At 39.7% G+C, this 60,948-nt stretch overlaps 2 protein-coding genes and 1 long non-coding RNA gene across 3 annotated transcripts; 2 read left to right on the top strand and 1 right to left on the bottom strand.

Moving 5' to 3' along the window:
• Positions 1-2,142: 2,142 nt before the first annotated feature.
• On the bottom strand, positions 2,143-30,688 carry mat2al (methionine adenosyltransferase II, alpha-like). The gene is made up of 9 exons (XM_028805393.1): positions 30,398-30,688; positions 23,743-23,820; positions 18,594-18,716; positions 17,984-18,096; positions 14,137-14,280; positions 9,698-9,916; positions 8,528-8,710; positions 6,859-6,992; positions 2,143-2,370 (listed from the first exon to the last, which is right to left on the bottom strand). Exons 1-9 carry the CDS (start codon positions 30,477-30,479, stop codon positions 2,268-2,270), a joined length of 1,179 nt encoding a protein of 392 aa, XP_028661226.1. The 5' UTR covers positions 30,480-30,688; the 3' UTR covers positions 2,143-2,267.
• An 8,723-nt stretch (positions 30,689-39,411) lies between these two features.
• On the top strand, positions 39,412-48,981 carry si:ch73-234b20.5 (uncharacterized protein LOC449923 homolog). The gene is made up of 3 exons (XM_028805392.2): positions 39,412-39,564; positions 45,331-45,489; positions 48,638-48,981. The coding sequence occupies exons 1-3, from the start codon at positions 39,562-39,564 to the stop codon at positions 48,779-48,781; spliced, it is 306 nt and encodes a 101-aa protein (XP_028661225.1). The 5' UTR covers positions 39,412-39,561; the 3' UTR covers positions 48,782-48,981.
• A 7,242-nt stretch (positions 48,982-56,223) lies between these two features.
• Positions 56,224-59,764, top strand: LOC114655130 (uncharacterized). Its single transcript, XR_003716825.2, has 3 exons — positions 56,224-56,560; positions 58,100-58,255; positions 58,690-59,764. It is a non-coding gene; the product is annotated as an uncharacterized LOC114655130 (long non-coding RNA).
• Positions 59,765-60,948: the final 1,184 nt, after the last annotated feature.

The raw sequence follows: 60,948 nt of genomic DNA, 5'->3' as shown, positions 1-60,948 counted from the left end.
TGGATTGTAAAAAATGTTTTGCATATATACTCCCCTACATTGAACTAAGAGCATTAGGAAAACAGATGAATAGGCACTGGTTTTTTTCTTTAAATGTATTTTTGTAGGAAGGTTGCTGTGTTGTGGAATTTTATATATAAGTTGATAAATATTTTTATGTCTTTATTTGTAACTTAGACAAAGCAATGTAATATTAGTGTTATATTATTGATAAGAACAGCAATGGTTTGATGGTTAAGACCACCAGCCTTTCCACCCGACCCCCAGTCTTTAGGACTGAGTCTTTGTAATATTATGACAAGGTCGGGGGAAGTGCCTAAAACCAGTTTGGCAAGTGATTCTCTGCAGGACATTCTCTCTCAGTCAACCCTCGCATGGAGACCAACTACCTAGCTGGCAAGCTTCACCTTAACAAATGGTATTGGGGGCAGGTGTGAAACCATTGTTTCGCATTATTGATCTAAAGTTGCCTGTTTGGTTTTAAATCAAAACCCATTAAGTACCTTGACACCCTATTGGCTGTAGGGTTTGGATAGAGACATTTGCTTGTTTTTCCCCCTTACTCTCTCTCTTACACCATCATCATGAAGGAGCATCTCTCACAACATGAACTGAAAAGGACAACATAATGAAGAGCACAGCTCAGCAGCCATATTGAGACAGGCATGTGGCCTGTTCTGAAGAAAGCTGACCACAAATGAGGACTTACATAGAGACATTTTAAGTAACAAACAAGTCTGTGTGCCACCTGAAACTACAAATCAGCATTTACCAGGGTGTATGGTTGCCAGTGTTCACTTGTACTTTGCTTATTGATATTTATTTATTAATATTATCAATAATACATTATTTAAAGTGTAACTTGACTCCTGTTTGTCTTTTACTACACCTAATTGCCTGAGGTTATAAATGTAGAAGGGAAGGTAGGGAGAAGTTATATGGTACAATACCTTATAAACAGTGGTAAGTCTGTGAGATATGAGGCATTCTGACAAAGGCTACACATTAATTTTTTAATGTGTTTTTTAGAGAGCCAAAAAGAAAGCTCCATGATTTTCGTCACTAAAGAATTTATTGAGCACTTGTGGGAGCTGGAAAATGACTTGAAGTAGCAAAGAGAGATGGAAATGGACCAGGAAAAGCAACTAAGACATGAGGGGATGGCATTGGAGAAGGAAGTTTGGCAAATGGAAATGGAGCGGAGGGCCAAAGACAATCAAGCTTTTGCTGCTTTTTAGCCAGTTTGTAGAAATGCTTACTGTGCATAAGTAACGTAATATTCTGTAACCCACTTAGTCCAATTCAGGGTTATGGCAGGCCCAGACTTTATCATGAAACCATCAGGCACAAAGCAGGAACCAGCCCTGGACAGGAACCCCAGTCTATCACAGAGCCTACTCATGCACATGCCCACAGGGCCAGTTTTAAATTGTCACTTGACCTTGACCTGCACATCTTTGGGGATGTGGCAAAAAAAAAAAGAGTACCTTAAGGAAAACCTTGTGTGGGCAACAAACTCCACACACACAGTTCTATGGAACACAGACATCAAATCGTGGGGAACTGGAAGAATACATTCTGCTCTGATAGGTCCTGCGTTTTTTCAGATTCATGGTAATTGAAAGGTACAACAGAGAGCCCATCAATGGATTTATCCTGCTGATTGTCAGTGGTACAGGCTGGGGTGGCAGTGTAAGGGTGCAAGAAACCTATTCGTGGGACACTTTATGACTTTTGATATGTCCAAAGCCACGTTTGAATGTCTTGACATACTTAAATACTGTTGATCTCACCTTCATAACAGCAATAAAACAGCTTGGTAATTGGCTTTTTTAAGATATGTTCCACAGGCTATACAGTATATCTTTGCATAATATTTCATTAGCAAAAATCATGGTTTGCATGGAGGCACAGCATTTAATTTGCAAAACTTAATGTTTGCACAAACCTAGGCCATCATCTTTTCCTGCTGCCCATAATCACAACAATTTAATTCAAAATGTTAAACTCCAGTAGTTATATTTTGATGGGTATTGTATAAAATGGTGGGATTTCAAAGGTCAGGTTTATGGGTTTCAACATTTTTATTCAGATTCTGTTGGGTTAACTTTATCAGGAAAAGAAACCCATGACCACTAGGTGTTTTGTTAACAATAAAAGCTATTTATTACTTTACATTAAGAAGTGCCCAAAGTAGAATGTACAGTACTATAAAACAGTCTTGGATAGCCTTGTAAATGTACAAAACTATGGTGTCAGTTTATAGTCTACCACTCCAAGGGTTTAGGTTTTTCCCAGGGAAATTCATCTCGACCAAAGTGTCCATAACATGCAGTCTTTTGATAAATGGGTCTTTTCAGATTTAAATCCCTGTAAGTAAATACAAACACAATTTAAAAAGTAAGGCATGTATCACATGTAACATATTATATCATAAAAACACTGCTCCAACATTCAAATAACTCACTAATATTAGATCTGAATTTGCATCTTGAATCAAATAAAATATTTGTGAAATTACATACTACATATGACATGGTGCTCTAATAACAAACCATCCTATATGAGCATACGTAAAAGTAAAGAAGAAATTATTCCTTTTGGTAATTCAGGAGACAATAGAAGTGAGCACATATGCATTGCATATCAGACTGTAGTTTAAATTGTTTATTTAGTATTGTTGGTCTAGTCAAGAAGTTTTCTCACTTTTAACACTCCTAATCGTTTTAGTCTTACTCTTAAAACTCTTGTAAAACAATACAGAGAAAAAATATAGTAAATGAGTATGGCTGGAACAGGCAGGCACAGTATATACTCGTAGCATTACATGTGAATATGAAGCATATGAAGCATGCTAACTGTTGAAGTCTTGCTAAGAATTTCTCAAACTGTTTCTTTCAGTTAATTTAAAAGTGAGACACATAACCATTTTGCAGTTAGTTATATACAGAGTGGATATATACAAACACTGGCCATTTTATTAGGAACACAATCGTAGTGCTGGGTTGCACCCCCTTTGACCTTCAGAATTGCCATAATTCTTAATGGCATAGATTCAATAAGGTGCTGGAAACATTCCTCAGGAATTCTGGTCCATATTGACATGACAGCATCACACAATTGCTGCAGATTTGTCGGTTGCACATCCAAAAGGTGCTCTATTGGATTGAGATCTGGTGACTGTGGAGGCCATTTGAGTACACTGAAGTCATTGACAAGTTCAAGAAACCAGTCTGAGATGATTTGAACTTTGTGATATGGCGTGTTATCCTGCTAGAACTAGCCATCAAAAGATGGGTACACCGTGGTCATAAAAGGATGGACATGGTCAGCAGCAATACTCGAGTAGGCTGTGACATTTAAACGATGCTCAATTGGTAATAAGGGGTCCAAAGTGTGCCAAGAAAATATCCCCCACACCAATACACCACCAGCAAGCCGGTACTGTTGATACAAGGCAGGATGGATCCATTCTTTCATGTTGTTGAAGCCAAAGTCTGACCCTAACATCTTAATTTCGCAGCAGAAATCAAGATTCATCAGACCAGGCAATGTTTTTCCAGTCTTTTATTGTTTGATTTTGATGAACCTGAGCGAAATGTAGTCTCAATTGCCTGTTCTGTGCTGACAGGAGTGGCACCCAGTGTGGTCTGCTACTGCTGTAGCCCATCTGCTTCAAGGTTTGATGTGCTATATATTCAGAGTTTGAATTACTGTTCCCTTTCTATCAGATCAAACCAGTCTTACCATTCACCTCTGACCTCTGGAATCAACAAGGAATTTTCACCCAGAGAAGTGTCAATCACTGGATATTTTCCCTTTTTCAGAGCATTCTCTGTAAACTCTAGTGATGGTTGTGCATGAAAATCCCAGTAGGTCATCAGTTTCTGAAAGACTCAGACCAGCCTGTCTGGCACCAACAACCATGCCACGTTCAAAGTCACATATAACACCTTTCTTCCCCATTCTGATGCTCGGTTTGAACTTCAGCAAGTCATCTTGAAGATATCTACAGGCCTAAATGCATTGAATTTCTGCCATGTGATTAACTAATTAGATATTTGCATTAATAAGTAGTTGAACAGGTAAACCTAATAAAGTTGCCTGTGATTAACACGTATTCTTACAGTTGATGTCAAAAGACTTTCCCCCGTCATTGAAATATTACCTTCTGTTGATGTGAAGGCTGAAAACATAACAAATTATGTCAGACTTTTTTTTATCTTTGATTAGATTTTGTAACTAAAACAAATTGATTATCTTTAGGATATTTTGTTTTAAATTAAACACCTCACTGATTAAGAATTCTCTAATATTCCTTATTTAGCCCACATGCAACTCATGTTCACTATGTTGAAAATGAAAGTTGGACATAAGTCATAACACACTTTGAGCTCTGTGCCTGGCAGCATTCCTTTGGTCTAAAGTATAACTAAGCAGCCTTGGAGACGTGTATTGCACAGGGTACAGTTGGTCTTTCATTTATTTGTTCATTTGATGTCACACCTTGCTGTTCAGTGAATTTTGTTTTTAATTAGTCTAACTATTCAGTCTCAGAAACTGCCAACAATATGGGATTTATGAATTTCAAAAATATTGTTTGGTTTTGGTTCACACAGGTGTGTTTATTCTCATTTCTACGTCATTTTAGTTGACTCTGTTGCAGTACTTCAACAATTAACCATCAATTCAATTTCTAACCCTGCTTAAATCTGTAACAGGTTCGCAGTGAGCAAGAGTCCATCCCAGCTGCATTACGCACAAGATAGAAAGCAACCATCGATGGAATGCAAGTTCATGGCAGGACACCCTCACTCAGAGTCTTTGGGATGTGGAAAGAAAATGGGAGAATAAAATTGCACACATGTGTGCCAACTCCATAGAGATAATGAGTGAGCCAGGATTCGGATCCAGTTTTCTTAGTAAGAAATGTGCACTATGCTGTACGGCCAACTAAAAATAAGGTGTAAATAACAAGTAAGCCAATAAATAATCAACTGACTTGGTTAGTCACTATTTTTCAAAACAATGTTTTTTAATGAGGTTTTTAGTATGAAATTAAATAATAAAAAAAATTAGGATTGAATGATACTAATTGCTCCAGTCCATACACGGCAAAATCACCAGTGTTAAATTAACACTTAAAAGTGTTTCTATTTATACTCTTTTAAGGGTCAACTTAACACCACAGCAAATTATTTAACACTGATGATTTTGCTGTGTTGGTGATGTTTTTCAGGAGAATAATAAACATGTATTCTGCTCTATATATATAAAATCATAAGCCTAAACGTGCAACGATTTTGTGTCATGTTTTTTGTTGTGCTTTAAATTGGGCTTATTTTAAAACCTACATATATATGTTTGGTATCATTCTTTTCAGAATTTATCGAACTTTAATGTGATGTTGTTAGATTTTAATATTTGTATTCCATTTTTTAATTCTAAACTAAAATATCAAGAACCCACATCCCGTGAGACGAGTTTTTGTGCCAACAGATTTAACTATGCCTGGGGCTGGAAATAAAAGACAAAGAGTAGGAGAGCGGCTGTACAGGCTTTTAAATGTTCAAAGCACCACGAGAGATGTACATCAAGCAGCAGTGGCAGCAGTGGCAGCAGCGGTGGCAGCTGCAGCAACAGCAGCAGCAGCAAGCCAGCAGCTGATCAAGCAAAGAGGAGGTAAAAAAAAAACTATTTGTTTCACATTGTATCACCATTTAAGAGGGGGTTTCGGAGGTGCCACCGCATTTCCTTGGGGTGCGTTCAGCCCCCCTCTTCACAACATGAGCGGCAGAGACGCAAAGTGGCTGGCGCGTAGCGCAGGCAAGGGGGGTTGGAGAGCAAAACGAGCAGGGGGTAATCCCCCTAGTTTATATATATAAAATCCAAAGTCCGTCAGTATGTCTGTCTCCTTTTCATGCGAGAACTACTTAACGGATTTAGATTGGGTTTTTTTCTATAATTTGCTTGAACATTCTGGTTGATTTTGTGACTTCTCTCATCATGCTAAGTATCATAGTTCGCTTGCGGTACTGATTTATTTGTGCAAATCCAAGAGAGTGGCTGCGGGCTGAGGGGTGGGGCCCTCCTCACTCACGCACGAGCCTCTGTCCGAGTTGGTCTACCTCTTGCAACGTGTTGGAGTGTACCTTGCCTCCGCTTAGCTTGCGATATCTGTTTGTTCAACAGACATTATCATCTATAAATTATTAAGGAGTAACGTTTGACGTTTTTGAGAGAGAGAGAGATCAGAGCTACGTGTGTTTTAGACGGTAGCTGCTGATTGCCACAGATATCACAGCCATGTGCCTTTCTCCCCACGTGTGGGAAGCTCTCGCATCAGAGCTACTAAACACGATCAGATACAGTGCCAACATTTGTTGTTGCAGCGTACCTACCTACCGTTTGGCCAAATTACATTTTTTAAAATTTTTTTTAATTGATTTTTAAAGTTTGTCCTGTTTCACTACTACGTGGGCGGAGCTGCAGGGAACAGCTAGTACATGATAGAATCAACACTTCAAGTTAAGTTATGTGACATTCAAAGCAAAAAAAAAAAGGTTTCTAATTAAGTAACTGCTTGAGACAGAAACTTTCAGTGACTATGCCACTCCAGGACAAAGTGTGGTCTTTTTCTGGTCTAAGGGAATGCTGAACAGCGTCAACAAATAGCAAGAGGCTGAAATTGTATATAACTGAGAGACACCACATACAATATTTAAACTCACAATCCATTACAAGTTAGCAATAGCAGATGCAGACTGGCTCAGTCTTTTTATAATCTTATATATTCTGCACAGTAATTCTAAAACCCTATGATAACTCTATTAAATAATTCAGATTGTGAATACAAACCGTATAATTGCTCCAGGTCGAAGATCAAAGTTTTTCTTTACTATTTCTAAAAGTTCATCTTCATCCTTGCTTGAAGTTCCATAATGAAAGATGGAGACTGAGAGAGGCTGGCTTATACCGATAGCATATGAGAGCTGCAGTTAAAATACAAATAGAAAGAAACAATTAAGAAATACATTTCAAGTACCCTGTCCTGTACTCAATGAAGTGTGCAATAGATTAATTTAATTGATATTGACATACACATATTTAATTACATTACAATACATTAGTGTTATGGTGTCTTGTGTGCTTTCACTGGGGACTCGACTCAGATCATTAAATGAAGTCCTTACAGACTCACCTCACTTTCTATTTCTTCTTATTGATTGGTTCTGGCTAAAATTAACATCTATTTTGTGTTACTTTTACTTGCTGTTTATTATTTAAGAAATTAATTTTTATTCTCATTTTTTTTTTTGCTTTGCACCCTCCCCCACCATAACCTATCGTCTATGGGGAGGAGCTTTAGATTCGTCAAAAATTTCAATCTAAGGTTTTCAACGGATCTTATGTTTTAGGATCACTGATATCTTCATGATGGGTGTGTGTCGGTTTCTTGAGGACGGAGTACAGCTAAAACAGCTGGACAGACAAGTACCAGACTTGAAACTTAAGCCATGTCACACACGTGTGCATGGCAGGCAGCTAGAGGGCTTAAATAATAGTAATACCATGCCAGACCAGGGGTTGGCAAGCTGCTCTAACTCTTTCTCTCCATCCTCTGCAGACTATCCTTGGGACATCCCACTAGGTGTTGGCACTTTTGATGACATCACTTCCGGAACCTGTGCCATAGATGATGTCGCTTCCGTTAGTGGAGCTCTGGATGACGTCACTTCCAGCCCCGGTGACATCACTTCCAACTCCAGTCCAGAGGATGCCACTTCCAATCTGAGTCAGTTTTGTTTTGGACTTCAACCTGAACACAACTCATAAAAATTAACCTTTTGCAGCCAGTTCATAATATATGGGTGGCTGCTCCAAACATTTTTGATGTACCTGTGTCATTCTTATCATAGCCTGTTAGGAGATGATGATGTACTTATTAGTTGTTGAGCCAAATCATGTAAGAGAAAGGGGCATTCTAGATGAACCCTCAAATACCGTAATTCTGCAATTAATTATGAATTCTTCTCATCAATTGCTATCGTAATGACCTATTTTATGATCGGAAAGATCAGCATCAGAGCGGTAAATAATTACTGAAATGTTATAGAACAGTTCGGGTAACTTGGTTCCTGGGGCACAAAGCCTACTGACGCTAACATCCAAATTTTTCTAACTTCTGTTCTATCAATTTATGAAAATGTAATGTAACTTGCTTATGAGATGACCAGGAAGCAGAGTCACTTTAAGTGCAACACAATACATGTTGCTTGCATATTGCACTTGAGTTCTGTTCTTGCTATAGACATTTTAATAGGGCTTCAGTCATTAAGGACATTTTGCCCATTAATTGTCATCTGAAAACACATCATTTTCAGGAATATCTTTGGGCCATGAATTAAGAAATACCAGAGGAAAATATCTCCTGGGGTTCAACTGAAAACTGAAGTCCTGTAGCCCATGATGCTAACTAACAACATCCTCATTATTCTGAATCTATTAATACCAAAATACTTTTTACCTGGATTAGTATGCGTTTGCAGAGACCAGCTTTCACCAGCGATTTGGCCACCCAGCGAGCTGCATATGCCCCAGAACGGTCAACTTTGGAACAGTCTTTCCCTGAAAATGCTCCTCCACCATGGCCACCCCATCCGCCATATGTATCAACAATAATCTTCCTGCCTGTAAGACCAGCGTCACCCTATTTTAATAAAGAAAGCAGAGTTTAGTACTGGAGTCATTTATGTCATGTCTCCAGTATTGATAAATGGTCATATAGAATAAAAAGCATATGACAAATAGAAATAAAACTGAACATAGTCTTTTTATATTAGACAGTTAAAAAGTGTTGTTGAAAAAATAGGAATGGGTTTGAGCCAGCCAGATACAGTTAGGTCCATAAATATTTGGACAGAGACAACGTTTTTCTAATTTTGGTTCTGTACATTACCACAATGAATTTTAAATGAAACAACTCAGATGCAGTTGAAGTGCAGACTTTCAGCTTTAATTCAGTGCGGTGAACAAAACGATGAATTGTTTTCATTTAAAAACACCTAAGCCTAAGTGAATCAGAAATACTTAATTTTGTTTTATATGTGTGCTTCCCTAGTCTGTTTTCCCCCATTCTTCATCTTTCTCATATAAACTTTAATTTTTTGCCACGTATGAAGCCAATAATTAATTAAATAACAAAACATTTCCTAAACAGACTATCACACGTGTGTTTGGGAGACAGCTTCACAGCTCGTCAAGTGGTAATTCTACTCCAGGTCAGAGGGTGGTGCCATCACGTAATACCTCTCCTCTTTCTCCCTCTGTAGAACAGTGACAATGACATCACTTCTGCCTTCCAACCTCCTGGACACACCATTTCCACCTGCCCTACCTCATAAGCAGCCCCAATTTTGAGGTAGTCAAACTAAAGACTCACATCTGAGAAGATGTTTCCTCAATTGTTGAATATTTGATTTGTGTCATCCTTTTTTTCAGTTATATGGGGATTCACTTTCAAGTACCCTAAATTTTCACAATCCCTCTGTTTTTTTATCTATAAAACATACGATAAAGACCACTTTTCTTCTTTATTTTTTATCATGTCCAACCAAGGAGATGACACTTATTTTAAAGAACTCCACTGGCTGTTTATAAAAAAAAATTGCATACACACTAAAGTTGAGTACAGTACCTGTGGGCCGCCATGTATGAACTTTCCACTTGGCAGAAGGTGGTAGACAGTAGTTTCATCGAGATATTTGGCAGGAATCACAGTTTTAATGACTTTTTCTTTCAGCTCCTCCTTCATCTCCTGCAGAGGTTTACTAGCTTCATGCTGAACTGATATGACAACCGTGTGTATGCGGATTGGCTTCATTGCCCCTTCATTGTCCTGATATTCCACAGTCACCTATGATAAAGACAGGAATTATTAGTGGGTGTCAAGCACTATATGCCTACAAAGAACTCACATTTTCAATGGGAATGAGGTCTATTACTTACTATGTTAGTTTCTTCCCTTTAGGGCAGGCATGTCAAACACGCGGCCCATGGGCCGCATGCGGCCTGCAACAGAAATCTATTCGGCCCGCATGACAGATCCTAGTTAGCACTAAACTTGTACAAAATGATTAGTATCGTTTGTGACTGAATCATTCTGCATCTTCGGCGTTACTTATTGACTTTTCTTACTTCCAACTTCTGACAAAAGCGCGTTTTCCCATGGCATTACGATACCAGAAACATCATCTGCTAGTATAGTAGCAGCTGCGGCGTCAGCTCCTTGATACCCTAGGCATGACACTGCAAACACGAGCCCTGATCAAAGTTAATGAGCCGCGACGCCGCAACTGAAGTGCTAGGCTGCAAAAGCCTGGCAGGCTACACTACTGGCTGGGCTGCTGAGACTGGCCACTGGACAGAACTGACCATCACGAGTAGTAATAGCTTGCATATTTTCACGTTTTTTTGCTCTAGTTTTATGTAATTTTGTGCTAGTATTGTAACGAACAGTTAGTGCAGACTACAGCTGAAGATCTGAAGTGGACGCGAGAAGTTGGTGAGTTGTTTATTAACAAATTTTTGTGATTTTGAGTTTGTAAATTTAGTGTAGGTCAGGGGGCTTTTTTCATATCGGCTTATTTTACAATATAAACTTTGAAATAAACTTAGTAAAGTAAAAATTTGAGCAGCACAATGCCAAACATGTGTAAATTGATAGGCCTATGTCTTTGTCATTTGATTTAAAACGAAATATTTGCACTGCAGTATGAAGGGTACTATTTGATTTTTAGAGGATTTGTTTTCCAACTTGAATTACTGAGGAATGAATTCAGTGAGCATTTTCGTGATTTCAGTTTACGCAAACAGGACTTTGCACTGTTTACGTCACCATACTCTTACAACGTTGAGAATGGCACCCAGGAAACACTTGGAACCTTGTTGATTGTAGAGAATCACAGGTTTTACCATTCCTGTCTGGCTCTCCAAACAGTATGGCAGAGAATTAGCACAGAACTACACCCTGGGGTCAAGAGAAGGCAGCATCATAAAGGAGCCACTGATAATATGGTGTAATCCTAGACCCTGTCAGTTATACCAGTTTGGTCTTTTTCTGTCAGGGATAAATAATCAATAAATTCACATGAATTACAGAATCAAGACTTATATTTCCCAGGACAATCCTTTGTATTAGTCTTAGCTTTGGTGTCCTGACTTATTCTTAAAAAAAATCTTTATTTGTCTCAGTTACTGATGTTGTTTACACCAGCAAGCAGCAGTGCGCAGGGCATCTCTGAGCACAGCCATGTTGGACATTGAAGCAAACGGCCTGTGGCAGCAGAGGGTCACACCAGTTTCCACTTCTGTTAGAAATAAAAGCAGAAAATTGAACTCTAGAGAGCATGTGGTCAAGACAACTGGACAACTGTCCTTTGTCCTGTACCATCCTAGTGCATTCTTGTTCAGTTATGTAACTGTAAGCCCATTAAGTACAATTAAATGAGTTGATAAATTGTTCAGACAAAATCAGGCTGTATTCTGTTTCTCTGCTTTGTTGTCATGAAAGTCTCAGATTAATCTTACATGTAATGGGTGCAAAGAAGGAACCGGCCCTAGACTGGAGAAAAATCAATCATAGGACCCACTGACACAATCTGCACAGGGCCAGCTTAGAGTTGTCAATTGACCTTAACAGCATGGCTTTGGGCTGATGTTAAAGACTTATACAAAGACATGGAGCAATCAACAACAGTTTAGTCACTGCGGGGCCACAACCATGCTGCCAGAGAACACATAATAATTGCAAATTGATGATGATTTAAATTCTGCTTGTTCATCTTTAAAATGACAGAAATCCACAATAAGAAAATCAATTAAAGATCATCACAGCTAAAATATACAAAATTCAATGCTACTGCTTATCATCTTTTGATCTCCAGGGGCCTCATGTATAAACGGTGTGTACGTACAGAAATGTTGCGTACTCCCGTTTCCACGCTCAAATCATGATGTATAAAACCTAAACTTGGCATAAAGCCACGCACATTTCCACGGTAACTCATACCTTGGCGTACGCAATTTCTCCGCTCGGTTTTGCAGACTGGCGGCACCCAGCGTCAACGCAGTGCTACTGTTCCTGCGTGGTCACCCTTTGTTTCTTAGCTCCACATTCCTGACGTGGCTTTATAAATACACTGAAACTAACTGCATATTATTTATTAGTGTAATGCATCTGATTGTAATTAACCTGCAGCAATATAATGGTCCAGGGAATAGCCATAGTATTCCAAATACCATAACTGCTTTAGCGTTGTAACTCTCACTGCATCTTCTTCTTCTTTCAGCTGCTCCCGTTAAGGGTTGCCACAGCAGATCATCTTTTTCCATATTACTCTCACTGCACCACTCAGAGTATTTATATCACTGTATCTGAGTGAGGAATCACAGCAGCAGCTGATCGGAAAGAGAAATATCGGTATACAGCATGAAGCAGACGCTGCCTGAGCCACGGCAAAACGCTTTAGAGACTTCACAGTACGGACTTCGCGGTTTAGAAAAGGTTTCATCCCAAGAACTATAAACGCACTCAATCAATCCATCAAGTGCTCCTTGTAGAACTGTTTACTTATAAGTACAATCACCTCACTGTAAACCTGCACTACAGTTATAATATTGCACAACCTGCGCCACTTTATAAAGAGCGTATTTACATATGATGACGATATTCATTTTTAAGATGAAATGCAGCAAAATATGTTGATTATATTATACAGATAAAACTTTAACTTCATTTAAATAATCTGTATTGTTAATAATTAAACATGTGAGGACACGGTGCCACAGCGCTAGGTAGTTCAGGGATTGTTCCTGCATTGCATTGTATTCTTGCTGGTGCTGACGCGACACTGGAATGCTAGATGGATAGAATAATTAAACATGTACTACGAAGATATTTCAATGTTCCTTAAAAGTTTTGAAGGATCAGCGTTCTAAGCTTACAGATGGCTTCACATCTATATAGCTGATTGTGTGGCGATTGGGTTTTTGGAGAAAGAACAGTAAGGACAGGAATTGGAGGTTAGTACGTTTGAAAGAGACAGTACTTCTGTAGTAAATTATTTCATCGAAGCTTGCGCATGGCGCCGCAAGCCTCTTGCGTGAGACATGAACCAGCACTGCGTCCCCGTGTTTAATAACATGCTTTCATTCCTATCATCATGAAAAAGATACCACATATACATCTCAGTATTTTAATTATTCAGAGAGCTGTAATATCACGAATGTAATGGATTATGTGTCCTGTCGGAGAAAGAGAAAGCCCGTTTAAGAAGCAGGTAGTGATTCACACATGTAGAGCACATAGAAGATCAAATACAGAACAAAGAATTTAATGTGTCACTTTAGTTACAATGGGATTTGAGAAACTAGTAAATTAAACGATTTTAAAATGAAGTTTATGATGTTCATGGCAAAATAAACTACGTGATTAAAGTGGAAATTTCAAGATTAAAGTTGACATTTCGTGCTTTTTTCCCACTGTGTGCCTATTTTTTTTGTCTGTACCCTAATAAGCTTTCATATGACACTCAGACGGTGGGCTACGACTCGCCTTTTCACAGCGACTTTGATATGTGATTTCTTTTTTATTTCGGGCACTGTACGACTTTGTGAACTTGAGCCTTCGAGTTTCTCCGACACTCTGTCACTCGATCAACTTCCTTTTGTTGATTAAACCACTGTTTAAACCAACAAATAGTACGTTTTTCCTTTGCCTCCACTTGGTATTCGCTGAAATTCTTATATTCCCCCCGTGCTTTTCCCATTGTCTTTTCACAGAAGGCTATTTATATTGATTTACATATTCAAAGAGGTGTAATTCTGGGAGGAGTTGGGGCGGGACAGAAGGCGTGTGCTCGTACGTTACTGTTCACGCTGATCGGGATTTATGTAGTGGAAGAACGTGAAAGTTTGCGTACGTACAGATTCCTGCATCTGGATTTTTCTGTGCGTACGTACATTCCCGCTTTTGTGCTTACGCCATGTTATAGTGTGAGTTCTATGCACGGCATTATACATGAGGCCCCAGGTGATCACATTTTATTACAGTCTCTATAAAGAAAGAAGGCTAACCTGAGTTTTTGAATCTGGCATAATCCACGGACATACTCCATTGCCGGAAAGCTCCTTCATCTTTGCATTCAGCTTGTGCGCCAAGAGTATGGTTAACGGCATGCACTCTTCAGTTTCGTCAGTGGCATAACCAAACATTAGGCCCTATAAACAATCAGGAGTGAGACATTGTTCAGACAAGCTGATCAAAAGAGCTCTGATAAAATAATGATGTGAAAAAGACAAGGAACTCATTGTAGAAAAAATTAAAAAGTTTTCAGGGAAGGACAATCACTATAAAAGAGAACAGATACAACTGATTAAGGACTACAATAAGCAAGAGCAGAACAATTTCTTCAGCGAGAATATATGTGAATAAATATTCATTGAATAAATGTACAGTGGGCTCACCACCTATGGGAGGGGCCAAGGAGGTCGGGTGCAGTGTGAGTTGGGTGGTGGCCGAAGGCGGGGACCTTGGCGGTCCGATCCTCAGCTACAGAAACTGGCTCGTGGGACGTGGAATGTCACCTCTCTGAAGGGGAAGGAGCCTGAGCTAGTGCGCGAAGTTGAGAGGTTCCGGCTAGATATAGTCGGACTCACCTCGACGCACAGCTTGGACTCTGGAACCAATCTCCTTGAGAGGGGATGGACTCTCTACCACTCTGGAGTTGCCCCCGGTGAGAGGCGCCGAGCAGGTGTGGGTATACTTATTGCCCCCCAACTTGGAGCCTGTACATTGGGGTTTACCCCGGTGGACGAGAGGGTAGCCTCCCTTCGCCTTCAGGTGGGGGGACGGGTCCTAACTGTTGTTTGTGCGTATGCACCGAACAGCAGTTCGGAGTACCCACCCTTTTTGGAGTCCCTGGAGGGGGTGCTAGAGGGCATACCTTCTGGGGACTCCCTCGTTCTACTGGGAGACTTCAATGCTCACGTGGGCAATGACAGTGAGACCTGGAAGGGCGTGATTGGGAGGAATGGCCCCCCTGATCTGAACCCGAGCGGTGTTTTGTTATTGGACTTCTGTGCTCATCACGGATTGTCCATAACGAACACCATGTTCAAGCATAGGGGTGTTCATATGTGCACTTGGCACCAGGACACCCTAGGCCTCAGTTCGATGATCGACTTTGTGGTCGTGTCGTCGGACTTGCGGCCACATGTCTTGGACACTCGGGTGAAGAGAGGGGCGGAGCTGTCAACTGATCACCACCTGGTGGTGAGTTGGCTTCGATGGTGGGGGAGGATGCCGGTCAGGCGTGGTAGGCCCAAACGTGTTGTGAGGGTCTGCTGGGAACGTCTGGCAGAGCCCCCTGTCAGAAGTAGCTTCAACTCCCACCTCCGGCAGAACTTCGACCACATCCCGAGGGAGGTGGGGGACATTGAGTCCGAATGGGCCATGTTCCGTGCCTCTATTGTTGAGGCAGCTGACCGGAGCTGTGGCCGTAAGGTGGTCGGTGCCTGTCGTGGCGGCAATCCCCGAACCCGCTGGGGGACACCGGCGGTGAAGGATGCCGTCAAGCTGAAGAAGGAGTCCTACAGGACCCTTTTGTCCTGTGGGACCCCGGAGGCAGCTGATAGGTACCGGCAGGCCAAGCGGAATGCGGCTTTGGTGGTTGCTGAGGCAAAAACTCGGGCGTGGGAGGAGTTTGGGGAGGCCATGGAGAATGACTTTCGGACGGCTTCGAGGAGATTCTGGTCCACCATCCGGCGTCTCAGGAAGGGGAAGCAGTGCAGTGTCAACACTGTATATGGTGGGGATGGTGCGCTGCTGACCTTGACTCGGGATGTTGTGGGTCGGTGGGGGGAATACTTCGAAGACCTCCTCAATCCCATTAACATGCCTTCCAATGAGGAAGCAGAGCCTGGGGACTCAGAGGTGGGCTCCCCCATCTCTGGGACTGAGGTCACCGAGGTGGTCAAAAAACTCCTTGGTGGCAGGGCCCCGGGGGTGGATGAGATACGCCCGGAGTTCCTCAAGGCTCTGGATGTTGTAGGACTGTCTTGGCTGACACGCCTCTGCAACATCGCATGGACATCAGGGACAGTGCCTCTGGATTGGCAGACCGGGGTGGTGGTCCCCCTCTTTAAGAAGGGGGATCGGAGGGTGTGTTCCAACTACAGAGGGATCACACTCCTCAGCCTCCCTGGAAAAGTCTATTCAGGGGTCCTGGAGAGGAGGGTCCGTCGGATAGTCGAGCCTCGGATTCAGGAGGAACAGTGTGGTTTTCGTCCTGGTCGCGGAACAGTGGACCAGCTCTATACCCTTAGCAGGGTCCTGGAGGGTGCATGGGAGTTTGCCCAACCAGTCTACATGTGTTTTGTGGACTTAGAAAAGGCATTCAACCGTGTCCCTCGGGGAATCCTGTGGGGGGTACTCCGAGAGTATGGGGTACCGGCCCCCCTGATAAGGGCTGTTCAGTCCCTGTACGATCGGTGCCAGAGCTTGGTCCGCATTGCCGGCAGTAAGTCGAACCCGTTTCCAGTGAGAGTTGGACTCCGCCAGGGCTGCCCTTTGTCACCGATTCTGTTCATAACTTTTATGGACAGAATTTCTAGGCGTAGCCAGGGTGTTGAGGGGGTCCGGTTTGGTGGGCTCAGGATTGGGTCACTGCTTTTTGCAGATGATGTTGTCCTGTTTGCTTCATCAGGCCGTGATCTTCAGCTCTCTCTGGATCGGTTCGCAGCCGAGTGTGAAGCGGCTGGGATGAGAATCAGCACCTCCAAATCCGAGACCATGGTCCTCAGCCGGAAAAGGGTGGAGTGCCCTCTCAGGGTTGGTAGCGAGATCCTGCCCCAAGTGGAGGAGTTCAAGTATCTCGGGGTCTTGTTCACGAGTGAGGGAAGAATGGAGCGTGAGATCGACAGACGGATCGGTGCGGCATCCGCAGTAATGCGGGCATTGCATCGGTCTGTCGTGGTGAAAAAGGAGCTGAGCCGCAAGGCGAAGCTCTCAATTTACCAGTCGATCTATGTTCCTACCCTCACCTATGGTCATGAGCTATGGGTAGTGACCGAAAGAACGAGATCGCGAATACAAGCGGCTGAAATGAGTTTCCTCCGCAGGGTGTCTGGGCTTTCCCTTAAAGATAGGGTGAGAAGCTCAGTCATCCGGGAGGGGCTCAGAGTAGAGCCGCTGCTCCTCCGCATCGAGAGGAGTCAGATGAGGTGGCTCGGGCATCTGATCAGGATGCCTCCTGGACGCCTCCCTGGTGAGGTGTTCCGGGCACGTCCAACCGGGAGGAGGCCCCGGGGAAGACCCAGGACACGCTGGAGGGACTATGTCTCTCGACTGGCCTGGGAACGCCTTGGGATTCTCCCGGAAGAGCTAGAAGAAGTGGCCGGGGAGAGGGAAGTCTGGGCATCTCTGCTCAAGCTGCTGCCCCCGCGACCCGACCTCGGATAAGTGGGAGACAATGGATGGATGGATGGATGGATGGATGGATGGATGGATGGATAAATATACAGTAATCTCTTGAGATTTGCAGAGGTTAGGGACGGAAATCCACAAATATATTTTCTTACCATGATCACTGCATATTCTAATTTTATTGCACTAAATAACATGCAAAAAGTTCCAAGAAACACAATATAGAATGATCACTGCACAAGCAAATCACACATGTTAGGCTAGGTGCCGAGATAAAAATGCACAGCGTCCACCAAACAAAATGTAGTTCAGCAGTTCTTTAGTGAACTGTAAATTTTTACAAAATGTGTAACATATTCTAATAAAGACAACACGCCATCTCCATACAAAAGCCACTTCAATTTCAAAGTAGGATTTACTTCAACAACACCCAGCTGTAGTTAAAAAATGACATTCTCCAATGTTTAAAGGTATTTTGCATTAATGTAGATTTAGTACCTGGTCCCCTGCACCAATATCATCATCATGTCTTCCTTCAAATACACAGTCCGTGATTTCTGGACACTGTGGCTCCAGAGCTACTAGTACACTGCAGGTTTTGTAGTCAAAGCCTGAAAATGGAAACAACACAAAATATTCAAATTGTTTATTATCAGCATTTTGCTCCATAAATGATCACCACACTTCCTTGACACATTTTAATAATCACATATTGAACATGACATTTTCTTTTGCTAGTCATTGTGAAGGAATGGTCTGAGTCCTGACTCACTGTGTGACCTTGAACAAGCCATATAACCTAATGCAACTGGAGCCAAGTGTGCCATGCCTGTTAAGCCCATGTTTCATTACACAACTTTTCCAGTGATCTTCAGTAGTAGCCTTAATTTACATAATCTTAGCGAGTGATCTTCAGATCTCAACTTGATGTTATTTTGTAGAATCTAGGTGAATAGGATTGATGAGCATTTTGGGTTGAAAGGCCTGTTCTTGTGAAAACTGTTCTAACGTTCTAGCAGACTGAAATAAGGTATGATGATCCACATGGACTGAACCTTCCCCCTATACAATGCATTCCTTTTGCAGAAAATATAAAAAAAGCAGTTACCTTTGGAAGAATTATCATAACCAATCTTCTGGATGGTTTCTCTAACAACTCTCTGTAAATCCACTTTTGCTTTTGAAGTGACCTCCCCACACAACAAGATCATTCCAGTCTTGGCCACACACTCTATTAGAATAAATACAAAATATTAGGTCACCAGTCAGTTCTTCTAATGTTATATCATTGCTCAACTTGTTGCTTTTGGTATAAATTCCAATGTAGAACACCACCCCAAACTCTTGATTACTCAGATTAACCACAATTCAGGAATAACGGTAAACATGCTGGACTAGGAGGGTTCAAAGCAAATTCAAAAATTCCACATCATCAACCATATCTGTCTATTATAATAAAAAAAATCCTGGGACAAGACAAGACTTTTTAGCCTGGGATGAGACTTGACTTTTTCAGAGAGATACTTTCATGTCCCACGAGACGAGACTTTGTGCCAAGAGATTTAACCATGCCCGGGGCTGGAAATAAAAGACAATGAGTAGATGACAAAGTAGAACGTCGTAAAGAATTCAAAAACGTTGGCGTGATACACATGCAGAGCAGGTTAGAGATAATGAAAGTACTAAAATTCGAAAGTGTCAAAAAACTGATAATAAAGATCACATTAACACAAACAAATGGAAATTATTACTCGGTTAAATAATGGAACAGCGAAAAGAGATCGAATATATTGTTCGGATTTAAGTCGGAGACTAGTAGATCGTCTAATTGTGTTGCCATCAGGGAAAAGTAGTATTTCTTCCCAATGAAGAGGCATATCCGCGAGAATTACAAGATTTGTTGTTTGGTGAAAGTGAAATCCAGAGACATGAAGTGCCTTGCACGTAGCGCCGGCCGGAGGGGGTTGGCGAGCGAAACGAGCAGGGGATGAAGCCCCCTAGTTCTAAATATAGTCAACATCATTTGTCAAAGAGTGACCAAAGCAGTAGGAGGAAAAATAAATGCCACAAAAGAAAAAGAACAAGTCAAAGAAATGTGATCACTGACAACTGGCCCGAGCAATAGAGTAGAAAAAGGTAGTAAACTCCATACTAGTACACCCAGGGTTTCATAGGGTATAGTGGTGGTCCCACTATGGAATGGGGAGCATTCAAGAGAGGCCCATTTTCTTCATTATGTTGTGCAGCATGTAGCTATGATATTACAGAGTAGCTGATGGGCCTAGGGTCTAGGTCATTAGAGATGTAAACTTGTCAGACATGAGCATGACTTTGACTGGATCAACTAATCATGGACCCCCCAAGCTGTGCCGTTGACTGGAGTTTTTGATTTCCTTTCCTTCACTGTCAACAGGCCATATCTCGATTATAAGGTGTTGCCACTAGGAGGCACCCCAGAACCCCAAACATCAGACACAACTCAGCCTAACACAATTTCAAGTTAAATGAAATGATATTTATTTTACAACAATACCTTACCACAGGTTTAAATTAATCCAGCACCATAAAATAAGCAGATAAGTACTTCTGTCTCTCTTTACTCCATGGTGAGCGTTATCCACTGCCTCCCAACTCTGAGTCCCTGGAGAAGTTAGGCGACTCCTTTCAAACTAAACCCAGGAGAACTTCGGTGCCACAATATTGACCTTCAGAAATACTTGTGGGTCATATGTAAACTCCCCAAAATAAGGTGGTCCATTCTTCATAATGCCCCCCTGTGGCACTCAAAGACCCAGAAAGGGTTGCCCTTCCGCATTACAAGTCTCAGGAAAGTTGAGGCTGGGCTCCAGTGAAATAAGCACTTCCATCTCTTATGCAGGGGGGATGCATTATTTATGAAATCCATTTATCTCATTATTTGGTCATCTCAGCTGGGACAGAAACTGAGCACCATCCAGGCTGGGCTGCACCTCCATCCCTGAGATGCTTCCACTAAAGCCTCCCAGCCAGGTAGGAAATCATCCCTAACCCCTGTTGTGATTCCAACTCATCCAGTCCAATTCTTACAAAGTCCTTTACGTTATCATGATTTATTGACAAATGTCTAATTCAAATGACTTTTTACTGTGTGGTTAGCATAGCTTGTGTGTTCATTTATGTAAATGTTGCATTGTTTAGAAATTTGCTTTTGATGCAGTGCAGTTGTGGATTTGTGCATATGCTCTAATGTTGCACTTGTTGAAGAGTAAAATAATAAACTAAAATATAATTGAACTGAATAGGCCACTTGATTTCCCTGGATGTGTGAACTACTTGAAAGGTAACAGAATGCTAGATCAGTTCTGGATACCTGATGTTTTTAATAAGATCTCAGGGTCCAAAGGTGGAGAGACACGAGGTACCAGGGGGCACTGTGACCTGGCAGCCCTATTTGTAATATCTGGAAAGAGACAGATTTTAAATACAGTGGCAATCCGAAGATCTTAGCGTAATTTTGCAACCAAAAAATCAGTCCTATCATTCATCAAAACGGTCAATGAAGACCACAACGTGTAGTCGTTTATTCAAAGCACAATTTCTTTAAATTGTAAGTTTTAAACAGAGTAAGCACACACCAATGAACTGAATTGTTTTTATCTATAAATGCAGATAACCAGGAAGCACAGGGTACTGACCTTTATATAGTCGCACAAATGAAGTCAAGAGCTGTGCATTCCCAACTATCTCTGCTAAGCAATTTCTTGGTGTTTTAGCGTGAAAAAGTGCTCATGAAAGGCACTTTAACTTTGAAGGTTCTTTTTAATGTATAGTGATGGACAAGTTAATACTGGAAATACCTAAATTATTAGCCTTGATTTCCATGTACGCTCTTTCCATTTTAAGATTCATTCATCAGCCATTCCTATCACAGACACTGACACAGTGTGCTCGTCCCAAAATCCACCGCACTATATTCTCAATGCTATAGCTGTTTTATTTCTATGGTTTCCATTAATGGTTTGCATTTCCAATTGTTCACAGATTCTTTAATTTCTTATCCTGTCTCTTTTTGTTTTACCTACAACTCATCTTAAACGTTTAACTTCCACTGTTGTTATTTTACGTCTTTGTTTATAAAGTACTGCCCAATATTCTGCAGTGTATAATATTGTTGCCACATATATGATTTTATATAGACGAATCTTCACCTTCATACTTAATTCTTTCTTTCCTATCAAGATGTTGTTAATCTGATAGTATATTTTACTTATCTTCTTCATTCTCTTTCTGATTTGTCATGCTCAGGTGCTTATATACTGACATGTTTTATAGTTGTTTTCCATCTATCTGTATCCACATTTGATGTTTCTCTTCTTGTACGTCCCTTGTTATTTTCATTACTTTACTTTTCTCCCCATTTATTATCAATTTAATTTATTATTCATTTCCTTTGTAACTGTTGTTTGCTTACTGCAATTAGTGCTAAACCATTGAAAAAGAATAGTGCATTTGTCTCTGAGAAGGATACTCTCATCAAACAAAATTGAATTTTTGTTGTTTTTTTTTTTTTGTTGAAACCAAAAATCATTCAATCCAATGTTATTTACTGAACCTTATTTTTACATTATTTTATTCAATTTACCCTCTCTGTTTGCCTGGGTCAAATTTTGCAGACAATTTTTTACCTACTTTTACCAAACTGATTTTGGTCCAACTTTGCATGCATGCTGATTTCTGGTGACAATGCAATATTTCATTAGTTTTGACCCAGGATCTGAGTGTTAATGATGTCAAATTAAAATTTCTCATTACCTTATATTATACATTACATTTTTATCGATTACACATATAGAGTGTTTTAGCTAAAACACACATATGTGACAAATTAGCGGTGTTGCTCAAGTGATTAGCGTGTTGGACTTGCCGTCAAACGGTCGAAGGTTCAATACCAATGTAGACAAATTAATTAAAAAAAATCTTTTTTTTTCACTGATATTGAAGTTTTGTCAAATTACTTCAGTATGACAGTTAAGCAATGTTGGTCAAGTGGTCAGTGTGTTGGACGATTCAATCAAATGGTCGAAGGTTCAAGACCAATGTACACAAACTCATTTTTTTTAATTTGACGAATTTTTCATCATTTATATACAAATTTGGCAAAATACTCTTTTCAGTGATTTGGCAATTGGCTCAGTGTCGGGCTTTTCTAAGAAAGATTGAAGGTTTGATTCTCCAATAGACAAACGCACATTTCTAGTACTTCACACGTGTAAAGTTTCACTGTGGTTAGGATTTTCTGAAATGAGAAATGAACGTGAATGAATGTTACATTTCACTTTAAGATCATTGGGTCGATTCCACTCTGTCACTAATGTAATTTCTGTCAAATCACCTTCCCACCCAAGTCAAGGTTTTTGTAACACGTTGAAGACTGTGTGGCATTAGGGTGGCTAAAAATACATTTTAAAAAAAAAAGATTTTTAAGTGATATGATTTTATTCAAAAATACACTAAAACGTAAAAAAATTTTTTTTCTTATACTAAGGTTTTGTTGGTCATATGTGACTAAAAATAAAATCATGGGTTACCCATAAAAATGAATTGAATTCAATTAAATGCATAGATTCTTTAAATTATTCCAAATGAAATAACTCTTACAATTTGAAAGTTTCTCCAATTATAACCATTGTCCTACATACTTTAATTAACGTTTATGTGATATGACATTTTCTTTCCATAGTTAGAAATTTCACTTTAAACAATCCATGCATTTTAATTGAATTACATTAATTCTTGTATGGGCGCCCCACTATATATACTTTCAAGTCAATTTTTCCCCATAAATGGACCAAATAATAAAGCATTTTGACTTTAGAAATACAACATCTTTTGTGTGAACTGGGTCAATTCTGTACATATAGACAAACAGTGCAGAGAGGTGATGAGGTAAGCTTTAACGTGACTGATCTTTTATCAGCTCTCCTCTTTTCTTCTTCTTCTTTCGGTTGCTCCCGTTAGGGGTTGCCACAGTGGATCATCTTCTTCCATACCTTTCTGTCCTCTGCATCTTATTCTGTTACACCCATCACCTGCATGTCCTCTCTCACCACATCCATAAACCTTCTCTTAGGCCTTCCTCTTTTTCTCTTGCCTGGCAGCTCTATCTTTAACATCCTTTTCCCAATATACCCAGCATCTCTCCTCTGCACATGTCCAAACCAAAGAACAACTGGATTAAATTCTTTAATTCTATGTAAACAATATATATTTCATCTTACCACAAGCAACCTTGGAGTCTGGGTCCAAAGAAATATAAGCATCTAAGACAGCATCACTAATCTGGTCACACATCTTATCTGAAATAAAAAGGAAAAACAAATTGTAGCAATTCAATACATGCACTGAAAAAAAAAGTATAATAATTATGTTAAAATGACATACACAATAATTACACTTCAATTTACATTTCTGTACAAGCCCACACCTTCATGCAAAATACAATAATCCCATAACCTGAAATGTGCACAAATCTTTTGTTTATAAAACAGATGATTACAGGGAGTAACTCAACATAACAACATATTAAAGATAAGCTGGGGCAATGTAAATGTCCACTACCACTTTTCTAATTTGCCCCCTGTAAAGAAGCACTTCCTGTCATTTGTTTCATGCTCAAACTGTGCTACTGCTTGTCCAGACAGCCTTTCTTTCTCACAATTCACCTCTGGCCATTTTATGCACAGCCCTGGGATTCACTTCCAGAGTCATTTCTGGGGTATTGGCCTCCTGGGAAGTATGTAAGGCTAGTGAAAGATATGTATTATGATTCTAAGACCAAAGTCAAGAGTAGTGTTGGAACTACATCTTTGCTCTTATAATGGACATCCTAAGTAGTGAGCTCAGACAACAAGCGCCTTGGGCCATGTTCTTTGCTGATGATATACAAGTACAGTAATTCTCATTGCCTCCAACAGAGGGGAACTGCAACAAAGCTTGATCTATAGAGAGAGACTATGGAGGATAGGGAATTTAAGATTAATTATATGTGGTTTAAAGAAGAACTTTGAGAAGGAGGCATTCAGTTGCTGTCAGAGAGATTTAAAAGGATAAATAAATTTAAATACTTTAGTTGACAGCAAATGCTGGATTAGATAATGAGGCACACCATGGGATCCAGATAGTTTGGAACAACTGGAAACAGCTGTCTGATGTGTTATGTGATAAAAAGATAACTGTTACGATGAAGGGAAGACTCTATAAGATGATAGTCAGACCAGCTATGATGTATGAAAGCTGAAACATGGGCCCTGAAGAGCACAAAAGAGAGAAAGCCAGAAGTAACTGACATGAGGAAGTTGAGGTGAATGTGTGGAGTAACAAAAATGGATAAGATCAAAACTAAGTAGAGAAGGAAAACAGCAAAAGTTGTGGACGTCTCAAAGAGGATCTAAGGAAAATGCTGCAATGGTATGGGGTTATGTAATGAGAAGAGACAACAACTATGTAGGCAGCAGGGTCATAAAATTGGATGTTGAGGGAAGGAGAAGGAGGGGAAGATCAAAGCTGAGGTGGATGGATTGTATAAGTGAAGATCTGGGGGAGAAAGGATTAAATGGGAGGAAGTATAAAGATTCGAGAGTTTGGGGAAGTCTAGATAAATACATAAAAATGGGAAAGCAAAGTCAGAAGAAGATGAAGGCATATCTTGGGTACAAACTCAAATTCCAGAACTTGCAAGCTGTGCCACCAATTTCAAGCCAACACCCCTCTGCCTTAATGTAAAAAGCAGGAGTGGAAACACATTTGAACACAAATGTTTCTGGATGTAAACAACAGTCCTCTTAGACCTAACCTCCAATACCACCTATAGATGATGCTCAGGCAGCATGTGGCCATGAACAATGTGCAGTATGTTTTTATTTGGATTCAATTAATTGAGTTCAGCAGGGGTCTGAGTTCAAAATTGATCTGTGTTGTAGCTATAATATGGAGAGAGTGTGTTACACTGTTGTGTAACATTGATTTATTTAGTTATATTCAGGGCCAGTATGTGGAGTGAAGTGATGAGCAGCAGTTTGATAAGAGTGGCATTTTCACATGACATTTTTTTTTTTATATTAGAAAAAGGTTAAGTGTGTTTACCTTAAGAATTAAATACATATCCAGTGCCTTATTTATATACTACCTTCAAAAACTGTGAGAAACATCCATCCATTGTCCAACCCGCTGAATCCAAACACAGGGTCACGGGGGTCTGCTGGAGCCAATCCCAGCCAACACAGGGCACAAGGCAGGAACCAATCCCGGGCAGGGTGCCAAGCACACACTAGGGCCAATTTAGAATCACCAATCCACCTAACCAGCATGTCTTTGGACTGTGGGAGGAAACCGGAGCGCCTGGAGGAAACCCACGCAGACACGGGAAGAACATGCAAACTCCACGCAGGGAGGACCCAACTGCAAGGCAGCAGCACTACCCACTGCGCCACCGTGCCACCCCTGTGAGAAACATTTTAATTTAAAAAATTTTAACTTTCATATAATGCAGGTCGTAATGCCTCGCCACACATTAAACATTCAAAAATCAAAACAGCGCACTCGCATTTCAAAGCCTCATGTCAATCCATGGTATTAGCGTTCACTTTTCTGAGTTTTCCACTTTACTATAGTTGCCATTTATGGGTGTGCAATCCTGCTGGAGTGATGGTAGCAAACATTTGTGCAGGTAAAAATGCTGAAAAGTCCATCCTGGATGTGTTTGACTCCACAGCCTACAAAGGCTACATTCAGATTGCAGTTACAGTGTTTTGATTCTGTTTGCAAGTGTTTCAAATCTGATATGACCGTGTCTCAATATCTATCTATCTGTTAATAAACATGAATTCGTCAGACAGATGCGATCTTATAAACAAACATGAACACCAGCTACATGCTGATTTCAGATTCTTTATAGTGCAAGATTTGTCAGCTCACGATGGCAAGCGCTTAAAGTGTTTTGAGAGGACTCATCACTGCTTGAATGTATCTCCAAAACACTTATCAGAAAAATATGCCTCTGAGGTGTGACATTACAGAAGACACGTAACTGAAGGGCTACCTTGTAGCAGGATTTCTTTATTTTTAATTTGACGATTCTGGAAAAAGATCGAACCAATGTCACAAAAGTAAGAAGTAAAACACTGTTTGAATGGCAGTACAGAAAAAAAATCTATTTATGGTAGCTCTCTATTTAACCCTTCAGCCTGCCAGGTCGCTTACTGTAATGATATCATTTTCACTATGAAACGCCATAAACTGTAAGCAAATAAATTATATTGTAGCCCTTAAACTAACCTGAATAGCCTAATGCAATTGCAAAATTCAATGAATGTGAAGTAATCCTCATGTCATTGGTGGTGGTGAACAATACATACTTTTAATGTAAGCTCCTTTGAGAGATGCTTATACTCTAAATATAATCAGTATTTAGCAATGCATTCAAAGTCTGCAGTTGTAGTTGACTGTTTAATTTTACTTTGCCACATCTTTTGTTTCCTATGCTACACCAGTGTCCTCCCCTGGATGAGGTTCTAGTTCATGTTTTATGTCTCTTTTGTTCTTTCTTGATTCTTTTGTTTATGTTAATTATGTTCATCACTCTTTATTTCTGATTTTGTCTAGGTATATAAGCTGCCACTGTTATGTTCTATGTGTTTTGTGGGTTGTCCCAAAGAGGTGGGGTAACTGGGCATATTGCATAACGTCACTTAAGTATAATGTCAAGTGATAAACTTCACAACAGAACAGAGCTCTGGAGGTCTATAGCTTGACTCTGTTGGGGTTGTTGCTATTTTATGAAAAAATTAACGTTCTCCTGTTCTGGTAATTTTCCATTAATGAGCAGAAATATGAGCAGTCAACGCCAGTCAGGAGCACAGAAAGGAAAAAAATGAAAGCATGAAAAAGCAGCTTGTGCTGCAATTACTGGTGTGCTTAGAAATCTAAATTTGTCCAACTTCTAGTAAACCTATTAACTCTTTTAGGGCTAATTATTTTTTCTTTTTTGTTTGTCCCAGGGCTGAATATTTTTTCCAAAAAAACTCAGTTTTCTAAAAGGCACACAAAGCAATGGTTATACACATAAATCAAAATACTGTAAAATACTTATTTATGACAAATGTCACTCTGTTTTATGTTCCATGAGCCACTACAATAATGTCAATTCACAGACTTATTTTGTAAGAATCATCATTCATATGCTGAAAGGCACGTTATTGAAAAAAACAGTATAGTAATCCGTAGCGTCCACTAGCACGCCGTGTTGTTTGATGAAGTCCAGTTGCCAGCTGGCCTCCCACAGATTTATGTCTGGTAGTCCTCCCAGGGTGGACTTTGCCACAGGTTCGTCAGCTGCACGATCAGCTGGGGACTGATCAGCTGGTGCAGGTACCTGACTTTTATTTTTGATCTCCAGATCATTTGCATCAAAATCTGAGTTCAATAAGTCAGAGTCTGATTTAGCAATAATATGCAATAAATAAATAAATACACAAAGACTATTTTGCTTTGCACATTCACTTTGCTCTCTCACCCGATGTTGCTGCCATTCTAGACACTGTTTACTCTACGTTACTCACGCACACGCCGGGATTCGATGTGAAGTCAAAGAGTCTAACAGTCCTCCTAGCAAACAGGGTCCACCTATAACGAAACGGCAAGTTTTATCAATGTTTATGGATTTTTTTTTTTTACTCCCTCTGCCCCTGGAGGTTGACTTTAGTCATCATCCACTCTCAACCCTCTTGTGTTGACAAAAGTCCACATCTGCCCTAAAAGAGTTAATGTTACATCAGTTGCCACTACACTAAAGCTAACAGTTTAACAGAGTAGCAATAGCATTATGTGTAATAGTGCTTAACAGATATTTTCCAATGTCATAGCACTTAGCTGACACATGGTTGAGGATTATTCATTACTGACATGTAGACCTCACAACCACTACACATTGTTAAAGGCTGCCATTAGTTGACATATGAAGTGCTCTTTGTGTTGTTGCACTGAAGACACGTTTGTAAATGTCGCCAACACACACAGGCTCTCTTACCGACTAGTTGGCTACGTTGTGGGAAAGCACCGTGCAAATGACTTTGACATACAAAAAGAGCAATTACTCAGATTAACTTTAACTGTTTGTTAATTTAACACTTTATTTATAAGAATGTTCAGTAGTAGAATTATTAGTAGTTTTATTTTTTATTATTATTATTAATAATAGTAGTAGTAGTAGTATTAAAATTGTTTTTCCACATATCACAAGTGATACAACTGACAATCAAGTAAGAGTGGGTGTCTGAACATTGACACCCTGGACCATTATTATTATTTTTATTATTATTATTATTACTAATTAGGCCTTTATTTATAATGGAAACAAATCAATTGGGGCACCCTGCCCGGGATTTGTTTCTGCCTTGCGCCCTGTTTTGGCTGGGATTGGCTCCAGCAAACCCCCATAACCCTTTGTTAGGATATAGCGGGTTGGAAAATGACTGACATGACAAATCAATTGGTGTATCATTGCCATGAAATACCAGTAAGATTCGAGTCTATGGATTGCAGCAACCCTTCCAGTTAGAGTTGCATCTGCTGAGTGAAGATTTTCATAACCTAAGCTCATACTTCTGGTCATCTCTGGCACGAGAACAAATAAGCAGCTTGGATATCATAAGCATCAACTCAGACCTCGCACAGAAGCTGTCGTGTGGCAGCCTCATAAATTTGCCTCCAGTAAATGCAGATTTCTGCTATTGTGATATGCAAAAAAGACACTGAAGTCACTTTCAAGTTTTCATTATTTACATTTTTTTTTTATTTAATGTTAAAAAGTTATAGTTACATTTGTGATGTGTGCTTCTTTGTTCATTATTTATGTATGTATTTATTGTTCAAAGAAAAACTAATGTAGTGGATTCAGAGAAGTGTGTGGCAGGGTGATTCGGGAAAAAGACTCTGCTTAGGGTCCCAGTTTGGCTAGAGGCTGCACTGCCCTGACTAATTAGTTAATTATGGACGGGTAGCTTCTAGCATGGATGTCATTGCCTGGCTGGCAGTGTTGTCGCATCACTGTACTTTAGCCAGGCTCAATCCATTGTTGGGATGAGTTTCGTTTGACTGCTGCGTGTTCTCCAGATTCTTCCATGCCTTTCACCAGGTACTCCGGTGTCTTCCCAAAAAACAAAAAGACAATATGTTAGATTAAATGGCTTCTGTAAATCTACACACTGTTGCAATGGACTGGTATACTATTGAGGGGTGATTCTAGTGCCCAGGATAATGGATTCTTGGGGTAGTAACTGAACAATACAAATTAACTGTAATTTTTTTAAGCCAGAAATTTCTTAACTCTGTGAGACCTCTCCTCAAATATATTGAGATTTGTCATTTTGTTTGTCATTTGTATCTAGTGCACTATGTTTAATTTGCGCCCTGTCTCTCATTAGTAGTTTAAAAACAGCAGCAACAACAAAGGAATAAAAATACTCTTACTTGGAAGCGTATTCATACAGTATGTGGTTTCCAAAACATCCTGAGGCGAAAGGCACTATATATGCAGTAAAAGTTCTGGATGTAATGCTTTCCGCACACATCAGCCTTTCTGAGCGGCTTGAGTAAAGGCAAATCGTCTTCTAAGAATCATGACACGCTTACAAATGAACAGCACCACAATCTAAGGACAAAGATCGACAAGTTTAATACAGGCGATCCTGCTGCTGAAAGTGTCAGCTGGTAATGGTGCTAAGGTGCAAATCCCGTATTTCCATCAGTGTCTGATTACCTCGTCGCGGAATATTCATCACTAAAACTACATGTGAAAGGTACTATATGTGACACAAGAAGACTTAATGGCCGATTAACTGCAACGAAATAAAAGTACATTAAGGCCTAGGAACTCACCGGAATGTCCTTCCCCGACTGATTCCGATGTAAAGAGGAAAGTTTTCCTACGGCCAGCCTTTCTCGCGTTAGCATGATCCATGTCTTGCTTTAGTTCGAAGTTCGGCAACCGTTCAGGGGGATCCGATTGTCCTTCTTAAAAGCGGTCCCGTTTGAAATAATATAGCAATTAGACGTGGAGGAAAAAGTAATCTCCATAGACAGCGCCGCCCATCCAGCGCAAGTTAACTGTCTCCTGTCAGATCGCATCTGCCGCGGTTAAAGGACAGCTGGGAAGGGGGAGGGGGTTCGGTTTTGGGGGCGGGGTCAATTGCATCGCCAGTCATCAAAGAATCTGGCGTTGTTAGAACGGGTCCGCGATGAGGCTTGCTATTCTTTGTGTCATTATTTCTTCCTTTCTGTCTTAATTTCTTTCACGTTCTTCATGTCCTTTATTTAATTTTAAGATTCACTTCACTGCTCGCTGACCATGAGGCTGGACTGTACTGAAAGTTGGCCAGACATCCAAGAAAGGATTTCCAGGTGCTCTACATTCCTGGCAGCAAATTTAAACTTGACCTTGTACTTTAATCACCATGTATTAATCAGAGTATCCCTGCTATCAGTCTTCATTTTCAGTTACATGGTAAATGACTCGAGAAGAAAATTGTGCACATTCCTACCTTACCTTATAGATAGATAGATAGATAGATAGATAGATAGAGTGGGAGCACAGTGGCGTTCATAATTGTAATATGGGAGAAGTTTGGACCAACCAGGCCATCCAGCCAAAGTGACAATCTGGGAAAGAAGGGACTTGGTCGTTGAGGTGACCAACAAGCCAATGGTTACTCTAACAGACGGCTGAGATGGGAAAGCCTGTTTGAAGAACAACCATCTCAGCAGCACTCCACTAATCAAGCATTTATGGTAAACGGGCTAACTCTCACTTGGAGTTTACCTGATGGCATTTACAGGACTGAGAGCACGAGGAAAAATATCCTCTGGTCTAATTAGACATTCGCTGAACTCTTTGGTTAGAACTCTAAGCTATATGTCTAAGACCAGGCACTGCTCATCATCTGCGTAATATGATCCCTATGGTGAAGCATGGTGGTTGCTCCATTGTGTTATGGGGTGCTTCTCAGCAGCAGGGACAGGGAGACTGGTCAGAATTGCAGGAAGGCTGAATGAAGCCAAATACAGAAAGGCCTTTGAAAAAAACTTGTTCCAGAGCGAATGTAATCTTAGACTGGGATGATGGTTCATCTTTCAGTGCAACAATGACTCAAAATATACACTCAAGACAACGCTGGAGTGGGACAAGTCTGACTGTCCTTGAGTGACCCAGCCAAAGCCCAGACATAAACCACATAGAATATCTATGGAGAGACCTGAGGATGGCAGTTTACAGAAGCTTTCCATCCAGTCTAACAGAGCTTAAGAGGATCAACCAGGAAGAATGGGATAAATTCCTTAAATCCAGGTGTACAAAGCTAGTAGAAACTTACTCATAAAAACTCAAAGCTGTACAAAGTACTGAATTAGGTTCTGAATACTTACATGAAAAAGAGATTCAGTTTTTGATTTTTAGCAAATTTGCAGACCTTCTGAAAACAGTTTTACTTTGTCATTATCGGATGTTGAGTGTAGATTGATGGACAGAAATTGCAAATGTATCCATTTGAAATTAAATCTAAAACACAATAAAGTGTGTAGCTGTGTCCTCCTCTGACATCACTTCCGGCAACCTCCAAAGACGCAGCTCTTCCTCCCTCTTTCTTATAAAAACCCAGCAGATCCCTCTCCGTGACGGTCAAGTTTTGTGCACAGTCCTGAAACACTACTCTGTGTTTATTGCTATTTTTGCCAAGCCTAATTTCAAGTATATGTGGTGGAACTCCAAACCTTTTCACACTTCTCTTGTCTTCTCCTTTACAATATATAGATTAAATTTTTTTACTATTTATATATATATACTCTTTTACAAGTTTTCGACAACCTGCCAGATGTAATCATTAGAGCAAAATAATTAGACATACAGGAATCAAAGGCAATATATAGGAAATGAGGGAGGGGAGTGAGTGTAAGGGGGGTGGATTAATAAATTAGGGTTCAGAGGGTGTTGATCATAAAGTCTTTTTACATTATTTGGATGTTTTTCTTTTTTAAAACCTGCATATGCTGGTTTCACATCCAAGTGCTTGTTAATGGCGTTTTCATTTGATAGCCATGATTCAGGTAGCTCTCTGGCACTTTTAGTATTAGCCCTTAATTTTATTTGCACTGTGTTCCAGTTAAACATGTGTCTGGTTGAAGACGTATGTGTGTACAGTATATCAGAGATTGTGGGTTCTTCCTTCTGACAGCATTGTGATTTTGTTTGTATACGTGTTGCGAATGTTTTAGATGTTTGTCCCATGTATACAGTTGTGCATGAACTGTATGGCATGCTGTGTATTGTGTTCCACGCCTCTGCTGCAGATTTAGGAAGGATGATTAAGATTAAGATTAAGGAAGGCTGTGTCAGGTAGAATGGGAGATCAGGTTGGAGTTGATTGTTTGTGAAAAGATGGAACAGATAATGTCTTTCAATCTTTTTCATTTCCTTTGTATTACAATGAGTATAAATCCTTCTGAAAAACATCTTAACACAACTCCTTTTACAATTCATTTTAAGAATGTAAAAGTTGCCTTTGAGTTAGACAGAGTAGCACATGGACTTACGTCCGTTTATATTCTTATTAGGACCCCATGTGATGTTTGGGACCCTCCACCTTTCACCACCGTGTAGTGGCTTAGATCACTTATGTCATGAAATGGCCCTGCCAGGAGTGTAACCGCTTTCATCCTGACTCAGTCCAACCTTTGGCCAACCTCTAACAACAGGCAGCTGTTAACTTGTTCTTGATAGCCATCCAGCCATTTTCTAACCTGCTTATCCAGCTGCAGGTCTTGTGTCTATTCTTCTAGCAAAGGGTCTAAGGTGGGAACAAGCCCTGGGTAGCCAGATTGCCCTTGCAAATCGAATTTAAAATAACTGTATAGGCACTGCAGCAATCTCTTCTTCATTATCTTTATGAAGTTCAGCTGAAGGCAGAATTTTGACACAGCTGGCATTTTCCAAAATGGATTTGCTCCATTTGTACAAGAGCACAGTGACTAATTCTCCAGGAGTAACAATTTCTCAACATCCCACCCACAACCAAGACGTGTTTACAGGATAACATGACAGTATTAAAGTGTAGGAGCCAGACTGTGTTTAGGCAGGCAGATCATACTGCAGCTTCAGTGTGTAGGCACAGCTGACAGGGCGAGGCTGGAGACTCAGTAGAGCATTTTCCTGATCAGAGGCGTAGCTAAGGTTTTCAGCGCCCGGGGACAACTGTAGATTTCGCGCCCCCTCCTGTTTGCCAAAATGCAATGGGAAAGGGAAATTTGGCGCCCCCTGGATGCTGCGCCCGGAGACAGATGTCCCCCCTTGCCCGCCCCATCTACGCCACTGTTCCTGATCCCACCATGCATTTCTATTGTGGAACTGTTTCAATCTCTTCTCTTTATTTTTTAGTTGAGCTAACAAAGCATTCGCTGTAGTTACATACATTACTAGTCTTCGCCTTTCTTCTCACTTCTGTCTCTTGCTATTTTTTTATACAAGTTGGTTGGTTCAAGGTTTACAAGGTTGTTGTTGGCGTCATCCTTATTGTTTTTCATGCTATTTCATTGCTTGAATAAAATTTCACCCTTATTTTAATGAAGCAAATTTTGAAGTTTCTGTGGGTAACTGAGTGTAAGCAATGCAATTCATAAAGGATCCATAAAGGATTTGTTAATTAGTCTGATTACTTATTTATTTTTTAGTCTACATTTTTAGCACTAGAACTTACGCTAAACACGACAATACTAATGCAGTTCTATATTAAATGTATTAAATGCACTGAGCAGTAAATTAGCACTTCTCAGTCGTTGCTCAGGTTTGTGGTGCACAAAGACTGGGATGAGGTCTTCCTGACAGTTCTCAGTTTAGTGTGGTTTCATATTCCACTCCACTGCAGTGTTGTTCATCAGCACTTCCAGATGAAGACACTTCAACACAATGGAGAGTAGGCAGGGGATCATCACTAGCAATTTTAAAGGAAGCATGGGTGTGTTTTCTCAGTCCCAGCAATGTATAATCCTGCTGGCCACATTTTTGCAGAATTTTGAAAATATGACTCTAAATATGTTTCTTTGTTCAACCACTTACATTACTAAATGCATTATAAAGTGACTCAGGAGTGGATAACCTTTTTCATACTGCTGCTCCCTACTCGAGGGTGACCAGTGTTGTGGCCTGTTCACTGTTAGTGTATTTTTTTCTGTTCCAGAATAATTGTGTGGGTGCTATAGCATTGTCTTGATTGCAGAATGACCATAAACATCTTGTATTAAAGGCAGGGGGCACTCCAGTTCAAAAGTTAAACAAGTAGTAAACTCAACTTAGTTTAACATATTGTGAAAATATTTATAGCAAGCTCAACTTAGTTCTCATACTACAGTTTCCTATTTAATTTTTCCTAACTTTCTAAATGGATATTTTGTGAATTTCTTTCACCCATTTGTACTCCACTATTTTAATATTTGGGTAATCACTATCCCCCATGACTATGATATTCCCCTCCATACTTGCTTTTTTAATATAATTAAAAAGATGCACATTGAAATTACTGTCTGCATTGGGTGACCTATGTCACCTTTCAAACATAAGGTCTCTATCCCTAATGTTTTCTGCTGAGATCCAGACGTCCTCACTAAGATGTACTTCATCATTCAAATGAAGACTTGCATTCATATTCTATTCCATTCTATTCATATTCTGTTTTACATTAATGGAACCCCACCCCTTTTTCTTTTTTGTCAATCATTCCTAAAAAAGTGTAACCATTTACGTTATAGTCAGCCTCATCTCTGATATTTATACAGGTTTGTTACTGCTATAATATCATAATTATGGTCAGTTATGTTCAACTTCAAATCTTTTTTGTTGTTTTTGATATCCCTAGCATTAAAGCAAGCAATTTGTAATGTGTTACATGTTTTTTTTTTTTGCCACTTTAGCTTTGGGCTACAAATGAACTTACTATGCATGTTGTTCGTCCCTTCATTTGAAGTTGTCCTAAACTCTCTGAAGTAACCCTCTCTACCCCACCAGTCCTTAGTTTAAACAATCCTTGGCTAACTTACTTGTATGTCTTCCCTCTGGTTCAATTGGAAGTCATCACAGTGGAACAGGTTCCATCTTTTCCAGAAGGTGTCCCGATGCCTCATAAACCTATGTCTTACACCTAGATTTGTGCCATGCATTAAGCCTTCTGATCACCTTGACATTTCCTGGACTGGCATGTGGCACAGGCAGGCAGAACTTCAGACCTTGTCATTTCTGCTATTCATCTTGGCACCTAACTCTTTAAATCCGGACTGCAGAATTGACAGCCTACCCTTATGTATGTCATTCCTTCCAACATGGACAACGACTAATGGATCCATCCCAAGTCTGGCCAGGAGCCTATCCACCCTTCCAGGGAGGTCTCCAACCTGGGCACGCAGAAGGCAACACACAGTACAAGACTGTCTGTCTCTGGAGCAAACCTGCATCTCAGTCCTCCATCATCGCTATCTCTCTCTTACTGGGGACAATAAGTACTGAATGCTGTCCGCTTCTATGTTATTTACTTATTTACTTGCCAGTTTCTATCACTGCTTGCCCTGCTCTGAGCCCCACACTAGATGACTGCTGTTGTGTTCTGTACTTATGCCACTAAGTGGAGATCGTGGAAGAATACATGAGATGTACAAGAAAGAAGTAGAGTGGGCACTAAAAAAGAGTCTATGTTAACAACTGTTACTTGCTGTCATTGTATTAAAATCTTTAACCTTCTGGACACTGTGTCTTTTAATTCCACCAGCTGTCTACTTAACAAATTGACAACAAGTTACTTATTCATTTGGCAGGACTGCAACTGCTGTTGCAACTTCTTCTTTTCCTCCACCTGGTGAGCCCATCACACCATTTGATGTGTGGTGGAAGATGTTCAATAACTCCATGCTGGTTTTTGATGCATCAGGAGGTGACTGGCCAGAAAAGGCACTTCTCCTCTACAAACAGAAGGTCTGAGACTGTATTTCACATGCGTTTAAATCAAGGGATGTCAATGGAGGATGCCATTACGGCTTTGCAAGCTCACTTTACTTTTCATAGAAACTCTGTTGCTGAGTGTCACGCTTTTTAGAACACCCGCTCTGGCTGCTATTGAAACTATTTCACAGTACATTGCTATTCTACATGATTTAGCAGGTAAATGTGAGTTTGAATCTAATACAGCACATGTGGATCTAAAGGTGGATTCTGGATTCTTAGGATCTATTTTGCCTTCAATGTGAACATGATTCAAAATTTAAAGGGGAACCTTTACTTCAGTTAAGTTAGTGACTTACTCATATTCTCCACTCCCTGTGTGTCCAAAGATGATGTTACATGTTCTACACTAGCGTTCATAATGGACCTTGATACTACTTTGCTGGGCATGCATTTAATAAAAGGTCTGTGTTTATGCTTTATTGACAATTCAACTCTGTCTATTCAAATTCAACTCCTGTGATCCAGCCTTTCAAAATTTTATCACCTTTATCACCTCCTGTTGCCCCAGAAAGTACAAAAGGCTTCATGCACAATGTTAAAGCACCAGAAGACTGGTGGCATTCATCTGTGCACCGATCTGAGAGAACCTAATAAAGCTATTATTATGGACAGCTATCCTCTTCCTCGCATTGGCGAAATGCTGTCATTACTGAGAGGAGGTGCAGGGCTGTCTTAACATTTGGGCACAATGGGCACTGTCTGGGGGCCCTAGGAGCACTGGGGCCAATGATGTTTCTGATGCCTATGTATGTTTCTGTTTTGGTATCAAAATAGGGGCCCTAGTGCACTACTTTGCCCAGGGCGGCCTATGATGCTGTTAAGATGGCCCTGAGAGGAGGAACAGTTTTTTTCCACAATTGGTCAAAATATGTTATAGTTTCTTTATTATTTTTGCACTATAAATAATATCAGTATTGTATTGTTTGTATTTAACAGTTTGTAATATTGTGACGTATATGTAGCCCCATCATGCTACGCGTCCTTCTTCAACAGCGCCTTCGCGGCCCTGTCACACAGTAGAGAGTCTGTCGGCCATAGAAAACTTTTCAACACGACAATGGGTTCGTTCACAGCTCTCTGTGCAGAGCACACATCGGCCAGGGACTGTTCACCGATACGGGGAAGTATTTTAATTCGGTCAATAACCTGGCCCACTTTCTGTTTGTCCCCTCTACTTCAAGACAATCCTATCCAATCCCAGCCACGGGATCAATCTGAGGAAGAGGATAATCAGTACCTGGACTGAAGTAGGGAGCCAGGGTGGAATGACTAATGAAGTCACTGCTTGCTGTGATTGTGTGTTACAGAGTGGCAGCTCCTGCCTTAATAAAAATGTTTGTTGTTCCTGTTTCAGGTTGTTAATAAAGTTGATCATTCTGCAGATTGTGACTCAGCCTCCTGTTTTTGGGGTGTAAGATAGTGACTCACGCATCACAATATTAAAATCTATGTTTAGTGTAAAACCATTATTTTATTTGATAATAAGGTCAGAATATGCTGTAGCTGAAAGTTCTATGTATTTTACTGGCCAGAAGATATGGCTTACAAAATCCCCATTTCTTTGTGAATGGGACAGCAGAGCCACGTCATGGTTGCCATCCTATTTAAAATTGAGCTACATATCTCATTATTGTCCATGCTTTTATCACACACACATGCGCCCGAGGACCTCCTCACAGGCTCGGTCGAGGTATGTAATAACCCACCAAGATGAGAGGATTTGCTTCTGTTAACCTTGTCATCTCCCTCTTTCTCCACAGCACTGAGAAGTCAACCGGTGATGGCACTGGACCCCACCCCTTCTGGTCCAGCTACCATAAGACTCTGGGCCTCATTTACTGGCCAGAGCAACCCATATTCTGATAAAAGCTGTTTGTTATTTCAGTCAGTCGTTGTCCAACCCACTATATCCTAACACAGGGGTCTGCTGGAGGCAATCCCAGCTAACACAGGGAGCAAGGCAGGAACAATCCCTGGGCAAGGCACCAGCCCACCGCAGGGCACACACACGGACCCACACACCAAGCACACACTAGGGACAATTTAGGATCGCCAATGCACCTAACCTACATGTCTTTGGACTGTGGGAGGAAACTGGAGCACCCGGAGGAAACCCACACAGACAAGGGGAGAACGTGCAAACTCCATGCAGGGAGGACCCAGGAAGCGAACCCAGGCCTCTTTACTGCGAGGCAGCAGCGCTACCACTGTGCCACTGTGCCGCCCTATTTGTTATTTCAGTCCCCGTGTAAGGGACGCACATTAGAGATTTTTCTGTTTATTTTGTTTTTCATTATCCACAGGCCATGAAAGGGACAACACAGCTAACGAAATAAACTTTGTTCTTTGCTGTCTGGAGATCTGTCATTCCCGCACTCGGCCACACTTTGCTTAGAAATTTTGTAGCATGAGATAACTCATTTCTATGAGAAGTTCTTTCTGAGTCTATTTTTATATAAATCTTACATGAATTTTGGTCTAGTCTTGTTGTCTTAATGGCTTTGAGTTTGTCTAGTTCTTCTGCTTTGCTTGCTGATTTTTTTTAGCCCTTTTGTGAATCGCACATTGCTCTGTCCCAGGGGTGTCCCCAGGAATTAATTTAGGATTGGAATGAGAATGTACATGAATCATAATTCCATGTGTGGTCTATTAGTTGGAACTATCATAAATGCAGTTTTTTCCACCTCTCCCTCCTCAAGGTGTTGGTCCTGACACTGATGCACAACGGTGATCAGTGTTTACATTAAACTACAATAGCTGGGTTGGTTAATGTTTAAACAGTGGAGATTGCATGTGCTTTGGGTTGTCTATGCTGCCAAGAGCACCTGACAGGCCTGTTTTTTTTTTTCATTTAGTCGTGTTTCTTCCGTGAACAGCCACAGCAACTCTCTTTCACATTTATTTGCCCATGATGTGATTGTGAAACATTAACTAGCAGTTTAAACATTTGTCCCCTTCTCTGCAGAGATATTCACTCACAGAACTCAAAGACGATGTGGTGTCAACCATGGTGAGTCTCAACGTGAACTTTACACAACTGAATGCATTTTACTGTGTATGACTAAAAATTTTACCTTTAAAAATAATGGAAGTAGATGTTAATCTAATCTAATCAAAGTGCATGTGATGATGTGAGTGTGTTAAAAGCAGCTGATGTGAGCTGATGGTGATGCCACACACCAAGTGTATGCTTTATGTGATCATTATGTAATAATGAAAAATACAAAAATGCTTGCGACAAAGATGTCATTGTAAAAAAAACTTGAGAAACAGGTTTAATTTGCATGGTGAAATCTAATATTGTGTTTGTTGTGCTTCTGTTCAGTCCTGAATGGATATTTGATTTGACCCGCGACTTATCCCAAAGACAACTTAAACATTTAAAATCCGCAAGGCTGTGTGGTGGAGAGCCCGTCCTGGCAGCAATACATGTTAACGCAGGAACCAGCTCTGGATGGCACACCAGTGAACTTCACAGCTAATCGCAAAAATATTCTTTCATATGAATTAATATCAATCAAACTGTCCTTTATACAGCACCTTTACTGGTCTGTAATGGACTGGTGTCCCATTCTGTGTTGGCTCATTCTTTGTAGTTAGTGATGCCAAGTTAGAAACCAGCTTCCTGTAAGTGGGTTAGAAAACGAATAGACGGTTGAACCTTTTTGTATTTGGTACACTGTATTAATCCCTGTGGAGAAATTCTCTTTCTGCATGAACTTTGGAAGTTAGAACACAGGATTTTTATGTTGTAGATTCACACTGTACTGTATAAGCGTTTAGAATCGTATTTCATCTGCAAAGGAATAAAAGAGAATTTACTGAATATCCTGACATAATGAGTATTTGTATTTGCATTTGTGTTTGGTACACTGAGTATGTACAGTAACCAAATGCACATAAAAGACTAACATTTTTGCTTAATACATTTCCATAAATCATGTTTTTTTCTGGGACTCATGTTAATTAATTTACAGCAACAATATATGTAAGTAAGTAAGTAAGGAAATAAATAAATAAATAAATCTGTATCATCCCACCTTTGTTACAACGTAATAGAAATCATCTTTCAGCCATATTGCACCTATGCAACAGAGGTCATAATATCAACTGTGTTTAGTTTGTAGTTGAGCAATCATTTTATATAAAGTAAATTATGAATTGAACACCATCAGTACAAACTATACACCCACCAGTCTTCATATCACCAAATGTAAGGAGCCAAAAGAACTCCTGACAACAAATGAACAAGCCCTAAAATATAAGCCAGGTCCTCAATGGATACACACATACACACACATGCACACCCATTGGGCACACCAATAAAGCTAGCATCTACAGTGGATTCATAAAGTATTCAGTCTCCTTCACTCACTTGCACATTTTATGGAGTTACACACTCAATAACCCATAATGACAAAATGAAAATATGTTTTCTCAGAGAGGTTGCAGTTGTATTAAATGTTAAAAACTGATATTTCTGTTTCATAGAAGTACTGAGACCTTTAATTCAGTACCTTGTAGAAACCCCTCTGGCAGCAATTACAGCTTTTAGTCTCTTCTAGCTTTGCATACCTGGACTTGGGCAGTTTATCCCAATGTTCCTAGCAGATCCTCTCAAGTTCACTTAGATTGGATAGAATGTGTATGTAAACTGCCATCTTCACACATGTTCTATAGAGTTTAAGTCTGGGCTTTGGCTGAGCCACTCAAGGACAGTCAAATTTGTTCCAGAGCCACTCCAGTGTTGTCCTGGCTGCATGCTTTCAGTCATTGCTGTGCTGAAAGATTAAACGTTACCCCAGTCTGATGTCATGTGCACTCTGGAGCAGGTTTTCTTCAAGGACTTCTATGTATTTGACTGCATTCATCCTTCGCTCACTTCTGACCAGTCTCCCTATGCCTGCTGCTGAGAAGCACCACCATACCACGATTCTGCCACCACCATGCTTCACTGTAGGGATGGTATTTAGGCAGGTGATGAGCAGTGTCTGGTCTTAGTCTGACAGAGAGCTTGGAGTTCTGCCCAACTCATTTAGTTTTGTTTCATCAGACCAGTGAATATTTTTCCTTATACTCTCAAAGCCCTGTAAATGATGTCAGGTAAACTCCAAGTGGGAGTTAGATACTCTACCTACCCTAAACACCCGATTGATGGAGTGCTGCAGAGATGGTCGTCGTTCCAACAGGTTCTCCCATCTCACTAGAGGAAGTGCTATTAGAATAGTAATTGGTTTCTCGGTCCCCACCCTTTTAGCTCAGGTGACCATCTTTTTGTGGGATGTCTGATGGGAAACAAAAGCCTACCTATGAAGAAGTAACATCAGGTACATGAATTTTCTTTCTAGACCTTGTCTGTAATTCCCACCAACTTTTAACCTGGCAACTGTTTCTTCTGCCTGCCACTGATGAAAAATGTCCTAAAAAGTTGTCCCTTGGAGTCATCTTTCATCATGACAACACTCCCCCACCCAGAACTCGCAGGACAGTAGAAACCTTGCAAGAATGAAACTTTGAAATGCTGCTGTACTCTGATTATTCACCAGATTTGGTGTCATCCAACTTCTTTCTCTTTTCTGAGATGGTTGCCATTTTGATACAGATGATGCTATCAAAGATGAGGTGGAATAATGGTGTGACTAGCAAGACATTTAATTTTTTCCAAGGACTTCTGGAGTTTGGAATACTGGTGGGAAAAGTGTGTTCACTTTCAGGGAGATTCAAGTGAAAAATCCTAAAATGGCATTGTACTGCACTGCTTTCTTCTCAGGTAGGCATACTTCCCACCAGAACACTCCCCCACCCCCCCATAAGGAAGAGTCTTGGTGGTTCAAAACCTCTTCCTTTTCACAATTATTGAGGCCACTGAGCTCCTGAGAACATTCAAAGCTTTAAAGAAGGCCTTATACCCTTGCCCTGATCTGTGTCTCACCACAGGTTTATCGTGGAGGTCTACAGAGAGTTTCTTGAACTTCAAGGCTTGGGGTTTTATCCCAACATGCAGTGTGAATTGTGGGATACGGAAGTGTGTGCCTGTCAGTTCAATTGACCTCAGGTGTACTCCAGACAAGTTCTAGACCCACCTCTAGAATAAGAAAAGCAAACAGCATGCACATGACCACAATTTGGAGTGCACCAGCCTGGGGTCTGAATACTTCAATAAATAAGGGAATTCAGTGTTTGATTTTTAACAGATTTGTGGACCTTTCTTAAAACATATTTTCACTTTGTCATTTTGGGTTTATTGATGGCAGAAAGGGCAAATTTGTTCATTTAAAACTGCAGAAAATTAAGGTGCCTGAATACTTTCCACTGTAAGTTTTTGCAATGTTTGAACTAATCCATGGCGAAATCCCAAGAAGATCTTGATAAAATCTGCAGGTTCCACAAAGAAAGCACTGTTTATCAGCTACAAGGTGTTGTTGATAAAACATTAAAGATTTACCATGTGAAGGTGTTTTATCATGAAGGTTTCCACGAAAGGCACTTTCTTTTTTATTGGTGGACAAGTTATTCACAGAGATGCCTAAATAATGTTCCTGAGCTTAGTAATGCTGTTTCACATGTGCGCCCCACATTCTTTACATCTGGAATCCTTAATAAGAGTTGACTGCCTTTGGAAAGGGTTCAAAACTCAAAATCTGAATACAATAACAATGGCTCTCAGTTTTCCCGACACCAAGGGCTGAACTGAAGCCACCAGAGAGGACAACTAAGAGTGAGAATGGTCACAGCTGTCATATCTCAGCTTGGAATCCTCCTCTGGCTGGGGTTCAGGTTCATGTTTAATGTCTCTTCTGTTCATTTTTAATTCTTTAATGAATGTACATACTGTGCATGCATTATTTTTGGGTGTGTCTATGTTTATTAGTAGCCTGTGTTATGTTCTTTGTGTTTTTTGTTGGTGGGGCCGCCTGCCAATCACCCCCTGGATCTGCCCTCTGCCCTATAGATATGGCAATTCATTTCGAACACACTAGGGAGTTTTTGGAGAGTTCTGTATGGTTTTGCTGTGCCTTGTGCTTATTGTGACTTATTGGAATATTTTGGCCTTCAGCTCTATTTTTGACATAGCCTTGAGATTCTGTACTGGGACTGTGTTTGCTTTGGATTGCTTTACCTTCTCAGGCAATTCCTTTTTATGCCTCGGATCCTTTTGTACAACGGAGCATTTTTGTTAAAATTTTGTTGTTTTTTTTTAAATTTTATTTATTAATTTTATTGTAATCATTCCATACAATGAGATCAATTTATAACAAAATAAAATTGAAGACAAATCAAATCCCACCCCTGAGAAGGAGAGCTTAGCCAAACGAGAATTGCTTAGGGCTTTTTAATAAGGCAACAATAAACAAAAGAAAGGGAGAAATAAATATATAGGTAAATAAGAAATGGAGAAGGGAATTAAATGCGGTAATAGTTATTTCTCTTATTCTAAAATATTATTGATTAGATCCTGCCAGGTTTTGAAAAAATTTTGTACAGATCCTCTAACTGAGAATTTGATTTTTTCCAATTTCAAATAATATAAAACATCGGTTTCCCACTGACTTATCAGAGGAGAATTAGGATTCTTCCAATCTAACAAAATAAGTCTAAAATAAGTTTATAAAGATTTTTCGAGGTCCTTTTTGTTTCTTGTCAGGGTTTTGATGGTAATTCCCACCTAGTGGGTGATTTTGGAAGTATTTATGTAATTGATATGGTATTGGGACTCCCAGTTCATAACAGCAACCAGTGTTAACGTTTTGGAGGGCCACATAAATAAATGAAGCCTATCTTAACAGTGTCGTGGAATTAGATAACTTGTTTTTTTATGAGTTTGCTTGTGATTTTGCTGTTTTGATTTGATGTTTTGTTCTATTTTTAGATCACCAGCTTTTGGATTTTTGCCTTGTATAAAAAAACTACATATTTTGGACCAGTTTGATTGATTTATTACAATTTGTTTTTGAGTTTTTGGCTGCTTTTTGTGTAAATATTTTTTGTTTTTTTGGGGGTGGTGGAGGCTTTCTTATATGTTTAGATATTTGTTAGTGTGGACATTTAAAGAATCACTTTTTTTATGACAAGGATTTGGTGGTTCCCCTATCCCCTTTTGAAGTTTGTAAGCTTCTGACTTTTTATGGAGACTTCATTTTTTTTTAATTGGTTAGGCCTAATCACAACATAAATAAATTACAAAATATATTTCTATTTCTTATGTAAAATTGTAAAGTTGTAAGCAGTCATGAAATATTGCCTGGGTCAGTGCATGTTGAGAAAGTCCTAAGTTCCTTTAACCCCATTTTGTCTCATGGAGAGCTGGATGTCCGAGACAGGAATGAGGATGTCAGTCTTTGTAGGGCACACTGAATCACGTGCCCAATTCTGAGTTACCCATCAGCCTGACCTGCATATCTTTGGGGTAAAAAAAAATGAAAAACACACCCAAACAGACATAATGGATAGGCTGGGATTTCGTCAAGGAGTCTAGAGCAACTGGTGTCCAGTTCAAAGTCACTTAGCCAAAATTGCTGACACCTCTCTTTCATACTGCACATATGTGACTGCAATCCATTTCAGGCATGATGGTGTTTAACCTTCTGCAAAATAAAAGCTAGCTGGTTAATATTTTAAATATTAAAACTAACTAATTACAAATTTTGGCTCTGTCAGTTTTAATGAAGTTCAAGAATCCATCAAGTGCAAAGACATGCATGGTTCTTTACAAACAAATGTTTTTGACTTCTGTTTTTATAATATTCTTTATTTTTTTCCCCTTTCCGGCTCTTAGACTTCCAGCAGAACAAACCCAGGCTCTGACAAACTGGATAACCTGAACAGCCAGGTCAACGACGTGAAAGATATTCTGAAGGACAACATAGGAAAAGTGTTAGACAGAGGAGAACGGCTAGATGATCTTATTGGCAAGACAGATGAGCTTCAAGCTACTGTAAGTATTTTGAGTGCCTGCTGATAAAAAAATATTCATTTTGTATATCAAGAAATACCACCAATGCAGTGCTAATAATAAACAGTATGTTGCTATAGTCAATGCCCCATTATGTCTTCAGGCTTATAATGTGACTTCAACTTAGTAGTAGCAATAGAATTAGAAGTAGGATTGTCATATGCATAGAGTACAGTGAAGTTCTTACCTTCATATGCAGCCAGCATGTAACACGTCACTACCCATTAGTGCCATGATAAACATTAAGATGCACTTGCAGCTACCAAGCAGTCACTTCATTGTCATCATGAGCGTCATTCTCCATCATGACTGCTTCATTTCACCAAATCATCACCAGTACATAATAATACAAATGGTGTTCACATTGTTTAGATATACTCACTTATTAGGTAAACTGTTCAACACACAAACATCTACTCAACCAATCACATGGGAGCAATTTAATGCATTTAGGCCTGTAGATATTGTCAAGATGACCTGCTGAAGTTCAAACAGAGCATCAGAATGGGGGAAGAATGGTGATTTAAGTGACTTTGAACGTGGCATAGTTGTTGGTGCCAGACGGGCTGGGCTGAGTATTTCAGAACCTGCTGATCTACTGGATTTTCATGCATAACCATCTTTAGGGTTTACAGAGAATGGGGAAAATATCCAATGAGTGGCACTTCTCTGAGCAAAAATGCCTTGTTGATGCCAGAGGTCAGAGGAGAATGGCCAGACAGGTTTGATCTGATAGAAAGGCAGCCACTCATTACAACTGATGCATGCAGAAGAGCATCTCTGAATGTACAACACATCAAATCTTAAAGCAGACGGGCCGAGGCAGCAGGAGACCACACTGGGTGCCACTCCTGTCGGCTAAGAACAGGCAACTGAGGCCGCAATTCGCTCAGGCTCATCAAAATTGGACAAGAGAAGATTGGAAAAATGTTGCCTGGTCTGATGAGTCTTGATTTCTGCTACAATGTTCAGATGCTAGGGTTCAGAATTTGGTGTCAACAACATGAAAACCTGGATCCAGTCTGCCTTATATCAAAGCAAAGTGGTAGGGTAATGGTGTGGGGGATATTTTCTTGGCACCATTTGGGCCTTAGTACCAACCAAGCATCGTTTAAATGCCACAACCCACCTGAGTATTGTTGCTGACCATGTTCATCCCTTTATGATCGCAGTGTACCCATCTTCTGATAGCTACTTCCAGTAGAATAACATACCATGTCACAAAGCTCAAATCATCTCAAACTGGTTTCTTGAACATGACAATGAGTTCACTGTGCTAAAATGGCCTTCACAGTCACCAGATCTCAATCCAATAGAGCACCTTTCAGATGTGGTTGAAAGGGAGATTAGCATCATGGATGTGCAGCCAACAAATCTGCAGCAACAGTGTGATGCTATCATGTCAATATGGAACAAAATCACTGAGGAATGTTTTCAGCACCTTGTTGAATCAATGCCACAAAGAATTATGGCAGCTCTGAAGATGAAAGGGGGTCCAACCAGGTACAGTACTAGCAACGTGTACCTAATAAAGTGGCCGGTGAGTGTATATGAGCTTCATGATTTTTGTCAAATTATTAAGACTACAGTGGGAAATTCAACGATTAGTTTTTTAGTTCAGAATATTTGATACTGGACAATTCACTTTCATTTCACTAAATATATAGTTAAATAAAAAACATGGACATTCAACTGATTTGGAACATCTGGTCAGTGCACTGCAGCATCCTGCCCTGGCTCTCAAACCCCACTATTTAAAATGTGTGCCCAATGAAACCAGATACTGATTTGTTATTCATTACTGGCAAGATAAGACTTTTCCTGCCCATAGATTTCCTTTTCTGCATTCTGCTTACTTTAACAATGTCATCTTTCACAAAGACTTACAGAAAACAGTTTCAGCAAAACTTGAGAACAGGGCTTACTGAACTGTATCTGTTCCACTGTTACTGTTGCGTAACAGGACTTTAAAGGAATATTCCACCCAAAAAATTTTTTGTATGTTACTTGCATCTATCAAATCTATTCCAAGATCCCAAAAATCAAAAGCCAAAAACAAAAGCAAAAATCATAAACTTGAAGATGTAATACTGACAAAGCTGCTCTTTTAGAAATGGTCTGACATCAGGGTGGTCCCGCTCCTTGGGGTTCACAGGAGAGCACTTTACACCTAGACAGTACATGATAAGATAACAGGACAATAGTAACAAAAAATACATAAATACAATAAGCATGTGAAAAAAATTATCATTTCAAATAAACAAAGAAAGCAAAGTAAGGGAAATAAACATAAGGTTTACAACAGGAGTGCCTGTAGGAGTGCTTTTGAACTGATTCTCAACCCTAAACACCAGAATAGAAGTCCAAAATGATAGAAAAAATGAGTTTATTAACTAAAGACTGAATAAACAATGCAAGACAACAACCACAAAGTACCACAGAGCAGATAATGGTAAACATCCCTGCCCTCTTGGCCGAGCTAAACAGTAGTAACCTTTGACTACTCTGTTACTGTCCTCTCTTCTCAGCTTTCAATACTTTGGCTTTCCTTCCCCCCTTTAGCCTTTGGCTTTCTCTAGTATAGGAATCAGGGCCCTTTTATACTGTGCCCCAGACTCCTTCTGGGTATCCCTCGTAAGCACTTCCAAGGTCCCAGCTAACATCAGCCGCTGGTGTAATTTGGGTAGAACTCCCCCTTGCAGGTCAAGGTGTCCCTACAAGTCAGCCTTACTGCAGGAGTACAGGAGAGAGTCAGGTTTGTTGTCCTTCCCAGTACCCTTGTGAGGCTACCACAAATGAACCCCTTGCAGCTTTGGGAACCTCAAACCCTACAATAGGGCTTATGTTACTAGCTGCAGGGATCTGAGTGCTGTCATGGTAGCATTCCCTGGTGGTCAGTAAAGGTACTGCTGCCCAGACCATTTTGAAAAGGTGCCATAGGTATTATTAGTTGAGTACTTTAGTCTGTTCTGTTGAGGTCTGTATGTCAGATAAAGACATCTGGATAACACAATGTTGCCAAATATGTATAAATTAATTAACACTGAACTCTAGGCAGTGCTTGCTATTGTTCAGCTCATGTTTTTTTTTAATTCATAATTTTAATTTATTTGCACTTTCTTATTGCCAGGCTGAATCCTTCCAGAGGACTTCCACAAAGATTGCAAGGAAGATGTGGTGGAGAAACAAAAAGATGATAATCATTCTTGTCATTGTAGTGCTGATTATCCTAATTGTGATCATTCTTCTTGCCACCAATGTTATTCCCACATAGTCCTCAGGCTTCCTATAGAAAGACCGCAATGGTAATGCTCTGTAACGTTCTTGTATGTGTTGTTTTTCAAGATCACTGCTGAATCACGTGAAAACTGAAATCAACTTGTAACTGAAGCACAGCCAATTTGTCAAAATGAAAAGAAAAAGGACTTAAACCCTGAAGCCCCTATAGAAATTAAAGAAGAAGTTCATTTAGAAGAGTCGTCAAATTTGTTATCTCTGAACTAGCTTTTTTGAAAAGGCATCAAAGGCTACAAATGCGCATCCACAATGGCTATTTGCATAAAACCTATTTAGCGTCACAAAGATGCCCTGCAGGCTGCCTTACTTGATGCATACAGATTCGGAAAATCCCATGCAGACCACCTTCAAGACTGAAATAGCTGAGATCCCCCCATTGTATATCATGTCTTCATCTAATGAAGTAAAAAGGACATGCAGTGCTGCCGGAGAATCGATTGGTCTCATTCAGTCAGCATGAAGACACAGGCATTGCGGTTGTGGAGCTGATTCTGGCTGATAGCAGCCCATGTATGTGTGTGTGGCAGGCAGCTTTTTGCATGGCTGACAAGGCCATGACAGCAGAAAGTGATGAGCAAGAAGGCATAAAGAGAAGACTTGTTTGTTTTGTTGTACTTCTCTCTCCAGCACTGTCTTTGCCCAATGAAAGCTGCAGCATGATTGTGCTGTTTTGTGAAAGAACATATAAACACATACCATATGTGAAATAATGACTTTTTTCTTTTAAAAATTAATGTTTAGAATTTTACAACTCATTTATACAGAGTCTTTACCATTAAAACATACTTATTATAGTGTGAACCACAGGGGGCCCTTCTGTAACATTTTCAATCCCAAAATTATATCAAGAAAGTCAAAGCAAATATTTATTTATTAAATTAAACATCTCCACAAGGAACGAGTAGACACAGGAAGCAACCAAACCACAAATAAATAAAGATAAAATAAAGATAAAGATAAAATAACAAATCTGCTGCCCTTCATGGCCCGACTACATAGACTCCTGTCTGCTGGTGGGATGGTTAACTTACCATGATATAGCATGAAAGCCCTTCCTTTGTCACCTTGCATCTCTCTAGGCCATTGATAGTCAACAGGCCACCTGTGAGCCAAATCCAGCCTACAAGTCAAATTGAAGTGGCCCATTATGTAATAAATTAAACAGAAAAGTATATATATTATTTCAATTTAAAATCACTATTAGGGTAAATAACACCAGTGGCCTCTTCTTGTCCATCCCTTTTTATTCTTGTTCTACAGGCACTTAGTGGACTTGCTTTTTTCACTTCCACTCAAGTCACTAATTTGCCATTGGGGTTAGGGTGACCTTAGGTTTACAATACAGGGACACCAGGCTAGAATCCTCTTTTATGGCTGCGGGTGTACCTGCAATACATTCTCCTTCAGTTACACTTAAAGGCCTGTGTGTTGTTTCCACACAGCACGCCATTATAAGGTGCTTTTCATAGTACCTGTGGCCTTTAACAACATTTTTAAATATAATCTTTAGTGCATAAAGCACCTTTCACAGAGCTCACCATTATAGAGCCCTTTAAAACCAAGTAAGAGTACAATTTAAAGAACAGTATAAGATGATACATGAATTAAAAGCAGACAGGACTGATAATAGGATCTGACAATGTAAACGATCAACGTCAACAGACTAGACTGCTCACTCCCTATTGATACTAATTGTAATATACCAGAAAAATTACTCTGTTTTTATTTTACAAATACCAGGGTGCAAAGAGCACAATAAACGGGAAATGTACACCATACACTGTTTTAATATTTGTTTTAATATTCAGTTAACAAGTAATCCATCCTGGTAACACACTGAAGAGTCTTGTATTGAACCCAAGCAGTGGCACCAAGTAACTACCGTCCATGCTGTGTATTCAAGCTGTGACTATGCAGGTTAAAACTATGTCACATTATGTGACTTTTGCAGTGATTTTCAGTCATGGCCTTCATTTGGATAATCTTCGTGAGTTGGAGGCAGTTGGCATTGTGCTCCCGTGAAGCTACTTGTATAAAGAGACACACCTGGCGACTCTCTCCAACAAGTCTGTGACTCATTCCAAAAATTTCAAACAGGTTTGATTTTGTCTTTAGTTGTAGAGGTGGACTCTGTGTGCATGAGAGCTGACAACCAATGAATGCTCATTCTGAAGAGGATTGCATATAATACAGGAGGAATAGGGAATACAGGTGTTTTGGACCTCAGAAACAGAATAGAAACTTGTCTGTCACATACTATGACGGAATGGAAAAAACAATATCAATAAGTTTGTGGGCTGTGCAGGCAGAGTTCTAGAACCTTCTCAATCCATTTCAGAATTATGGGGGGGGGCGAAGGCTATCTCACCAGAATTGGTCAAAAGACTGAAAAAAAGGCCTGGACAGGACTCCAGTCTATCACAAGGACCACTCTCTCACACACACCTATAAACACATACATACACACACACCCCATATTCACACATATGACTATTTGCAATTTTCAATTAGCATAATCGAAATATAAATAAGCAAAAATAAAAATCTTCTTTGCTTGAGCATCTCTAGCTGTAGTCATTTTCATGAAATGGTACTATAGTAAATTAACCATTAGGGATCGATGTGCTTTCGATCATTAGCTTTAGAATTAGTGAAAACTTATGCTTATCTCTCTATTTTATAAAAAAATTCCTGGGATGAGACAAGACTTTTTAGCCTGGGATGAGACATGATTTTTTCAGAGAGATACTTTTATGTCCCGCGAGACTAAGACAAAGAGTAGATGTCAAAGTAGAACAGCGTAAAGACATTCAAAAACGTTGGCGCAATACACATGCAGAGCAGGTTAGAAATAATGAAAGTACAAAAATTCGAAACTTTCAAAAAAATGACAGTAAAGATTGCATTAGCACAAACAAATGAAAATTATTACTCGGTAAAATAACGAACAGTGAAAAGAGATCGAATATATTGTTTGGATTTAAACTTTAAGTCGGAGACTTGTAGATCGTCTAATTCGTGTGGCCATCAGGGAAAAGTAGTATTTCTTCCCAATGTAGAGGTGTATCCACGAGAATTAAAAGATTTGTTGTTTGGTGAAAGTGAAATCCACATACTTGAGTGGCAGAGATGCGAAGTGGCTGGTGCGTAGCGCAGGCCGGGATGTTGGAGAGCGAAGCGAGCAGGGGGTGAAGCCCCTAGTATTGTTATATTTAAGTAGTTTAAAAACCCTCATTTACTTGTCAGTATAAAGGTTGCTTTTTGCTTGCAAGCAGCCTGTCTTTCTTTCTAGCTGGTAGAGTTTTTCATGAACTTGTATTAGGATATTTTTGTTGTTAGTAGCAGCTACTGGAGGCGAAAAACAGGGAAATATATAAGTTGGTGTAACTGCTGTGATGGTAAAACTGAAACAGTGATCTAATTTGTAGTTGAAGTCGCACAGAAAGTTTTGCCGTTTAAGGTTAGATGAGTTTGCAAATTCGACAATGCTTTGCAATTGGAAATTTTAAAAGTGTGTACAGCATGATCTGTTCAAGATATTTCAACAAAAATGGGACTGTCTTGACAAATGTCCTCAAAAAATAAGACTGGTCCAAAGGGTGCCGAGTTGTTTCATGTGGACAGATTAACAGACAGACATGGCTATCACAATAGGTGCTTCGTGCATAAATTGCAAAGTCACCCAAAAGGGCCTGAGATTGCAGCTTAACTCACCCATACTGGTTAACCATTTGTACAGTGCCAGCTCTGGCTGTGAAAAAAAGGGATGATCATGCCTGTGCTGAATGGTCAGGATTCAACCACTAAAGTTGACATGAATTTTCAACCATTTAAATTGACATGGGCCTAACATACCCCACGATTAGAATTGACATTAGCTGTACATACTGTAGATCTTGCAGCCAACACTACCTCCAGGTCTGATTTCAAAACTTGTGTCAGTACAATTTTTTTAAGCAAACACCCCCAGGGAGATTCATTGTGGATTGTTCCTTGTCTAGTCAAAACTGCTTGTTCAATGTAAATCTACTAGGTGTTCAGTCTCCCCGACAAGTGAGTTACATAACCTCCTGTGTACCTGAAGGATTCAGTGATACATTTGATGATGATGCCATGCATGAGCCTCCATTTAAAAACTAGGCCTCAAGGCCCCAGATGAGGCCTAACTATAAAAATAAGCCTTTCCCCAAACTCAAGAAGCAGGATTTGAGACCTACACAGACAAAGGAATCAGGATTAAATTTTATACTTGCTAAGGGAGAAGGTAATTTAGAAAACTTCTGACTCATAATTACAAAAATATAAAGGTAATTTTAGAGGTTGCTACAGAAAAACATTCCATAACAAAATCAGGTCAAAGGTTCAAAAGTCATCAAAAAGATATGCCTAAAAAAATCAAACCCCAAACCAAACTAAATCAAGCCTGTAATCTACCAATCCAAATCCTGCAATAATCCAGAATCAGAAAAACAGGAAACAAAGAGCCAAACAGACATGAGTGAACCCTCAATGCCTCAGCCCTGACATTAAGGCTGTTACTGGCTTATATGAGCCTGGCAGATGTCCCATAATTTCATCATCAGGAGGTCTCATCACCTTAGACTCAACATCAAGAGGACTAGGTATAAAGAGTAAAAATATATGATTAATGAAAACAACCAAACAGCACCTTTGAATAATAATAAAATACAAATATATTCCATAGTATAAAATGAAACAAGATGTGTGATGAACAATAAAGTAAATAAATAAATAAAAAAAAAACTTGAGCCAGGGATAAAACTCTGTCTGCAGCATAACATAGCATACTCACCCACACCATGCCCATTTAGATGTATGTGGAATATTGTAGGGGCATTAGTGTCCCAGAAGGAAAGTAACATGAACAAATACAGGGGTCAAACCGGGGTCCAAGCAATTAAACTGCTTATGCCAGTGTGGCATATTTAAGCATACCTGTGGCTTACAAAGACAAATTAAAAATGAAATTAGATTCCTGGGTGGGGCTGTGTTCATATTGTATAACTAAAAACACAATGCAGCTAATTCTCAAACTGCTGCCTGCCGCCACTCATTCCATTGACGCTGCTTACATGCCAAGTAGGAGCAGGTGCACTCAAACTGTAATGCTAAGCTTTCTAGTGTTTATATTTGTTCTTCTTCTTTCAAAGGCAGTTGTAGGACAACTAAAATATTTCAAAATATTCACAAGACAAGTTGATTTGTAAGGGGACATTAGTTGGATTTTCAGATTGTTTTATTTGCTATATTAACTCCCAGCCTGTTTTTACCCTATTGTAGCCCCTGAAACCCACCTAGCAGGTAAGTGTGTCAGCTCCAGGGTGTTTGTTGACACATTTCGAGCACCTACTCAGATTATCACCTGGTCAGAGGACATAGCCTGCTTGTGTAGTTAAAAAGCCACTGAACTGCATGCAGTCTGTCAAAGCTAAGCAGTGGCAAGAGCTGATAACTCAGCTGATACAGCCGCACATGACTCAGGTATATAATTCTGGTTATAGATTAGACAGTCGCTATCGGTGCACACCACTGCTGCAAGGTACAAGGTGCAGAAGAAGGCAACCATATTGACCCTGCTGTGTTCTGCAGTAAAACTCAGACCTTTACAGTTGTAGTTTTCAGAAAGACCTGTCATTACTGCCTAGTGTTACTTGCCAGTAAAAAAAAAAAAAAAAAACATTTGGTTCAAATAGTCATGGCTACCCTGACTCCAGATTTATAGGAAATTTACAGAACAGTTCAGTTATAACTCTTGGATCCTCCACTACAAAGGTGCACTGGAACAAATGGAGGTCAAAGTATCAGAACGAATAAGTAACCAAGGAAGGGTGGGCACAAAGGACGAGCTGTGTGCTAAAATGAACATGACCAACGGGCACACTTCTTTGTGCTGGGAGTCTGGGTACCTGCATACTTTACTCCAGCCTTAAAATTTGTCTATTTTAACTTTGTTTCATTGCTTGTCTAAATAAATGCTGATAGATAGATAGATAGATAGATAGATAGATAGATAGATAGATAGATAGATAGATAGATAGATAGATAGATAGATAGATAGATAGATAGATAGTGTGATAATAAGAGACACGAGACATGGCAAATGTTTGGGGCAGCCACCCATATAATTCTGTATCCTGGCTGCAAAAAGTAATTGTTGAGGTTGAGTCAAGTTTACAAGACAGAGTCCAAAACAGAACTGAATTCCAGGGGAAAGGAGTGAGGCTTTATAGGAAGTCTGGTGGAAGTGATGTCATCCTTGGGGCCAGGACCGGAAGTGATGTCGTCCTCGGGGCTGGGACCAGAAGTGCCGTGTCTTGAATCGAAGCAGTGGCTCCTGATGGGTTTTCCGGGGAAAGGTCTGCAGGGAGCTCAGAAAGAGCGTTAGTGCACCCCGCCACCCCCTGGGCAGATGTATTACCATCTTTAATTGTTCCCAGGAGGACCTTTGGCAATATGCTGACACACTGTAAGTGCTAGATAGCCTAATAATACTCATAATAATAATAATACAGTTGTACAGCCATTTTATAAACCATCTCATTCTAAATGAAGACCCTAAGGTGTCAGGCTGTAGGCTGTAAGGGTGTACTCTCACACATCAATTAACTAACATCCAAGTGTGTGGTAGGTAGAATAACCTGGACATAAAAGACAATGAGTCACATCAACAGGGAGAGACCAATCTGAGGTCCAGACCTTGGTTTCTGAAGTTTTGCTTTCAGTACATACTCTTGTTTGATCCAGCGTCTTAGAGATTTCAGTATTAGGTTATCTGGGAGCTCCAAAAAGGTCCAATGTGAGTTAGTAGGTTGGTGTATGTGTGGACTGCAATTTAATTTAGGATGGGCTTGATGTCTTGAAGTTGATGCTGCCATTTCCAACTTTCTGGACAAAGCAGGTTTAGAAAATGTGCCTATTGGGCTAAAAGAGAAAATTCAGCATGTAGATCTGAAACACGATCAGCAGTTTTCTTATTGCATTCATGATGTTCTCTCTACAGGCCCTCATTAGTATGCCCATTGAGGACACTAACCCTAACCCTATCCATTATCCACAGCTAAATGTACCTAAGCACCTAAGCTTAACCTTAACCATAACCCTTCTCTCCTCTTTATTTCCCAGGTCCACTTCCAGTTTGCTCAGCTTGTGTTACTATTATTGTTAACAAAAATAACCCTGGCCTCACCTTCACATGAATAACACATCCATTTTCAAACACACAAGGACAACATGAATAATGAAATATTTAGTCCCACTGGTATGGTGCTGTGCTATTCAAGCTGCTGACCACCATTCCACTTTACAGCTACTCCCATTTTTACAGCATGTCCAGGAAAACATGTCGCATGATTAACTTTTTTTAGACATATTTACATATTTGAAACATCTTTTTGTTGCTTGCTGATTCTTAAATTCCTTTATCCTGGTATGCCAAGAGAAAGAACTAGAGAGCTGAAGAAGGCTGTAGAAACTGAACAAGTAGCAGGAAGAGAAAGCAACCTTTGTTCGTCTGGCACAGGCGAGCTTTAGCGACTGTTATTTATCAGGGGATTTCAGCAATCAAAAATGTAACGCAGTAACTCAGACTTTGCTTCTTAGTTACCTACACTTGGAAAAGAAGGCTTCTTCTGGCGTAGAACTTCTCTGCCCGTGTTTGGTGTATGCCTCATCATTTTTTGCTGTCCTTTTGTACTTTTATGGGCTCTTACTTTATAAGGTGTGGTGTCAAACCATGGTGAGTCTGCGTGTTTTTTCTTTTGTAAGATTGTCTGGGCAGAGCTTGTGTGACTGGATTAAAAATGAGTGAAATGTACAGTTTTTAAAGTAATATATGGTTTATTTGGAATAGTAATAAATTGTAGCTACAGTCAACTCTAACCCAAACCCCTCCACTAGCAGACTAGCCTAGGTCAGTTCTATTGCACCTTTCACACTAATTAAATAAGATGTTTAGTTATTTTTGAATAAAAGATTGACTGTAATTGAAATTTGTGACTGTTGTGGTTTAAATATGTCCCAAGTGTTTTTCCTGGGCTTCAGAATGGAGAGTCAGATATCTATTATAAACAGGGTGATGGTTGGTTAGCTTTAAAATTTAGAAAAAAGGCTAATGTCCAAGTGAAGACAGCATAAATGGGGCTTAAATGAAAGGATAGTCATGCTGGTTGTATAAAAAAAGAAAAATAACAATAGAAATAGGCAAAGCCAAAACTGAAACTGACTTTGTAGTTGATGAGAACATAAAATCCTAACCATAACCAATTATTTCTTTTCCTAAGTATGCACTTTAGCGAAGGTTTTTAATCATTTGTGTAGTAGTGTTTCCCAAAGTTTGGACTCTTGACAAAATGTGCCATCTGTGTTATATGAATGGACAATAATAACGCAAGCTGCTGTCTGATCACATGGCTAGTGATGGCACCATTACTATAAACAATATGGTGTCATTCACAATATTAAACCCATTAACAAAATGACACCATGATGACATTATCAAAACAATGAGGAATTACATTACAATGGCATAATTTTGTGCAAATATTATGACAATGATGAATACAAACACAAACAGTTATGCAGATAGATAGATAGATAGATAGATAGATAGATAGATAGATAGATAGATAGATAGATAGATAGATAGATAGATAGATAGATAGATAGATAGATAGATAGATAGATTATTCAGCAACCTTATGACTTTGTGGGTAGAAACTGTCCCTTAATTTACAAGTGCAAATGCACTGATACTTTGCACCTGATACTTTGCTTACTGTGAATAAACAGAAACCAACTAAGTCAATAAAGGAAATGCTATAAAATTAAATTATGAACTTTCCTTTTAGTCCAAAAATTCTATAACGGAAATTGCATTCCTTTATTTTCAGTATTCAATTGCTCTACTATGTAAGTTCAATAGTACTATTCTTGATGAGGACAAGTTACAGTCAAGAACACTGCTTAACAGCAAAGACTGTAAAACATAGCTAGGACACCATAAACGCATCACATTATATTATATTATATATATGATATTATTATTATTATTATTTAGTATCTTGACTTTGCCTGATACACTCCAATTTGGTGATGCACCTTCAGCGACTTGAAAAAGTGCCAAAGACATAAGTGAAATTAGGATATAAGAAAGAAAACAGATAGATAGATAGATAGATAGATAGATAGATAGATAGATAGATAGATAGATAGATAGATAGATAGATAGATAGATAGATGCCATGTACACTTATTAATAAAGCTTTTTTGTCTCTAGAATGCCTTCAATACAGGGACAACCTCTACCACCCAAGACTGTGCATTAGATCTGGAAATGATAACAGATAATGCAAGAGTAGAAGTTGACAAAATTCTGAAGAAAGAAGAAGTTCTTGATGTCCTTCTAGCTAAATCAGAGGATCTCAAGAATTCAGTGAGTGTCATACATCATCATCCTCGGTGGGGATGGTGATTGTTTCTTTTCAGTTACCTCTTTAAATATGCAATATTGTTAACAGCCATGACTGTCAAGTAATTAAGACTTACATTAAAGAGCTCCTTACAATATGAGCACAATGACAATACCTTCAAAAAGCACAGCAGGGTGATTACCCAGATGGTTACTCTGTAAAGGTGTGTGTAAAGCAGTTTATTCTGAATTGCTGGTTGGACTTGCTCAGAGTCACTGTACCTTCTTTGAAGCAAATTTGGGTTTGCTAATTTTATAGTAAGAGAGCAAAGCATCCCCCTTAGGCAGCTCAGTGAAAAGAGAACTCACAATTTCTTCCATTCTATTGACTGTTTTTCTGTGAACACACTAATGAATAGCAGGGGAATGACTTTTTCTTATTTGGATCTCTTTTGCAGGTTGGAGTTTTCAAAAAAACACCACATAAAACAACATTAGCGTCTCATTGTACTAGGACCCGAGTGTTGATTGGCACTGCCGTCCTGATGGTGGCTGTGGTTCTTCTTATCTTGGTCATTCTTTTTGCCACCAATGTTATTCCAACATAATGTCACTGTCTGCTGTTATTCTTCTTTAGAAAGAAATACTTGATCCACCATTAAGGTTTCCTAACTGATGTCTTGTATTCTTCCACTCTTGGCTACTTTAAAATTTTGGACTATGCCAGGCAGGCAACATGTAAAGAGCTGAACTTCCTGTTAACTCAGTTAACTTATGGGTACAGTTGTCAGGCAAAAACAGCCAAACTCAAGACCTGTGAAGAATGGAGGAAGAATTGAAGAAATAGTTTAGACAGGGCATACTAAACAGCACTTCAAGGTACCATGAAGAACTGCCTCCTTTACTACTATTGTCTATGTCTGGTTTAACAGCAGAGATACATAGCAGGTATACTCACATTGACTGGCTGGCTGGCATCTAGAGCTGGGCCTGGAGAGATACCTAGGTGGAAGGAAAAGAATTATGAAGGCAACGGCGACCTTTGGGTACTGAAGATTCATGTTGCAGTTCCAGATCTCTGGTTCTGGTACCGGATGTTGAGGCTTTACCAGGTTTGCTTTACCTGTCACAGGCCACTGTCCCACTGACCAGTATTTAAAATCTCCAACCCTGCTTAAACCTTCAATGAAAACCTTAACTTGACACCTTCTTCAGCTGAACCTTTGAGACCAGATAAATGTAAAAATCGAGAGCAGACCAAGTTAATATCAAGACAGGTCATTTTATATAACCACAGAAAATAAAACAGAAAGATAAATGATTAAATGCAAATAATATCTAATGTAATACTTTAACTTGTTACCTGCTTTAACTGTTAACTTCTATAGTACAATTAAAATGTAACAAAGAAAATTATTATTTTTTTTATTTTATTGATTTTATTGTAATCATTCCATACAAATAGATCAATTTTTACAAAAAAATAGGATTGAAAACAAATCAACCCCCACCCCTGATAAAGAGAGCATGGCCAATGGACTAAAACTTAAAAATAGTAAAAATAAATAAATTGAAGAGTTTAATAGGCGGATACAGATAAATGGAGAAGAAAAAGAAATGGGGAGAGAATCTACTTCCTCAGTGCTTTAAGAGCTTATTCTAAAATATTATTGATTAGATCCTGCCAGGTTTTGAAAAAGTTCTGTACAGATCCTCTAACTGAGAAATTGATTTTTTTCAATTTCAAATAATATAGAACATTAATTACCCACTGACTTAAAAGAGGAGCGTTAGAATTCTTCCAGTTTAGCAAAATAAGTCTGTGTGCCAATAGTGTAGTGAAGACAATTAGTTTGTTTGTCCTTCTCCACTTTAAACCCATCTGGAAGAACACCAAACACAGCTGTTAGTGGATCAGGAGGGATTGTGACGCCAAGGCTGTCTGAAAGGCATTTAAAATTTTTTGTCCAGAATGATGTTAATTTGGTGCAGGCAAAAAAAAAAAGATTTTCTTACAAAAATTCAGCAGCAATGATATAGATTCAGACCTACTTACTCTCTTCAGGATGTTCACTATTTGTGTTTCAAATCTCACCTGGTTTTTATTTAAAAACTAGTCGAGCTACCTATCTAAGACAGGTTTAAATCTAATAAGCTAATTTCTGTCCATCTGGCAGTTACTCATTGTTGGACATCTTCTTCTTCTTTTGGCTGCTCCCGTTAGGGGTTGCCACAGCGGATCATCTTCTTCCATATGTTTCTGTCCTCTGCATCTTGTTCTGTTGCACCCATCACCTGCATGTCCTCTCTCATCACATCCATAAACCTTCGCTTAGGCCTTCCTCTTTTCCTCTTCCCTGGCAGCTCTATCCTTAGCATCCTCTCCTCTGCACATGTCCAAACCAACACAGTCTCGACTCTCTGGTCTCCCAACCGTCCAACTTGAGCTGACCCTCTAATGTACTTGTTTCTAATCCTGTCCATCCTCGTCACATCCAATGCAAATCTTACATCTTTAACTCTGCCACCTCCAGCTCTGTCTCCTGTTTTCTGGTCAGTGCCACCGTCTCCAAACCATATAACATAGCTGGTCTTTACTACCATCCTGTAGACCTTCCTTTTCATTCTTGCTGATAACCATTTCTCACAAATTACTCCTGACACTCTTCTTCACCCATTCAATGGCATATTCATTGTTAACATCTGATGTACACAAT

Source organism: Erpetoichthys calabaricus, chromosome 7 (genome assembly GCF_900747795.2).
Source record: "Erpetoichthys calabaricus chromosome 7, fErpCal1.3, whole genome shotgun sequence".
NCBI lineage: Eukaryota > Metazoa > Chordata > Cladistia > Polypteriformes > Polypteridae > Erpetoichthys > Erpetoichthys calabaricus.
The sequence above is the reverse complement of the archived record's forward strand: the minus strand, read 5'-3'. Positions and strand labels throughout refer to the sequence as shown.

Bases quoted from the DNA above. Each gene is read 5' to 3' on its own strand.
- mat2al (XM_028805393.1), bottom strand. From the start codon at position 30,479: ATGGATCATGCTAACGCGAGAAAGGCTGGCCGTAGGAAAACTTTCCTC. The intron at 23,821-30,397 runs GTGAGTTCCTAG...TTTTTATTTCAG, and splicing joins AGTCGGGGAAGGACATTCCG to ATAAGATGTGTGACCAGATT. The intron at 8,711-9,697 runs GTACTGTACTCA...TTATTAAAATAG, and splicing joins TCATACATGGCGGCCCACAG to GGTGACGCTGGTCTTACAGG.
- si:ch73-234b20.5 (XM_028805392.2), top strand. The intron at 45,490-48,637 runs GTAAGTATTTTG...TCTTATTGCCAG, and splicing joins CAGATGAGCTTCAAGCTACT to GCTGAATCCTTCCAGAGGAC.